Below are 72,089 nucleotides of genomic sequence, written 5' to 3'. Positions count from 1 at the left end.
CAATTTTTAATAGCTTGTTTGTTTAACCTACATCTTTTCATACAGATCTCTCCGATAATATATTGTAGATATATATATGGGTTCCCTTATATCCGCGATATCCACCTGAAGGATGACCTGCATCGACATAATCAGGACAGCTACATGGGGTATATCACCTCGAGGACATCTAATATGTGAATTGTCTACCATGCATCAAATGGATGCCCCTTTTGACGCAAATGGACTATACGTCAATGAGTGGTAATTCAAGTGCTTAGACTTAGAAGCTTATACCTTAGATCTTAGTACAATTTTAATTGATTCTTGAGTGATATTTATTTCCTCACTTTACCCTCACTTCACGTGCACACCTCACCTCACTCCCCCCTTTCCCTTCCTCCACTTAGTCACTTGCACCTACCTTCCCATTACACCTATATGCAATTAAAAAAATGATGTTTTATTATCTTTATGCCTATATATACAGAATGTATTCTAACCATGCACACTATGCAGATCATTTTGCTTTTGAGTATTTGATTACCTTTCCCTCTATATGTAATATGTATACATTACCTGATTCTGATTGCACATCAACGAAGCTGTATCTTTTATATTTCTTGTACTTTTTCAGCAATGCTATTCGTTATGCATTTCGCATTCCGCACACACCATTTGTGAAGTTGCTACACAACCCTGTCCAATTCGCGCATGCGCGCAATACACTTGGTCAAGTGGTTGCATTAGCTGGTCTGCTCCGATCATGTGACCACCCGCCATCGACCAAATAGATCCTTTTTATAAGGGGCCCCGTGACCGGGATAACGCCACCCCCAAACGAAGGCTCATTTGAGCCGAAACGCGCGTCGGGGCAGCAATCATCCCTGGACATTGGAGGCATATATACCTTGTACCCGGTAAGGACTGGCTTATGTCACTATTATTGCCTTTGCCTCTCGATGAATGCACTTGTCATCACTACATACAAACTGTTATACCTTAATGTCAGGTTCGCTGGAGAGAATGCTGGTACTTCTGGTGGTGCTAGCAGTGTTCTCCAACCTCCAGTGCGTATCCGCGCAAACTCCTCCTCTCGTCCCGGGCAGCGGCTGCTAAGATCTCGCGCTGTCTAGGAGTTGTGTTCTGAACTGCTGGGACTTGTGGTACCTCTGGATGGTGCCTGGTTGTTCTGCACCATGAGGGGTTAATTCTCAGTAGTTGTCCAGCTCCTATCAGGTTCTGGAGGTGGAGTTCTGGCTGCATAAATTACAGCTTCACTAGTCACCTGTGCCAGTGTTTGAAATCCCTTCTCCACTCGGTCAGCATTAGGTTGTATTGCTCTGTATCTGTATCGTTGTGACCTCGGCTCGTTTTTGACATTGACTCTTTGCCTACTGATTTTGCTATTGACGTACCCTCTCGTTGTTACTCCGGCTAGTTTACTATTCTTTTGTGTTTTATGTTTGTCAGTCTATGTGTGTTTCCCTTCCCACACTTATCAGTGTATTTCGAGTCTTCAAGTAGTCGCCCCACGGTTTAGCGTAGTGGGGCTATAGGAAAGGACAGAGGTTGGGGCAAGCTCAGGGCACACTATCCCCTGTCTTCTGTGTTACCCAACCCTAACACTTAATTGAAGAGGCTGTAGTGGGGTTTGTTGTTCAATTTCTCAACCAGTCCATTTTTTGTATAATATTCCCTACATACCTCCATCATATGTCCCCGGTATGGCCTTTTTTTTCTGTGTTTTATCTGTATGTACCTTATTGCATCAATTTATGTATTTTATCATGTAATGTTATCTAATGTATATTAATAAAGATTGCATCAATTTCTATTTTCAGTACTTTTGCAGTCCTGCCCTATCTTTTCTCCTTTTGCAGTACAATACGTATTACAAATGTGTTGCTGTAGATCTAGGGTCAGATAGGAGGAAGACTTCCAGGTCCTGAAACATTGTGGCCTCGGACATTTAATTGAGGGTGTGTTCATTTTTTGTATCATGTGTTTAGGAATGGATGGTAGGGGTCAGTTTCATGAAAGGTGGGGTCAGACACTCCCTAGACGACTTCTTTTTTGTGGGTCCAGCTGAATCCCTTGTGTGTTCGGAAGGTAACGTGATGACGTTTATCATCAATGGGTGGTCAGAGAACCATTTCACTGAACTAATTCATTGCTCTTACCCAAAAATGTCAGTTTCATTAATTTTTTTCTTATATCTTTCCGATAATATGTTAACAATATGGAGAGTAATTCATATACTACATATAATACTTCTCGTTTGCTAGAAACTAATCTTTTCTGAATTTCAGGTACAACAAAGTGCTTTTTCCTTGAGGGCGCTCATGTGTGAATCATCTCCAATACAAGACAATATTGGTGGTCCTTTCCGAACCAAAAATCTGGGTTTTTATCCGATTAACTCTAAAAGCAATACCTTAGATAAATTTCAGGAATTGGTTGAAAAGGAACTTACCAATTTGTCAAGGAACAAATTTAAGACACACAAAAATCTCACTATGTCTCCCTCAGAAGATAAAGACAGGGATCTAGCAGTCCGGGCAGCAGATAAGGGGGGCACAATTGTAGCCATGGAGTCATTGCTTTACAAAAAATTGTGTTAAGAATTATTAGGAGATATTACTACTTATAAGAAATTATCCTTTGACCCCACTGCATCATTTGAAGCCAAATCGGAACATATTCTGACAGAATGTCTAACATTGGACGGTATTGACAAAAAATTGTATGATTACATACTGGTCAAAACTCCGGTAACCCCTGTATTCCACTGTTTGCCTAAAATTCATAAAGTGGTTTTTCCTCCTCCCCTTAGGCCAATAGTGGTTGGCATAGGCAGCATAGGAGAACCCCGAGGGGAGTAGCTGGATTTTACTTACAGACACTCACCAGGGTTACTCCTACATTTCTGAGGGACACCAAACATCTTTTTCAGACTATAGAATCCATCAAATGGGAACACGACTGTGCCTGGGCTAGCTGTGATGTATCAGCCTTACACTCCTCAATCCCTCACAATTTAGCTATACTTTTGTGAAACAACATCTTGATATTTACAGTACTTATAGTGGGGAATTGAAGGAATACATAATATCAGTTACTGAGTTCTTACTGAAACATAATTTTTTCATTACAAGTGAGTGGAGCCCCAATGGGTGCAAAAATCTCTCCTTCATTGGCAAACATTTTCATGACCCAGTGGGAGGAAAAATTTGTATTTTCAGATAGGAACCAGTACGGTAAACACATCAAATGGATGGGTCGTTACATAGACGATCTCTTATGGATTTGGAGGGGATCGTCTATAGAATTTGATGACTTCATGCGTAATCTAAACAATAAGGACGTGAACCGAACATTTACACATTCCTTTGGGGGTGAACACATATCCTTTTTAGATATCAATCACAGCGTAAAGATCAACAACAATTTAGTGGTCACACCATTCCGTAAAAAGGTGGCAGGCAATTCTTTATTACTCTCCTCTTCGGGACATCCCAGACACGTCACTAACAACATTCCGTATGGGGAACTCATACGGATTAAAAGAAATTGCACAGACAATATTTCATTTCAAACAGAAGCAGATATAGTAAAAAAAAAGTCTCATGGACAGCGGATATAATGACAAATTGATTTCTTCCTCCATCAGAGGGTAGTCAAAATCCAGAGAAAACAACTGTTACAAGAAGGATCAAAACACCAGAAATATAACATATATGGCGGGATGTAGAACCTGCCGCAGACAATACAAGGTGAGAATAAGGAGACACTTATCTGATGCAGGTAACCAGGCAATAGGGATATAATTCCTATCTAAACAGGAGGGTGAGACAACAAATTTTTTTTTTTTTTTGGAAGGGTATAGAGAAAGTATTTGGTTCAGTCAGAGGAGGTGACATAAAAAGGAAACTTATCAATAGAGAGACATGCTGGATGTTCATCCTTAAAGTGGTATTCTGGGAATATGAAAGTATGATACAAAAACCCATAATGCAATAAATAAAAGAAAGTAACAAAACTCAATGTCATTAGTCCCAAAACTGAGCTTAATTAGTTTGATTTTATGATTAACAAAATTTTATGGCATCTCTAAAGTATGTGGCGTTATCACCGAGATGGCCGCCACTGGAAACTACAAGTCCCATGATCCTCAGTAACTCCTCCTACCAAACACCGGTCATGCACTGCGAGCAACCGAATACAGCCAAACATAGTGTGATCACATGACCTGCCCAGGCAGCTGCAGGACATGTGATGTGGACATGTGACCAGCGGCCATCTTCTGTCCTGGATCCTCTGCGCGGAGGAAATCAACGGACTTAGGGTCTCAATTTCTCTGGAACATGATAGGCCCAGTAGCAGCAAAGGGCCCTTTAACAGACCTTAAAGTATATCCGTCATTTCAAAAACTTTTTAATATGTTGTAGGGCAGGTAATTTTAAGCCCTTTTGCAATTGGATTAGTTACCTGAATCTTGCTCCTTTCCCTTGTATTTTGCAGACTTCCCCTAGGTGTCAGAGATGTCTCATATTGCTGTTACTAGGCATATTCCGTCTTCACAAAGAAGGAGCTGACTACGGAGCTAGAGACACGCCCCCATTTCTCTCCCTCAGCTGGTCACCTCATGGTTCAGTGCTCCAGCAGTCTAGGAACACTAACTAATGTAGTAACCAAACACCTAAACTCTCATCTCTCCCTCAGCTTTCCCTGCACTTGTATATAAGCAAATAATCCACACAGACAGAACCTGCTGCCCCCCCTCCCCGCATCACCTCACACGCCACAGCAGGAAGTGGCAGGAGAGACTCTCCAGGTCTTCAAGATGTGCCCTCATGTGCTTAAGTTTTACTTAGATAGATAATATTCGTCCAAACCTGTTTGCACAAGACCCTGCGTTTTGCACAAATTTATACAAATTTCAAACAAATATTCTTTTGATTTCATCATGCTAAATATAGAATTTCTATGTGAAATATGCAAGTTACAGGATAATATTAATCAAACGGACTCTATCCTTAAAAGTGATCTCCCAGATGTTGTGCACAAGACTTTCTTGGACTTGATTAACTCTAAGATATCAGCACTGAGGTCTGAACAAGAGCAGACTAAAAGAGTTAAATGGTCACGGGATCACGAGGACTATTGTATTGGAAAAATCTATTCCTGGCAAGGTACCAATGGATATACCACTAATATCTCAAATAAGGACAACAACAAGAGGAAGGACGCAATCCCAGCAAGAGGAGTCATGACACTGAAAATAGACACCATGTCTCTTCTGAAACACATGGTAATTCTTTTTTAGGATAACACCCAAAAGACAGAGAAGAACCAGGAGGGGCAGCAAGCATCACCAAAAAAGACAAGACAACGAAAGGCCGAATTTTACCTCCGAGGGCAACAGCCAACAAGAAGAAGTAACGGAAATGACTGTGGTAAAAATCTACTCCATGAATCTTACTGAATATAATGTATTGCAGAGGGGACTGTCTTTTAGCCCCTGTTCACACACTAATTGGTTTAATCTAGAGGTTGATATTTGTAAATTTGTGCGGAGTATTGAGCTGAAACATTGGTTTCCTAGTAAAACAATGGTGGGACCCAGTAAACCCACAGATTAGGTCCTAAACGGTTTGGTCTGTATAACAAATGTCACTCCACCCCTGCCAGTGAAGTTCCTGCTATAGAAGCTTTTGCTGAAGCCGTCCAACATGATATTCACAGACTACGATCACAATCTGATACACTACCATATAATAATATGACAAGTGCTGAAATTGAAGATTTGGATCGACTTGCCCATGATAAGCCTGCCGATAAAGGCGGAGCTGTCGTGGTCATGGACAAGTCGGCCTATATTTCCGAAATTCATCACCAGCTCAGCGATAAATCAACCTATAAACGTGTACATCAGGATCCTAAGTTTGAGCTGGGACGTAGATTAAAACATATTTTTGACACAGCATTTTTTTCTAGTGTCATAAGTGAGGACATGCATAAATATCTGTGGATTGATGATCCAATCACACCAGTCCGGTAATATATATCTTGCCCAAGATCCATAAAGATCATCGACATCCCCCTGGACGCCCCATTGTATCGGGAAATGATTTGATTTTTTGCCCACACTACAGTCTTTTTGGATCGTGTACTTAGGGAATATGTAGTTACGGGAAATTCATATGTACAGGATACTGCAGATTTCCTTTGTAAATTGAACAGTTCGGTGATTGAGGATCGCTCTAACCTGATTCTAGCATCCTTTGATGTGGTATCTTTGTACACCTCCATTAACCATAGCCTGGGTATGAGGATAGTTGAGAAATGTTTGCGACAATCCCAATACGGAGAACAGGAGATCATGTTTATACTGAAGTTGTTTTGTACCAGAAAAATTATTTCCTTTTTGGCAATGATTTCTTCATTCAGCTCAAAGGCGTGGCCCCATGTTATTCCAATATCGTCATGAATGCTTTAGAGGAGGACTTTGTCTATGTATCCCATCACTTCCCTCATGTGCTGAAGTGGTGGCGATACATAGATGACACCGATATCAAATTTACTCTAGTTCATTCTAGCAATATGATACATACTTCGATACGACAGCAGCCACCCCCGACCTATGTTGAAATCACTTCCACTGAGTCAGTTCCTCAGTATTAAAAGGGTATCCTCTGATGACAAATATCTTAAAAATGTAAACACAATGGTCCCTAAATTCCAGCATAGGGGCTATCGCTCTAAAATAAATAGGCAGAATGCCGCTCTGGTGGGACTGATACACCCCCTATGTCTCTGAATTAAATTCCTGCTTCACATGAAGATACTGCACAGTTGTTTTTCTTTTTATGTATTTTCATTTTATGTCCATATCCCTATATACGGATTGCTGTGGACCGATAACAGGTACGCTGGTTGGCTGCTAATTCGCGGCTGCCCGACGTCCCGTTGGTTCTTATTATACACACTGGCCCATGATTGGCTGATATAGTGTGTTTACAACACGACGTGGGGATGTTTAAAATCTATTTTACTTATCAACCCGTTGTGATTGTCGTTTTTTGAGCTTCTGTCCTCTTCTGACCTTTTCCAGTATGGCCGCCGTAACTTCTCTGTCTGCTGTGCACACTACAGATTAAAATCTCTGAAAAACATGATAGCAAGATTAGATGTTGAGTTCTTATATAGGAGAGACTGGAACCCCCCAGAGCATAGTGGAGGTGGGGTGGAGGCCATCATGACAGGGTAAGGCAGGAGGAGACTGGGCATCCAAAATGGAAAACGGGTGGGCTGCCCTATTAAAGCACTGGGAGCAGGAAAAACCGTCACTAATGGGCTGTCACAATGTAGAGAGTGGTACTCAAGGCCCGTCCGCCAACTGAGTAATGGCCTTCGTCCCTCCACTGATGGAGCAGCTGTCCCTTGCTGCAGCAGATAGATCCGTCTCAGCCCAAAATTTGCCCCGGTCCCGGCACCCCAAGTTGAGGCAAAAAGAGAAAGAAGAGTAGAGAATATCCAAAATCCAAAAAACTCCAGCACGATCATGGAAGCTTGATTTCCTTTATTTCATCATTTAAGATCCATAGCAATGTATGAGCAACATACGTACAAAGGAAAAGGAAAGAGTAGTTCCGGAACTGGTCAAGGAGGTGACACCAGTGAGACTAGCAGAAACTAGGTACCCGCGTAGGGATCACGCAAAGCTACTACTGGAAAGTTTGGGGGAGGGTTTCCTAGTCCTGGCACCACCATATCAGGTTCCCTTTAGAACCAAAAAAAATTTTTTTTTTTATATAATTGTATTTTTATTATCATTTTTCAATATATATATATATATATATATATAATATATATAACAGACAAATTATCACGTACATATTTCACATTGAAGTTTTTCAATAGTAAAACAACTGAAAGACAAGAAATCTTTTTCCCCAAAGGATATCAACAGTTTAAATCTTCCATTTGCGTATCAAAATGTGAAATCTAACAGTATAATATGTTTACAATAATAAAACAAATACCAAAGACGGCATCAACACTATGCCTAACCGGTCTAGGGGGGTTGGGGAAAAGGGTACAAACAAAAGACAGTCATACATACTCACTATGACAACAATTAACACTTGGGTAGAAGCTAAAGGGATGGCCATGTCACTCTCCTCCTCCTGCTCGTTCTTCTATCCAGTAGCGGTCCCAACGTTCCCAGGTTTTGTCAAACAGTGGGATACGATTATCCAGGGAGGCAGTCAGATATTCCATACTGCGAGTTTCCCTTACTCTAGAGAGTAAGTCCATTCGGGAGGGGGCAGCTTGCCTCTTCCAGAATTGCGCTATCAGGCACCTTGCAGCTGCGAGTATGTGCAAGCTCAGTTTTGTGGTCGCCTTGGCCATGGGGTGCGGAGAAACATTCAGCAAGTGAAATAATGGGGAGAGTGGGATATCCACCGCTACGACCTCCCGAAGGAGAGTCTTTACCTCCTGCCAAAAAGGCTGCACTAATGGGCACGTCCAGAAGATATGTTGAAGAGTACCTCCAACTGAGCCACATCGCCAGCAAGTATCTGGCGTATCCGGAAATAGTCTGTGTAGCAAGGATGGGGTATGATACCACTGCATCATCAGTTTGTACTGGTTCACCAGGAGGTCTTAGCCGCCCTATGCCAAATCAGCCGCCATGTGTCTTGAGATATTGGTCCCCCTACTATGCTTTCCCACTTGGCCATGTACGGGTGTGCAATGGGTTCGTCTGGGCTGGGATGGAGCAGTATCATGTAGATATCTGATATAAGGCCAGAAGTCTGGGTAGCAGTTTTGCAAATATGCTCAAACTTAGTGGGTGCCGAAACTGTCTCAGCACTGTCCAGGGATTGTAAAAAGTGCCTAATTCGGATGTAGTGAAAATTGGCCGCATGCGGGAGGTGGAATTTATCCTGTAGGGCAGCAAAGGGCAAAATCTTCCTATCTCGGTAATCCACAATGTCTGCAAATCAAAACAAACCCTTCTCATGCCAGGGTTTAATTTCCTGTCCAGCCCCGGCTTGTTGCATGAGGGGAGTGTGTAAGAAAGATTCCATAGGAGAGCACTGAGACACCAGTGGGAACCTGGTCAAACAGGCCCTCCATAACTTAATCGTGAATGAAATAGGGCCTAGTTGGGGGTCAGGTGGCGCAGGCGCCTCTTTAGGCCAGAGGTAAGAGTTAGGATGGAAAGGGGCCAACCACAATTTCTCTATCTCCATCCACTTAGAGAATGCCAGTAAGGTGGACCATGCTGGAATACGCCTCAAATGTGTTGCCCAGTAGTATCTGGTGATATCCGGCACCGATAGGCCGCCCCTAGATTTGTGAGAGAGCAGAACAGATCTGGAGATCCTGTGTCTCTTTTTCGCCCAGATAAAGTGTAATATTGATGCTTGCAGAGACCTCAGAGCACCCAACGGCACTGGCACTGGTAGGGTTTCAAAAAGATAAAGCAGCTTAGGTAAGATAGTCATTTTAACCGCTGCTATCCTGCCAAAGAGGGAGAGAGGGAGACTGTTCCAATTATCAAGCAGGGTCCTTATTTCCCGAAAGCTGCCAGGGAAATTCTGCCCATAAAGTGTATTATAAGAGGGGGTCAGAAGTATCCCCAGATACTTAATGGCGTCTGCTTTCCAATTATATCTGAATGTGGCCTTCAATTGGTCTACCAGCGGTTGGGTAAGATTGAGAGGCAAGGCCTCCGTCTTTGAGGTGTTTACTTTATAACCAGAAAGACGTCCATACTGCTGTAGCCTCGCTTGTAGGTTAAGAACCAAAAATTTTAAGTCAGCGTTAGAACAGGTTTGTTGGTGGTGAATGGTGAACTATTTGTCCGTCTGGTGCTTGTACTATATCTGCATTTCTCCTTCAGCTGGCCAACAAATCTTTGTCTCTTTCCACTATTATTTCAACAGAAAAACTAGTTCAGTATTCAACACTCAGCGTTACCTGCATCTTACCAGCGAGTGCAAAACCTGAGCAGAGGGTGTGCTGGGGGTATATAGCCTGCACATGATTGATGCCAGGTGATGCAGAGCTGCAGCAAGGAGATATGTGTCTTTATTTCTTATGATTTGGTTACTTGTGTAGATTGTAAGCTCCTCTTAATTTTAAAAAGGGAGACAGACTATATTGTGCTGCTTAAAACATTATTTATGTGAGAAATGCATCTTATTTGTGATGTTTGTGGTGTGAAAGGTGCAACCCAAAGGTGTATCCCTTTAAGACTTTAAGAGTCTGGGAATAGCTGGGTATTTAATGACACCTCTGTGTACATAGATTGGCTTTAGGTCAGAGTGTCTGAACTGACCACAAGGGAGCTGCTTGTTTCAAGGTAGCACAAAAAACTTGATCAAAAGAAGACTTACAAGTCATGTGATATAGAACAAGGTTACATATTATATATACAGCAATATGCTATCCAATTGTAAGTAGCAAGTGTGTAGAAAATGTACAGGAACACATTCAGTGAAGACCGATATGGTCAAAACATAGAAGAGACTAATATCACCAAAGTAGGGATCACACACCTTATACCCGACACGTGTTTCGCGACGACACTTTATCAAGGGGAAACCTTCTTTTGACCAGAAGTCTGAGTGAAGACTTTTAACGACCAGAAGATCCTACATCTCAACAAAGTTTTTGCAAAAAAGGAGGTCCTATTAAGAGCCTCATAGCGTATATATCCCTTTGCCACCCCTCTCTTTACGCTGGGTGGGAGAGGGGCCAGAGCTACTAAATATCAAGGACATGTGGAGGGGGGGTGTCACCGCGAACCCTTTGCCCGGCGAGGTGAGAAGAGCTCCGACCCACCCTTGGTTCTCTACTGGTTTCTCGGCTCTGTTTCTTTCACAGAACAAGCAGTTTTATTCTGGAGATGCCAACAGATAACTGGTCATTCGGGAAAAGGGGACGGAGAATAAAGGGGCAAAGAATGCTATTGTTTTTTGCACTTTCTTTTGTTATATGTTCAAAGTTGCGTAAAAGTTACTTTGTTGGCCTACCCACATTACCCAATATTTGGGATTGTATAAGGCATGTTTTAATATCTGGGCTGCCGGTACTTGAGAGAAGGGGTTTTTCAGTTCACAAATCCCTGGAGTCCTGGGAAGTATGGCAGGGCCGTATGTGGCACCTCCAGTGGCAGACCTCATTGTATCTCCCTTGGGTGTAGTACCCAAAAAAAGAGTCAAATAAATTACAGTTGATACACCAATTGTCTTACCACAAAGGGCAGTCAGTTACGTCAGGGACACTGGGGCACGTGTGAGATTTAAAGGGCCAGCGTGCCACTAATTGGTCCTGCCGGCTGTCTGACCTGACTAGCAGCCCCTTCCTTTGACCCCTGCGGGATCTTTGTGCCCTTATGCCATTGAGGTGTTTCCTGACTGCCAATCTATTTGCCGTTTTCACCACCTGCTAAGTTCCTGACTTCAATTCTCTGCCATCTGTCCTGGCCGTCCGCTACCCCCCCCCCCCCCCCCAGCAGCTCTGGGTCCCGGCACTTGTCCAGGTCAAAAAACGAGGGGATGGAGGCAAACGAAGATATACCACGAGAAAAACGCCAACACAGATGAGAGAACACCCATTGAATATTTTGATATTGTTAATTGTATAAATAACGTTGTCAATTTATCTGTCACTACTTTGCCTACATCACACGTACAAGTCCTAATTAAGGGTTTGGGTTTTGTGCCCACGAGTTCATGGTTTTAAACTCATGCTGGGAGTGGGTGCATGGAGAGGGCTCACGGGCTGAGCCCTCTCCATAGCCGGTAAGTCTTTGCGGGTGTAAGATGGCGCATGGGGTCGTTGGGGAGCGGCGATCCGTCGTCATGGTAGCCTCGGGTCTTCTTAAGACCAGAAGCTACTTCGGCTTAACCCGTGCATTACAATGTGCTATCAGCACATTGTAATGCATGAGGAGTAAAATCCCCATATACTGCCATACTGTAGTATGGCAGTATATGACAGGATCTTACAGACAACCTAGGGTTAAAGTACCCTAGGGAGTCTGAAAAATAGTAAAAATAAAAATAAAAAAAAGTTTAAAAAAATATAATTAAAAAACCTAAAACCTCAAATCACCCCCCCTAGAACTGATATAAATAAGCAGTAAAATCATAAACACATTAGGTATCACCGTGTCTGAAAATGCCTGATCTATCAAAATATGATAACGGTTTTTCACTGCGTTTAACCCCGTAATGGAAAATCGCACCCAAAGTCAAAAATGGCAATGTGTTCTTCACACATATATATTGTTCTTCACATGCTATTTTGGGCGCACCGCTCCGCGCGTATCTCCCGACAAGTAAGCAGATGTGCCGAACATCTGTAATCTATTCTGCACTGTGTTCTGCACTGTGTTTTTCTCTTAAATGATCCTGTGTTCACTGTTTTCACTGTGTTCACTGGTTTTATTCTATTCTTCACTGTTCTTCACATCTGCTAACTTGTCGGGAGATAATATACGCGCGGAACAGTGAAGAATAGATTGCAGATGTTTGCATACATCTGATCACTTATCAGAAGACATTCTTTTTCAATTAAATAACACATTTTAATCCCAAACCATGGTCCCTTTGAAAAATGCTCGAGTCTCCCATTGACTCGCGCGTGAAAAACGCGCCGAAAACGCAAAAAACCGCTAACAACACACGCGTGAAAAACGCAAAAACGCTAATTACTCCAAGGAAAAATGGAACAAAAACGCAGCCAAAAACGTCAGTTTTTCGTGCAATGAACGCTTGACGTGAAATGCAACGCTAGTGTGGAAGGGGCCTAAATCCACAAGGATGTTCTCCCCTCATCCAGGTACAGCTGGGAAAACAGTTTGGGAGCTGATAAGCCCATTTCTACAAAGCGGTTCTAACTGTACGTGGACAATTACTATACATATGTACCACTTTTTAAAAGTTTGATTGAAGAGAACACGGGTTCTTGTGGGACCATTCGAAAAACAATGCCAAGGGTTTCCACAATCATTAGTGAACGAGAAGTTCAGGAAGGGACAGCCGGGCAGTGTTCACAGTGGAAAGCTGCTTCAGCTAAAGTAGAAAGATAAAAAGGATATTTTTATCCACAGCTCCATCCACACTGGTGCTACAACCGCTAGGTGCTACTGTCCCAAACTGATTAGAACATGGGAGGTGTGGACCTTGCAGACCAGGTATCAAGGAACTTATATACCCAATATAAAAAATTGGTAATTCCCTTGTTTCGGATCACCAGATATAATACATTTGCTTTGTACGAAAAATTACGACAATCAGATTCTTTCCTAGATTTTCAAAAAATTTTTGCACATGTTGGCCCATCACATCCACTGCAATCAGAAAATGCCAGAAGACTTGCAGAGCGACATATTATTCCTTTAACAGAGTAAACACACCACCCCCAGAGAGGATGTCATGTATGAGGCAAGAAAGGAACGAGATGTGAGACTCGGTATTATTGTCCAGGTTGCGTCATTGACTGTCTTCTAACTTTCCACACCTTTCAACAAAACAAAACTTGGCTGTGGCTGTCCACCAATGACTGTCCACCAACGTTCACCATCCAACCTGAGGCAACTGGAGAGAATCAAGACTGAGAAACTCCTAAATTTCTACTGTACAACAGAATCATTTCCACAGCCAACAAATCCAACGCACCGTGTGTGCCTGCAGGAAGGACCATTATCAGCCTGCTAATAGCTACTGTGTGGACTGTGTCGGCCACTAAAGAAACTGTGAGTTTTGCAAAGATTCCTGTTGTCCCAATGTGTTCCCTGGCCCACCGCTAACATCACGGCCTCCTATTCATCATCTACCAGAGGAACCGTTACCACATACACAATGGAAGTGCCCCAGTGGGAATCCCATGTCGACATCACAGATTCCCCCCCTTCTTGTAATTCCCTGGAAGAGGCCTGTTCCTGTGGTCCAAACCACCATGACACATTCTGGCACTTGGCCGAAACTACAGCCAGCCCCTCTGGTCCCTGTGGATCTAACTGCCCCCACTACGGAGGTCAGGCCCGGGTGAGGTAAGGTTGCAAGTGGTGTCACAAACAGGATACTGTACTTTTGTGCCTTACTGGCATCAGTGAACTGTCTGCATAACCGTGGTGCCATACAGGTATGAGCTAATGAATTAAGATACAGCTATGCAGCAGAAACTTCAGCCCGCCAAAAGTCACTGATGAGAAGAGCCACAGCCCTGAGACTGGTGGGTGGATCTTGCAAGCTAATGAGGAAAGCACATGTTTTAACCCCTTCACGCTCCGTGGCGGATATATCCAAAACCATTTTATTGCCATGTTTGTTTAGGCACTTAACACTGAGAAGGAACTGTCAATAGGCGAGTCCCTGGTGTATTTTAAAGGAGACTTCAAGTCTGAGAGTTCCTGACAAATAAGAGGACCAGATACAGCTTAACGATCTATAATCTGTGCAGGGCCTGGATATATGAAGGTAAAGAGTGATGATACAGCCCCCAGAATGATCCGACCTTCCTGGGAATTTTTGGAGAATAGTATGGGATTTGGTGCACCCACTACTGGACAAGGCATATCACGTCTCGTTTCCAAGGCTGCACCTTAAAGCTCAAGGGAAAAAAGAAGTGGATACTTTATTAACCCTAATGTGATGTTTCAGACCCTATTCTATATCCTTTCTCAAGCAATGTGATAAACAAAGCTTTCCATTCACATAGAAAACATCATACAATCCTGTGTCCAACTCAGGTGAATAATTAAAGGACACCTACCAGCAAATTCCCTGGTGGTAGACTGTCCTCGCTGACTTGCACACTACATTTATGGAAACTACTCCTAAAGAAACACTTAACTGCGACTGAATCAAAAGAGTTTTTTGATTAATGATCGACTTTTTCATTTTAAAACTGAACAAGAACAAACTAAAAGATCCAAATGGACCCGGGATGAGGAGGACTACCGAACAGGCAAAATCTACAGATTGTAGGACCACATCCACATTCTTCCAATTCTTTGACGAAAGAAGTTGCAAGAAAAAAAAATAATCTCCCAAAGAAATCTGAACAAGTAGGAAACACATTCAACTGCACCTTATTTAGGCCAAGATGCCAACAAAGAAAAAGAACCAGAGGGGGTGGACATCACTGGCACATCATCTTCAATAAGACATGGCAATATGACTACCGACGAGACTTCCGCTTTGAAACGCTTGGTCCATGATGGCGATATTACCATCAATCCCGCTGACAAAGGCGGGGCTATCGTCATCATGGACACTACAGCCTAAATAGCGGAAGTCCGTCGTCAACTTAATGATTCTTCCGTATACCAACGTGTATACATGGATCCCAAATTTGAGATTGGGCGACGCATCAAATTTATTCTTGATATGGCAGTGCAAGAACATGTTATTACAGAAGACATGCACAAATATCTTACCATTCAATTTCCCGTTACACCTGTCATATACATTCTTCCTAAAATACATAAGGATTTAAAATCACCACCTGGAGGACATATAGTGTCTGGTATTGATGCTATTGTTTCCCATAGCACTACTTTCCTAGATGCGATACTAAGGGATCATGTCACACGTAGCAGATCCTACATTACAGACACATCAGACGTCCTATGTAAGCTCAGGGATGCACGGGTACCCTATTACAGTCAAGTTTGGTTGGTATCATTTGAGGCTACCTCATTGTACACCTCTATAGATCACACCAGGGGGTAAGAGCTGTGAAAAAATGTCTAGATAACTCTGGAATTTCAGAACGTAAAGTTATGTTAACATGGATATGCTACACTTGGTATTACATTCTAATTACTTTTTATTTGGCAATGAGTTTTTTTCATTCAGTTGAAGGGAGTGGCCAAGGGGGCAAACATGGCCCCCAAGAACACCAACATTATGATGGCAGCATTGGAGGAGGACTTCGTCTATGTGTCCCACCACTTTAAACATGTTGTTGACTGGTGCCGATACATAGATGACGTCTTCCTCCTCTGGACAGGAAATACCGAAGAATTGGAGGCATTCTACACATTTTTAAATTCCATCGATGAGGACATAAAATTTAGTCTTTTTCGGCTGGTATGTGTTCACTTAAGTTTATGCTTGAAAAAGGTGGGTGTCACCACCAAAACGTTGCAATGGAATAAACATCACCCTTGATTTTTCACCGTATAATCGAGCGCTGCCTATTTTTGGATATATCTAATTGGATATTCTGCCACGGATCTGATCTTTTCGGCTCTGCACTACCATCTTTATTTTGTTTACGGTGCTGCTCTCGACTTTACTTATATATATATATATATATATATATATTTTTTTTTTTTTTTTTTTTATGTAATCGAGGCAATTTCCATGCATGTGCACTATTTGTGCTATTTATGACCATAACTAAGACCACTCTGTTCAGGTTACACAATCTCTCCTTCTTTAATCTTATTTGTTATCATTATTGCCCCTCACTACCCAATATATTCATTATTTCCCATTATCCGTTTATTCCTAATAGCAGCTATACAGATATTTAGCCTCAGCGCGTCTATGCTAGCCAGCTTTAGGATTGCACTGCCGGCTTTCTTCTCCCCTCAGCTGAATGCGGCGGCGCCCCTACTTCATCCCACAAGCGCCAGCTCTACCTCCCACCGCACAGGCGCCGGTGTCTGTATTGACTTATTCAATCAAAAAGCGAAAAAATTTCAAAGAGATACCCAGGATACAGCTCTGGGGAAGGTCTATAAATGGAAGAGTAGAAAAACCTCTTTTCGCAGCCGTACCCCATCTCTATCATCTTAGACGTCCACAGGTGGATTGTCCCAGGCCTCTCTGGATGGATCGGAGACCAGACCAATTCGCGGCAATAAGAGACGATACGAACCGTATCAACGATCACAGCCAAAGCGATGGGCTCGCAAAGAAAATAGACGATACAAGAACATCTACACTTAAGGTAATTAACCTCACAGACAAAGCATTGTCTAAAACGCAAGTAGAAGTATTAAGTTTGGGTCTATCATTTTCTCCCTCTGATAACTTTGATTGCTTCCTAGCAGTGAAGGACTTACATCTCTTCGCCCGCAAATTGGCTTTTAAAAAAATTTTCATGATAAGGACATGTCGAGAAACCCTCAAGACCAAGAACATCTGGCCCTAATAGCCTTGGAAGAACTACTGGAAGAAGGTATCATTCCTCCCTCTTTACTTCCCAAATCAAAAAAATTTCCCATTTTATCCAATTTCCCCAACATAGACCTGTTTGTGAGGCTTGTGACCCAGGATTTAAAAAAAAAATACCTCGAGTTGGTCAGGTGAGGAATTGCACCTAAGCTCAACAAAAGGCCATTGGGGAGCTGAGACAAATGAAGGATATAATTATCAAACCTTCAGACAAGGGGGGGAATGTGGTGATATGGTCAGTTAACTATATCGTCCTCGCGCGGCAAGGGCTGTATGGAGAGCGCTCACGAGCTGAGCTCTCTGCATACACAGCGGGTATCGGCTGTATAATACAGCCAACACCCGCCTGTCATTGCCGCGGTCGGTGCTGGCACCTAACTTACCTTTACATGGGCGCCGCCATCTTGGATGCCCGAACGCCGCCCCCTGGAACATCATCGGAGAACGACGATCGGTTGCTATAGCAGCCTAGAGTCTCATTGAGACTCGTAGGCTTGCCAGGTGTAATGATTTCTAATAGCCACCAGAGGGCAGGCTATTAAAAATCATTGTAAAATGGCTATATACTGCAATACAGTAGTATTGCAGTATATAGTATTAGCAATCGGACCCTGCAGGGTTAAATTACCCTGGAGGATCTAAAATAATGGTAAAAAGAAATGTAAATTTTTTTTAAAAAAATATGATAAAATAGTAAAAAAAGTAAAACTTTAAATCACCCCCCTTTCCCTAGAACTGATATAAATATAAACAGTAAAAATCATAAACACATGAGGTATCATCACGTCCCAAAATGTCCGATCTATCAAAATATATAAGCGATTTTTCCCAGAGTTTAACCCCGTAATGGAAATTGGCGCCCAAAGTTGAAAATGCCACCTTTTTGCCATTTTGAAAAATATAAAAAATTCTATAAAAAGTGATCAAAAGCCCATACAGTCCTAAAAATGAAAGCATTAAAAACGTCATCAAAAGTCGCAAAAAATGACACCAGCCACAGCTCCGTACACCGAAGTATGAAAAAGTTATTAGTGCAAGAACATGGCAAAATGAAGAATTTTTTTTTTGTACAGAAGGTTTTAATTTTTTTAAATGTATGAAAATATTATAAAACCTGTACAAATTTGGTATCCTCGTGATCGTACCGAACCAAAGAATAAAATAGACATGTGATTTGGGGCGCTCAGTGAAAGCTGTAAAATCCAAGCCCACAAGAAAACGGCGCAAATGTGCTTTTTTTCATCATTTTCACTGCATTCTGATTTTTGTTCCCGCTTCCCAGTATACGGCATGGAATAATAAATACCATCACTATGAAGTTCAATTTGTTACGCAGAAAACAAGCCCAAACAGAGCTCTTTTCATGGAAAAATAAAAAAGTTACAGATTTTTGAAGGTCGGGAGTGAAAAATGAAAATGCAAAAAACGAAAAAGGGCCACGTCCCTAAGGGGTTAAAGAATATGAAAAAGAGGCTTTCAGCCATAGAAAAAGAAAATTAACATTTAACCCTATGCAAAAGTTTAAAGACGAACTTAACTCTATTCTTTCTACAGCGGTGGAAAATGATGTCCTGACAAAAAAATCAGATGGCCTGCCTTGTACCGGAATACCCTAAAGTTGCATCTCTTTACCTTTTACCGAAAGTACATAAACGCCTAGATAACCCTCCAGGTCGCCCGATTGTGTCGGACATAAATGGGCTATGCCAACCAATCTGTAAACTTATTGACCACCACTTGCGCCCGCTTGTGGAGATATTACCTTCATATCTAAAAGACACGACGGACATACTGAGGAAATTCGAAGGCCTTCATCTGGAACCAGATATGCATATCGTCACCTGTGATGTGGAACCCCTCTATACCTCTATCCGACACAAAGATGGTCTTGCATCGGTAAGATTCTTTTTGAGATCCTCTGATATGGAACCCGAGTTCTCAAATCTACTGGTACAATTACTGGAATTTGCCCTTTCTCACAATTTCTTCCTGTTTAAGGGAGGCTTCTTCCTACAGCTCCAGGGAACGGCAATGGGGGCAGCATGTGCGCCCTCATATGCAAACCTTTTCCTGGGGCTGTGGGAGAGAGAGATCTTTATCTCCAACCCTGACAAATATGTGGAAAAGGTGCACCTCAATGCCAGATACATAGACGACATCATTATGATCTGGCAGGGGCAGGAAAGCGAACTGCAGGAGTTTATCGCAAATCTTAAAAACAACGATTTAAACATCAAATTGACCTATAAGATGGGACGTCGGAACATGGAGTTCCTGGACGTCAATTTTAATGTAGAGAATGACGGTACTATTTATTCCAATGTATTTAGGAAGGAGACCTCCAGCAACACTCTTCTGCATGCACGATCTTCACATCCTAAAAAACTGATTGAGAGCATACCTACAGGACAATTCCTACGGATAAGGCGCATCTGCTCCAATGATTCTCTCTTCGAGCAACAGGCCAAAGACATGAGAAATCGATTCCAGGAACATGGATATCCAAGACATGCTATACATAAAGGCTACTTGAGAGCCAAGAAAACGAAGAGACAGGACCTCCTTACTACAAAACCCAAAAGACGAGACAACACGGACATGGTAAGATTTATCACCACATTTAACTCGCAATGGGGTAAGATGAACGAAATCCTCACTAAATATTGGCAACTGTTGAGGATCGATAGCACCCCACAACCATATATACCTACACGTCCATCCGTCACTTATAGACGATTCAAGAATCTACGTGATCACCTAGTGAAAAGTATCCATCAAGATCAAGCTAAAAATATCTTTGGATCTAAAGGTCCTAGATTGGGGAGTCGCCCATGTGGGAAATGTGTAGCATGTGTAAAACATGGAAACTACTTCTGTTTTCTTTGATTCTAGCAAACAGAAACAGTACCAGATCACTCAATCAATCACATGTACCACTCCTGGGGTCATCTACTTCGCTGTCTGTCCCTGCGAACTGATTTATGTAGGATTAACTACACGAGAATTGAGACGCAGAGTCCGAGAACATGCACTCGGAATAACGGCAGCAAAAGAGGAGAGGGACCTAGGGGCATTGAAAACCATCCCCCGTCACTTCAAAGAATACCACCAGAGTGATGCGACACAATTGAAGGTAAGAGAGATAGACAAGGTTACTATTGGGGCACGGGGAGGGGGGGGGATCGGCGATTGGAGACGGGTCTTGGCACAGAAGGAAACTAGATGGATCTACCTGCTTGACACTGTATCCCCACATGGGCTAAACGAAAACTTTAGTTTCACCCCATTTCTCTGATATCTTGTTCCTTTAAAGTTGCTGTTCTCTTTTATAATCATATGTGTCTAGTTCGAGTGTTAGGGATTTTATGTAGACTTGTGGTTTTGAATGCATAATTATTAACCTCTGTTGTAAATAATTTTTATCTTTTTATCTTTTTTTCCATGTCTTCATAGTAACTATTTTTTATCTAAACTATTAGGGGCCTTTCCTAGGCTGGCATATTCTGGCATATATTATCACTATGCTGTACCTCACTTTTCTTCACTTCACTGCATGCTTTCACGTGTGGCACTATTCACATTTTTGTTCACTTTTGTGTATTGTTATTATTTGCATTATTTGTGCCACCCACCAGTGGCTCCTTTGCATTTGTCACTCTATTACCCCTCTAGTATGATTTTTTATAGGGAGAGATAGTTGCGTAGGCTGTTATTTCCTACATTTTATGATTGTTTTTTACTACTATGTACACCACAACACTATGTATAAAAACTCCTTTATTGCCATGTCACTTATTTTATTCAGTGTTTTCACACTAATTTTATACATACCCTGCAGATAGTCATTGGGACCAATTATACTCACAAGTATTTATGTTATGAGGGACACTTTATTAGATATTGGCTCTTTTGATTATGGGCTTATAACCGAGATCTTTATAGAGTCTGCTTCTTCCCCAGGTACGCTATCTATTGGCACAGCCGCACCTGCCCCTTAATCTCGGCATCACGACAGAATTCTCGCAATAGCCGCAACTCTCTCTGGGCGACAGTGCGCATGCGCTATGTCTCCTCCGGCTTCGATCCGCGCATGCGCAGTGAAGCCTTATCTTGAGCTCACACGATTGCTAAGAATTTCCATCTGTCGCCGTTCGCATGCGCGCGCCTTTCGGACGCCAGTGCGCCTGATACACATAGCTGGGGCCCAATCAGCTGCTAGCCATCTTACTTCCCCCTATCTATCGTCATTTCCGCTAGACACCCTCAGTCTAATTGCTACTTAGTCTCCTATTGGCTCATAGTGACATATAATCCATGACTCCCTTGTATCTGACACTCCCCTTGAGAAAGTCAGTGGGCGAAACACGTGTCGGGGGCTACACAGTGCACACCCTGTTTCCTGGTAGTACTTATTGAAGCTGTTCAGTTTTAAAGCTTAGGCTTATATTCAGCTGGTTCTTGTCTCTAGTTACTATGTCCTGAGTTTCATACTGATTTTCTCTATTTTCTATGGCACTTTGCTTGTTTAATATGTATCTATATATCTATTTGTCTATGTACTAATAATCAAGTGTCAGATCTTATCAGTATGTATTGCTCATCTGCCAGTATCCCCCATATAAATTTGATCAGTTTTCCCATATCTTTATATCTATATATATATATATTTATATATATATATATATATATATATATATGTTGTTTGTATTTCGTGGTACTCTCGGTCATTACTATGCACCTGTGTATATTTCTATATTTTTATACTCTACACCTTCATTTTATTTTATTTCTATTATAGTTACGGGAATGTACTTTCTATTATTATCATCTTTCTTTAGCCATGGTCTGATGAAGGGTTAATACCGAAAAGCGTTACCACTGGACTTTGGATCTTTTGATTTTTGGATTTATCTTACAAATAAAAATTGGCTTAAATTCTGCATCATGGTTTGATGAAGACATCCCTCAGCCTCAGGTTACTAGCGCCCCAGTTAAAGCCCCACTTTTAACGTTCTTTGTACTTATCTGAAACCAGACATAATCATTAAACCCGCTGATAAAGGGGGAGCCCTGGTTGTCATGAAAAAGGCCGAATATTTGACAGAAATTAATAGTCAATTTGACAACGAAACTGTTTACTAAAAGATCAATTCAGAACCAACAAGTAGGATACGAGAAAACATTTGAAAAGTTATCAAACACATATCAAGAGACACGATTGACACCCAAATCAGGCCATTTTTGACTAACCCACACCCCATTACCCCCCAAGGTCCATAAAACCTTGATTAAACCACCAGGTAGACCAATCGTAGCATCTACCATTTTTGTTCTATCCTCTGGATATATTATTGGAAAAAGTTCTAACCCCTTTGATTAAAAAAACCTTTTTTCTACTGGACACATCTGATTTTTTTACATGTATCTACTCATTAGGATCTTTACCCCCCGGAACCATACTGGTAACATTGGATGTCATGAGCCTATACACCTCTCTCCAGAAAAGCATTGATGCAATAATCAAACTTCTGACCTCTATTTCCTCTTTCAGAATCTGTTCTACATACAGTTACGGGGCACAGCAATGGGCTCCAATGTGCCCCCCCCCCAAATGCAAATTGTCACATGGCGGTATTTGAAGAGACTTTTCTCTACAATCATCCGTCATTCCAGTCCAATGTTCAGCTTTGGTTTATGTTACCGTATAATCATGCAACCATTTGTTTTTTTAACACATTAGTTACTCCAGATACCTTTGGTCACTTATCAACTGACTTGTATCGTAAACCCACTGATAGAAACACCCTTTTGCATTACATGAGCTGTCATCCGACCGCCATCAAGAAGGCTATATTATGGTCTCAGTTTCTTCAGATTGTAACGTGGACAATCCTGGAGCCAAACTATACAGATATAAGAAAATGACCCACCACTTCCTACACTGAGGGAACCCAGTCAAAACTGTAACCACAAAAAGGCGCCCTCATGGCTGAATAACTCAAAGTCTGCCTGCGAACACATACCATCCCTCATCCAACATAATGCTAAATATCATATGCAAACATTGGCCCATAGTAACCAACTCTTATCCAACCATTAACGTGTTCCAAAATCCAATACTTCCTTGTACCAGAAACTTGAAAGACAAACTCATCAGAGCCGACCTCTGCTCTGCAAAACGGGTCCCTAAACAAACTTTACTCAAAGACAGGGTACCTTTCCTGTCTACAATGCTCTCAATGTTCTAATAGGTGAAAGGATCCATCACCCGCAGACTGGTCAGGTATTTACCATCAAAGACTATTTTACATGTTCTTCAAATTTCTTTTCGTTTATTTTACTCTTTCATCCCAAATAATCTGTCTATTTCTGATTTTATTTCCTTACTCTTCCCACCTCCTTTTTTATTTCATTCTATACGATACATGAATCATTAGCTTTTCATTCATATACAGTATCTCTAGTTCATTACATTCCATATTACACGACTCCCTCTTGCTAGTACACATGCACCTTTTAACATACTAATATGCCCAGACCCTCAGACTATTCTTTCTGACAGCTGGGATGTCACTTCCGGTTCGCCATGACACACCTAATACGTATCGACAGTACACCCAGACTGGCGGCCAGGACTTCACTTCCGGTCCGCCATGACACATCTACACCCGAACTGTTGATGCGTCATCCCAGATGGCCAGAAATTCCAGTTTTCATTACGAAAGCTGCTTACGACAGCGGGTCCTCCTCCTTTTATTCCCAAGCTGCTGTATTACGAATTTCATCAGTCGCAATGTATATTTGAAATATGTCCACTATCACTGATTTTTTCATTTTCTTTTGGGCTTTAGTGCTTGATAAAGGCACTATATGATGTATGGCCATAAACTCGCGCTGCCCTTTATGCCACAAAAAAAAACTAACATTTTCACGTTGCAAACAAACCTTTGGTGTGGCGAAATCTGTTTACTGTATTTCAAAGGTAGGCAAAGAACTGCAAATTCTTTGGGCCCTCAAGAAGTGCTCAATAGGGATGATATCTATAAGTTTCTTTTCTAAATCGCAAAAGATGGAACCGTTATCATCCACATTTCCTTTTTTGCAAAACCCAAAGGAGACATATTCTCATATTTCTAATAGTGACACTTTTATTCCTTCACTGTAGCTCACACCTGATTGCCAGATACAGACGAATCTGGCAGTGCCCTGCAGTGCAGTCTCCTCTCACCTCTCGTCAAACATCAATTTAATGTTTCTCCATCTTTGAATACTATCTATCCCATAACCCCTCAGCACAGCATCACATGGGAACATACAAGCTGCCCAAACTGCCCTGTCACCTCCTACATGACTCCTGTATGGCAGTCTCTGGCGGCAGTTGCCATTATAAATAGCGGGGATAATGATAATATCAAACCTACTAAATCTGCTACTCCTAATACACTGTTTTATCTTAGACAATATTCATGGGCTGGTTGAAAAAGATTTAAGAGCAAAACATGATTCTAACCTTGTTGCTAATTTAAAAAAGGTCATCTTAAACAACAAAGGAAAGCTATCTATGATATTAACAGTAATACTAATGCAGTAATACGGAAAGCAGATAAGGGGGTGCGTTGGTGGTTATGGTTTCCAAACTATATGAAAATTCTGTCTATACCATGTTACATCAATACATACCGTATTTAAAACTTTAAGAAAATCCAGATGAGGGCGTTAGTATGGGCATTATTACATCTATTTTGATTGCCCCGTTACTCCAGTGTTTCACGGTTTGCCCAAAATGCATAAACCCTCCTTTCCCCCGCCTTTGAGACCCATCATCTCGGACATGTGCTCATTAAATGAGAAACATAGCAACTGAATATACATTCATTTACAACCCTTAGTCCAGAGAATTCCTGGTCAGTTTTACAAGTTATAAGTAATATTAAATGGCAGAGTATTTTCGCATGGGTCACCTGTGGCTCTTTTGCATTCCCAACCATTTAGCAATTAAAGCCCTTCGTTATCATCTTGAGAAATACAGTGGTTACAGTGACACCTTAAAGAGTTTATCATTATGGCACTTAAATTTTTGTTCTGCACAAATTATTACACCAACTTTTTACAAAAAAAACGATTTTTTTCCCTTGCAGACACTGCAAAATGTGTAAGAGCACTGCAACACGTACAGCGGTGTACAGCACAAAGAAAGCAGAGGGCACCGATATCAGAATACGAGACCACATCAATTGTAACACCAAAAGGTGTGATTTACTGTATACAGAGCCCAAGTGAAAAGAGGTACATAGGGCGTACAAAAAGAAAAATTAATAAAAGAACATCTGGCAAACATAGAAAGGAACTATGATGGACATCCCTTATCAAAACACTATAGGCAGATACATAAGGGACACATAAAAGGGACAAAAAATTTTTGGGATAGAAAAAGTAAAATGCAAATGTCCAGGGCGGAAAGCTGCTGGATTTTCAATTTAGATACACTGGTCCTAGGGGACTGAATAATGAAATCGAAATATTCGCTTTTAATTGACACAAACTATGAAAACATTGTTTATTTAATTTATTTATTGAGACATATGTTTGCTCTAATAGTCAGTGCGGGTATACAAATATTTATTTGTTCAGTGGCTTTTCACATCTATACGAGTGGCTACTCATGGAATACCTGCCGCAACAGTATTTGCAGTGCCACAAACAGGGGGTTCTTCTTTCCTATAAAAAATCTTCTTCTACAAATTATATTTTCTTTAATGGTGATTACTTTCTTCAAATTGAGAGAGCCCCTATGGGGGTCCAAGCTTTCTCTCTCTATAGCACACATATTTATGGCATGGTGGGAGGAGGACGTCATCTATGATTCTGCCAATCCATTTTTATCAGACATTGTCTGGTATGGCAGATTTATAGATGACATCCTCATAATTTGGCAAGGTTCTCACAGCAGAGTGATGGGGTTTCGTCAGTACCTTAACCCCATAGCGCAATAAGACGTACCCTTACGTCTTACTGCGCATGGGGGAGTATGAAGAGGGCTCACAGGCTGAGCCCTCTTCATACTCACCGGGCATTTGCTTTATAATGAAGCAAACGCCCGTCGCTAACACCCGCGATCGGTGCTTGCACCAATCGCGGGTGTTAACCCTTTGATTGCCGCCGGCAAAGCTGCCGGCGGCATTAAAGAGCCGGCGGCGCGTGGGCGCCGCCATCTTGGCTCCGATCGTCACTCCCCGTGACGTCACCGGGGAGCGGCGATCCGTTGCCATGACAGCCTGGGATCACACAAAGATCCCAGGCTATCATGATCGAGGCTATCTATTATAATGTGCGATCTGCACATTATAATAGATGGTATGCAAAATCCCCATATACTGCCATACTGTAGTATGGCAGTATATGGTAGGATCAATCAGACAACCTAGGGTTAAAGTACCCTAGGGAGTCTGTAAAATAGTAAAAAAAATAAATAAAGTAAAAAAAAAAAAATTATATTAAAAAAACATAAAAATTCAAATCACCCCCCTTTCCCTAGAACTGATATAAATATAAATAAACAGTAAAAATCATAAACACAATAGGTATCGCCATGTCCGAAAATGCCCGATCTATCAAAATATAATAACCGTTTTTCACTGCGTTAAACCCCGTAGCGGAAAATAGCGCCCGAAGTCGCAAATGGCATTTTTTTGCCATTTTGAAAAATAGAAAAAATTCTATAAAAAGTGATCAAAATGTCGAACACTCCTAAAAATAGAAGCATTGAAAACGTCATCAGAAGTCGCAAAAAATGACACCACCCACAGCTCCATACACCAAAGTATGAAAAAGTTATTAGCGCAAGAACACGGCAAAATGAAGAATTTTTTTTCTGTACAGGAGGTTTTAATTTTTGTAAATGTATGAAAACATTATAAAACCTATACAAATTTGGTATCCCCGTGATCGTATTGACCCAATGAATGAAATAGACATGTCATTTGGGGTGCACAGTGAAAGCTGTAAAAACCAAGCCCACAAGAAATGGCGCAAATGTGTTTTTTCATCATTTTCACTGCATTTAGAATTTTTTTCCCGCTTCCCAGTACACGGCATGGAATATTTAATACCATCACTACGAAGTGCAATTTGTTACGCAGAAAATAAGCCATCACACAGCTCTGTACATGGAAAAATAAAAAAGTTATAGATTTTTGAAGGTGGGGAGTGAAAAATAAAAACGCAAAAACGAAAAAGGGCCTGGTCCTTAAGGGGTTAACAACAACCAGATTAATTTAAAATGTACAAATGATCCGTCTGAAAAAGACATCCCTTTCTTGTATTTAATGTTAGAAGGTGATGCACATTTAGGAGTTGTTCACACCTCCACATATAGAAAACCACAGTCAGCGAATGCAATACTGGAAGCGACGAGTTGCTACCCAATACATAGTGTTAAATCTATCCCTGTTGGGGAAATACACAGGCTACAATGTAATTGTTCTAGAGACGATACATTCAATGCACAGAAAAATTTGATGAAATGAAATTTACAGAGTTGTGGATATAAAAATTGGATGGTGAATAGAGCAGATTCTATCACTTGTCATTTAACTCAAAAAGATATTTTATTTCCTAAAAAGGGCACAACTAATAATGAACATCGTTTTCTACACAATCGTGAGAAAATACTGTAGTATTCGACTAAATTTAGCAATGACTACAATAGTGTCTGTTCCATCATCAGTAAATACCTTCCCATGTCAAACTCTGATCCCATGCTTAACCCTTTCAGGACCAGGCCCTTTTTTGTTTTTTCATTTTCATTTTTTACTCCCCATGATCAAAAATCCATAACTTTTTTATTTTTCCATGTACATCGCTGTGTGACGGCTTATTTTCTGCGTAACAAATTGCACTTCATAGAGATGGTATTGAATATTCCATGCCGTGTACTGGGAAGCGGGAAAAAAATTCCAAATGCAGTGAAATTGGTAAAAAAACGCATTTGTGCCGCCTTCTTGTGGGCTTGGATGTTACGGATTTCACTGTGCGCCCCAAATGACATGTCTACTTTATTCTTTGGGTCGGTACGATTACGGGGATACCAAATTTGTATAGGTTTTATAATGTTTTCATACATTTAAAAAAATTAAAACCTCCTGTACAAAAAATTTTTGGGGGATTTTTTGGGGATGATCTGGCGCTAATAACTTTTTTATACTTTGGTGTACTGAGCTGTGAGTGGTGTCGTTTTTTGCGGATTTTGATGACGTTTACAATGTTATCAATTTTAGGACTGTACGACCTTGTGATCACTTTTTATAGAATTTTTAAATTTTTTTAAATGACAAAAAAAGTGCCATTTTCGAATTTGGGCGCGATTTTCCGTTACGGGATTAAACACAGTGAAAAACCGTTATCATATTTTGATAGATCGGGCATTTTCGGACGCGGCGATACCTAATGTGTTTATGATTTTTACTGTTTATTTATATTTATATCAGTTCTAGGGAAAGGGGGGTGATTTGAGTTTTTAGGGTTTTTTATTATAATTTTTTTTCTTTTAACTTTTTTTTATTTTTATTTTTAGTACTTTTCAGACTCCCTAGGGTACTTTAACCCTAGGGGGTCTGCACGATCCTATCATATACTGCCATACTACAGTATGGCAGTATATGGGGATTTTACTCCTCATACATTACAATGTGCTGATAGCACATTGTAATGCATGGGTTAACCAGAAGTAGCCTCGGGTCTTCGCGAGACCCGAGGTTACCATGGCGACGGATCGCCGCTCCCCGATGACGTCACGGGGAGCGGCGATCCTCGAAAAGATGGCGGCGCCCACGCGCCGCCATGCTTTTGAAGCCGCCGGCAGCATTGCCGGCGGCGATCGAGGTGAAAACACCCGCGATCGGTGCTAGCACTGCAATATGCAGCAAAGACTTACCGGCTATGGAGAGGGCTCAGCGCGTGAGCCCTCTCCATGCACCCGCGGCCGACCCGTGACGTGCTATTACGTCACGGGTCGTGAAAGGGTTAATAACATTTTAAAACACGGTATTAATTGTCTCTCCCGTAGAGCTAGAACATCTTATACCCCAGTGAATACCATGGTAATAAATCTAACAAAAATTGGCTTACATTAACCCCTTAGTGCTCCGCGCCGTAGCTGTACTGCGCTGCTTCCCACTATTAGCGCTCAGAGAGACTTGGTGATATCGGGATGGGACTTGGGTGACGGAGGCAGGAGGAGTTCCTGCCTCCGTCACCCGACCAATCAAATCGGTCCCGCCCGCCGATCGCTGCAATTGGCCCGTCAAACCTGACTGTCCAATTACAGTGATTTTAGGCTAAAAAACGTGTTTTTAGCCCCTTCCTCTTTTTCCAGCGGCACCATTTTGGTTTGGTATCGCTGGAGAGAGGAAAGAGCGTTACTGTGTGCACCAAAATACACTTTTACACTATAATTACTGTTCTGATCCCTATTGTTCCCTACAAATCCCTATCCCTATCTGTTTTTTCCTGTGTCCTGTGTGTTCCCTGTGTAATCGCCTTGTGTGATCCCACGTGTCTTCCGTTTTTCCCTGTCTGTCCCTTCTGAACCCAAACGCACTTTTCAGTGCGCTGTGTTAGCGTTGTTCTGCACTGGACGCACTTTTCAGTGCGCCGTGTGAATAGCGCTGCACAGTATCTTAGCGGTAGTTAGTTTGTTTTAGGGCAAGTTGGTGCATTTGTAGCGCCTTTTTGCGCGGTGCACATAGGGTTTTTTTCGGTGCCTGGTAATATTTTTTTCCAGAGCGCCGTAGGTGTACCCGTAGTTGAGTGCACTTATCTATTTTTTGTGTGTGCCATCTGTGCGGCTTGTCCGTGTAGTTGGGTGCACATTATCTAATTTTTCTAGTGTACGTTCTTTATTTTTTTTCTTGTGCACATTCTTATTTTTTTGTGTGCAATGTCTCAGAAGACATACACCGTGTTGGAGGCATATAACATGCTTGCCTCTGACACCGAGTCAGCTAGTGGGGATGATGTCCCCTTTTACCTATCATCATCCTCCTGCTCATCTTCGAGTGACCCCCAAGAAGGCGCCTTAGGTTTCCAGGGACTTCTGCGATTGAAGTCTGCAGGAGAAGCGTCTGGGGCTTCCACTGACCCCACATGGGTAGCCCCAGATAATTATACCCCTCTGGTCCCTGACTTTTTGGGCCATCCTGGAATTAATTTTGACACGGCAGGGCTCAGAGCTGTGGACTTTTTTAAGTTTTTTTTTTGATGAGGAGCTGCTGAATGTTATTATATTTCAGACAAATCTCTACGCTGCACAACATATTGCCCAAAACCCCACTTCCTTTTATGCACAACCCTACAGGTGGACCCGTGTCAATGCAGCAGAGATGCACAAGTATTGGGGCATAATACTCCTTATGGGGATAGTAAAGAAGCCTTCAATCAGGGGCTACTGGAGCACAGATATACTGTACCACACCCCCATGTTCCGCATGGCAATGAGCAGGATGCGCTTTGAAGCCATCCATAAGTTTTTGCACTACACTGACAACACACAGTGCCCACCCAGAGGTGACCCCAGTTATGATCGGTTATTTAAGGTCAGGCCCATATTAGATCATTTTAGTGCCAAGTTTGCCCAGGCATATACCCCCGCCAAACATGTGAGCATAGACGAGTCCCTGGTACAATTCAAAGGGAGACTTCACTTCCGCCAGTACCTGCCCAATAAGAGGGCAAGGTATGGTGTGAAGATGTATAAGCTGTGCGAAAGTTCATCAGGGTACACATACAAGTTCAGGGTATATGAAGGGAAGGACTCCATTATAGTGCCCCCAGAATGCCCCCCCTTCCTGGGTGTTACAGGGAAGATAGTGTGGGATTTAGTGCACCCACTGCTGGACCAGGGCTACCACCTCTACCTGGACAATTTCTACACCAGCACCACCCTGTTCAAGTGCCTCACTTCCAGAAATACTGCGGCATGCGGCACTGTACGCAGAAATCAGAGAGGTCTCCCTAAGTCGCTGCTTGGGCAAAAACTTAAAAGGCACGAAAGCAGGGCACTATGCAGCGACTCTGTATTGTGTGTTAAGCACAAGGACAAGAGAGAGGTCCTTGTATTAACCACAATACATGAGCACACCACCACCCCTGTTCCAGTACGAGGTACCAGTACAGAAACAGCCGTACAATGCCATGCGGAAGTCGAGGGTGTGGTACAAGAAGCTGGCCGTGCACATCATGCAGATGGCATTGTATAATGCTTATGTGCTGCATCGATATGCCGGCCAGAGGGGAACTTTCCTGGAATTTCAAGAGGTGGTAATAAAGTACTTTCTTTTTGGAGACCAGGAAGGGGGGAGCGCCAGTACATCTGGAAGTGAGGCCACATCACGTATTGTACCAGGGTAGCACTATCCAGGAGTAGTTCCCCAAACAGCCAGCAAGGGAAGGTCACAAAAGAGGTGCAGGGTGTGCTCCAAAATGGCATTCGGAAGGACACCATTCCATTATCCATTATGCACTTTTTCAGGGGTTCACCTGTGGGGTTAAAATGCTAACTATACCCCTAGATTAATTCATGGAGGGGTGTAGTTTCCAAAATAGGGTCAGTTCTTAGGGGTTTCTACTGTACTGGCCCCTATTGGCATCTACAAATCTTTCATGATGCCAAAAAGGAAAAAAAAAAAGTACAATGTCTGTGCTCCAACAAGTTAATCCCTTTTGAGCCCTGCCGTGTCACCATCCTACAGATTATTGCCTCCTATGGGGTATTGCCCTAACCGGGGTAACCCGCAGAATGATTTTTGATGTGTTTTTCCCCAGTGGCATGAGTTGGGCAAAATACTTTTGTCACTTCAATGGCATATTTGATAAATTGCAATACAATTGTTTCTCTGCACCACTCACTTTGTATTACATTTGAGCCAGCACCTTAGGGGTTAAAATGCTCATACAAGCCTACATACATTCTTTAAAGGGGTTCCCTTTCCAAAATAGGGTCACTACTTGGGGGTTTCTATTGTACTGGTACCTCGAGGGTACCCCCCCCATTACCAATCTATTGAAAACGGAGCTTAAAAACCTAAATTGTGCTTCTTTCTTCCTGACCCCTACAGTGTGTCCAGCCTGTAAATTATTGGCACATGTGTGGTATTGCCGTACTCGGGACAACCCGCAGAATGATTTTTGGGCTGTTTGTCTAAAGTGGCATGGGTTGGGCACAGTATATGAGGCACTAAAATGACATTTTTGACCATTTACTTTGCATTCAATTTTGACCAGCGTGTTGGGGGTTAAAACGCTCACCACAACCACCGATAAATTTCTTTTCCGACATCCACATGTCTGGTATTACCGTACTCGGAAGAAGCAGGGCAAGAAATTAGGAATATATATTTACCTCAAATTCCTTCTGAATGTATCCATTTTAGGGCTAAATCAGAAAGATTGTAATCAAAAATTGAAATTTCAAAATTTCCAATCCATTATCGTATGCTTCTGGAAAAATAATTAAAGGGTTAACAGACTTCTTAAATGCTGATTTGAATAGGTTGAGATGTTAGGTTCATAAAATGGTTATGGGTATATAGTACATAAGCCTTTATAGGGCACTTCCAACTGAATTGATCACCAAAAAGTTCGCATTTTTCAAATTTCAAGAAAATCTGAGAAGTTGCTACTAAAACTTCAAACCTTCTCACATCCATAAAAAAAATGGAAACTTAAAACAAATAATGGATATAAAAAGACCAATGGCAAAAGGTTTCTAACCGGAGGAAACCCACGCAAACACGGAAAGAACATACAAACTCTTTGCAGATATTGACCTGGGTGGGATTCAAACCCAGGACACCAGTGCTGCAAGGCAGAAGTGCTACTCACTCAGCCACCGTGCCGCCCTAACAATAGCCCTAATAGGGGAGGAGACTGGACCAATAAGCTTTCGCAAGCGGGAAGCCTGTTGGATAGTAACTTTGAATACTCGGGCTCCCAAAGGTATGAATTTTTGTGAATACCTTATTACCATATATCAATATTGTATATGTATATTTTTTTCAGATTACCAATGATTTATATTCGTATGCGACAAGGAAATGAGGTCTGTACTAAAGATTCTGTGATTGTCTTGTAAATGTCTGTGTTTTAGTTTATTTTGTTAGCCATGATTAAGAGGGTGTTCCCTCGAAACCTGCCGACTGTCTGCTCAGCCATGACATTTACATGTATAAATAAAGCTCTTTGTTTTATGAAGAATGCTGCTGGATGAGCTTCCTTGCAAAGTTTTTATTATAAATCTTGTGCTCCCCTCTGTGAAGAGCCTGTGTGGTATACTTCATCAGACCCCTGGTCATATAGTAATCACTTAAGAAATTAGATACAATAATTTCAGACAGGAAACAATCACTAAATAATGTAATGTTGACTGGCTTGTCCATACTGAAGAATAAAGATATATTGAAAGGGAGGGTGTCTCATTCAGTAGTCACATTCACTAACTGCATGCAACTTTAACTTTATTCAATCCGGTGTAGTCCCCCTGTCTGTGTCACCCCCTCATCCTCATAGACTGTAAGCTCTTGTGTCACCCCCTCAACCTCATAGACTGTAAGCTCTTGTGTCACCCCCTCATCCTCATAGACTGTAAGCTCTTGTGTCACCCCTTCATCCTCATAGACTGTAAGCTCTTGTGTCACCCCCTCATCCTCATAGACTGTAAGCTCTTGTGTCACTCCCCTCATCCTCATACACTGTAAGCTCTTGTGTCACCCCTCATCCTCATAGACTGTAAGCTTTTGTGTCACCTCCTCATCCTCATAGACTGTAAGCTCTTGTGTCTCCCCCTCATCCAGACTGTAAGCTCTTGTGTCACCCCTCATCCTCATAGACTGTAATCTCTTGTGTCACCCCCTCATCCTCATAGACTGTAATCTCTTGTGTCACCCCCTCATCCTCATAGACTGTAAGCTCTTGTGTCACCCCTCATCCTCATAGACTGTAAGCTCTTGTGTCCCCCCTCAACCTCATAGACTGTAAGCTCTTGTGTCACCCCTTCATCCTCATAGACTGTAAGCTCTTGTGTCACCTCCTCATCCTCATAGACTGTAAGCTCTTGTGTCCCCCCTCATCCTCATAGACTGTAAGCTCTTGTGTCACCCCCTCAACCTCATAGACTGTAAGCTCTTGTGTCACCCCTTCATCCTCATAGACTGTAAGCTCTTGTGTCACCCCCTCAACCTCATAGACTGTAAGCTCTTGTGTCACCTCCTCATCCTCATAGACTGTAAGCTCTTGTGTCTCCCCCTCATCCTCATAGACTGTAAGCTCTTGTGTCACCCCCTCAACCTCATAGACTGTAAGCTCTTGTGTCTCCCCCTCATCCTCATAGACTGTAAGCTCTTGTGTCTCCCCTTCATCCAGACTGTAAGCTCTTGTGTCACCCCTCTTCCTCATAGACTGTAAGTTCTTGTGTCACCCCCTCTTCCTCATAGACTGTAAGTTCTTGTGTCACCCCCTCATCCTCATAGACTGTAAGTTCTTGTGTCACCTCCTCATCCTCATAGACTGTAAGCTCTTGTGTCACCCCCTTATCCTCATAGACTGTAAGCTCTTGTGTCCCCCCTCATCCTCATAGACTGTAAGCTCTTGCGTCACCCCCTCATCCTCATAGACTGTAAGCTCTTGCGTCACCCCCTCATCCTCATAAACTGTAAGCTCTTGTGTCACCCCTCTTCCTCATAGACTGTGAGCTCTTGTGTCACCCCTCTTCCTCATAGACTGTAAGTTCTTGTGTCACCCCCCTATCCTCATAGACTGTAAGCTCTTGTGTCACCCCCTCATCCTCATAGACTGTAAGCTCTTGTGTCCCCCCTCATCCTCATAGACTGTAAGCTCTTGTGTCACCCCCTCATCCTCATAGACTGTAAGCTCTTGTGTCACCCCCTCATCCTCATAGACTGTAAGCTCTTGTGTCACCCCCTCATCATCATAGACTGTAAGCTCTTGTGTCACCCCCTCGTCCTCATAGACTGTAAGCTCTTGTGTCACCCCCTCATCCTCATAGACTGTAAGCTCTTGTGTCACCCCCTCATCCTCATAGACTGTAAGCTCTTGTGTCACCCCCTCATCCTCATAGACTGTAAGCTCTTGTGTCCCCCCTCATCCTCATAGACTGTAAGCTCTTGTGTCCCCCCTCATCCTCATAGACTGTAAGCTCTTGTGTCACCCCCTCATCGTCATAGACTGTAAGCTCGTGTCTCCCCCTCATCCTCATAGACTGTAAGCTTGTGTCTCCCCCTCATCCTCATAGACTGTAAGCTCGTGTCACCCCCTCATCCTCAGACTGTAAGCTCTTGTGTCACCCCTCATCCTCATAGACTGTAAGCTCTTGTGTCACCCCTCATCCTCATAGACTGTAAGCTCTTGTGTCACCCCTCATCCTCATAGACTGTAAGCTCTTGTGTCACCCCTCATCCTCATAGACTGGAAGCTCTTGCGAGCAGGGCCCTCACTCCTATTGTTCTATATGACTGTTATTAGTGTGTTGCGTCTTATTATATTTGTTTATGTTCCCCAGAATCTGTAAATCCCTACGGAATATGATGGCGCTATGTAAAGAATTATTATTATTACAAAGACGAAACTTTGCAATAGGCACCACTCCCCCACCCCAGCCCCTCATGCTATTATCTGGAAACCTATTTATTTTTCCGAAGTTCATTTACCACACATTATGATCTTAAAACGACAAGCTTCTTCAATGACCATTTCAGGGGGACTCGCCTCCAGATAGACACATCGTATCTGGGACACATGGACAACCTTCTACACCAAAGTACTTGGACATTACCTGCATATCTATGTGATACAAAAACATTCTCCAAATACTTGAAGGCACAAAATGGGAATCAAATGATATAATCAGTAGATTAGAAGTTATGTCATTATACACTGTGACTGGACATCAAAAGGGTCAAGAATTCAGAACAAGTTGATTGTATTTCATTTGTACTTTCTCAGTTCCTTTTTATGAGAAGGAGCATTCATTCTACAGATGTGGAGAGCCGCCTCAGGGACCAGGTTCACTCAAGTGTTATTTTATGTATTGGAAGGTTGGAGGAGTCCAACAATTTTCCATCTGGGTGATTACAGATGAATGAAACGAGGAAAACCAGCTCAACTCTCACGCTATGCATCCTGGTCATTGTCACAGGTGGCCCCACGACGCACATCGCGTGATCACCCGTGACCCGATGCCCCCGCAAGTGCTTTGCCCGGCTCCTGCCTCCTCGCCATCCGCTATGTGCGCCATTACAAACTCCTAGGGCAGGCACGGTGGCTTCTCTGGACTTACAGGGCCAGCAAACCGTTAATTGGCGCTGACCATTTTCTGAAAACCCATATAAGCCTGCCTCTTGCTGTACACCCTGCCGGATCTTTGACACTACGCCATTGAGAAAGCTTCCCTGGGACATTCCTGAGTGTTCCTGCTTCTGAGTTCCCGTTCCCATCTGCCTGGACCTCCCTTTGCTGACCCCGGATTGGACTTGACGTTGACGTTGCATCTCTGCAGCCTGCCCTGAACCAAAGCAGAGCAGGTGCCGCACACTGGAGGCTCCCGGCTGCGCCGTGCTCACAGGTTGCTGTGGATACAAGAACCGTGAAGATGGCAGATGGCAATTTTGATCACTGTGAGTGCATTTGCTCCCATGACTATGCAATGCGAAGGCTGATTAATTTGCTCAGGCAGTCTCAGTCTTACTGTACCGACAACGAATGCTTACAAGAACTACCAGGACCCAATCCGTCCAGTGATGGTGGATTTAGCATTGCAATGATCGCCATGGCCTGGCTTGTCATTGGTTTTACCTTGTCCCTGTTGAGACCTAGGAGACTCCTCGGACCAAGGGCTACTGGAAAACCAACTACTCCACACAATGACCGCAACCATGAACCTCCAGCACCACCTGTAGACTAGCGCCTTCGAGAGCCTCCATAGGATTTAGCATTGCAATGATCGCCATGGCCTGGCTTGTCATTGGTTTTACCTTATTCCTGTTGAGACCTAGGAGACTCCTCGGACCAAGGGCTACTGGAAAACCAACTACTCCACACAATGACCGCAACCATGAACCTCCAGCACCACCTGTAGACTAGCGCCTTCGAGAGCCTCCATACAAAATTTGCACGACCAAATGAATCCAGAATGGCCAGACTACTCTGAAGCGGATGATTCTTCTCTCTCTATTTCCTACCACTGCCCTGACCCTGTGCCTGAACCTGACCACAAGACTGTCTTCTGCTAAGGTACCCTAACCTCGGCTGCTACCGCGGAATAGTCGCACCTGTGGAACCACCTGGTGGCACTCTGCCGCAGCAAGTCCAACCCGCTCTGTGGCGGGCCCTGGTGAAGACCGGGTGCCACTTAGATTCCGGTCCCAATTGTCGGCTAGTACCATCTCCTGCAGTGGTCCAGAAAATCCACTGATCCCGAACTCTGACAATCTTCAAGCAGCACGAAAACAAATCAGTTGAGGGCAATCAGTAGATCAACAAAATAAATGGTCCCACAGTGATAAGATCAGGTGTATTACCAGTTTTATTCCAGGTTCTTGTGAAAGGTCCACAGCCGGACCATTTACTTCTACGATTACAGAAGAACCCGATCATCTGGCAGAGATTTTTTGATGACATTTCATTTATTTGGGAAGGATGGAAGGAATTTTTTTTTGCACACTTTATTTTTCTCACACTTTTAGATTTCACTCTTTCTATAAAAGACAAACCACATCTAAACCAAATTCTACAATAACCCTAACGACAGAAACAGTCGTATCCCCGCCACATCGAGATGTCGTCCTTTTTGGTTATCCAAATGGACAATTGACTGGGGTCATAAGCAACTGTATTGGAAAATGTAATAACTGCAAATCAAGATGTTACCACATTACTGAGAGATAATCTCCTACAAAACAAAAAATTAAATCCAGGACAGTAACGAGTCACATGTCCCTTTAATCTTTACAATTTTTAAGGGGCGTTACAATTTTTAGACGCCCTTAAAACATCCCCATTGACTTTAATGGGAAATACGGCAACCTATGCGATCGCTGTATTCCTCCCCATACTGTGAACTTGCCATAAGGCCCGCAAAGTAAAGCCTAGAACATGTCCTATGGGACCACAAAGGACAAAGTATAGGAGGAGATTACAGCACAGATGATACCGGATGAGTGGAGTAGGGTTGTGCGAAGCCAGTGAGATCATTTACCAGCCTACAGTTATTTGCTAACAAATACGGCGCACTTGTGGTGACATACAGGTGAAATTTGGGAAAAACACAACCGTTTTTACAGCCATTTTACATCCTTAAAAAACGGGACCACAAAATGCATATGGTCGTGTGCATGAAACACGGGCCAAGCAAGAGCAGGAAATAAGGAAACTGATATCATGCCAAGTGACAATGGGGAGAGTTTTAATACTAAGGGTCATAGAACTTAAAGTGTCTAACACTAAGAGAACCATTTATGGTATAAAATGCACTTGAAGCAAAACATATGTGGGCAGAACAAGACGCCAAATGTCTCAGAGAATCAAAGAACATATAGGTAACATAGAAAATAAGGTCACTAGTCACTGCATCTCCTGTCAAATATTTTTAGAAAATAAAACATTCTCCATGGAAGAAAACTAGCAAAAAACATGTTCTAATAGACTCCAGTAGTCGTAGAAAACAGGACGTGAATCCGTGCTTCTCAGAATAAATAATACTTTATTTCGAAGTTGGACTACGCGTTTTGGGGGCGTAACGCTCCCTTCTTCAGGTCCATACAAATACACAGGGTTCCGAGAGTGATCTTAGGCTCTCCTGTGAAGATATTAGGGGTATGTGGTCCTCCTTAGTGGTTGATACTGTTATCCCGGGTAGGAAGGGGTTAAGGATAGCGCGAGGTCGAGGTTAGTTGAAAGTTGGCCGAGGTTATTTGGAAGTTAGCCCGGAGGAGGAGTATGCTTCAGGAAGCCAAGACAGTCGGGAGCGCTGTGTGGATACTGGACGACGCAGCTTCATCTCAGCACTACCTACTACTTGGAATCCCTGGACATACAATATTGTATTATTCTACCCTATTATTGATGCGCTGTGTTTTTTTGTTTCTTCTTTTATCTAATAGACTCCGGCCATACAAGGTGGTGCTCGTGTACTTACCTTCCATAACACTCTGTCATTACCTCTTGGATGCTACAAATTTTCCCTTTTTTTTGATTTATTATACTATCATATTTTAATTTATGCTTGAAATTTAAATTTTTTAAAAATCTTTTCTGTTTTTGACAAAGGCCCTGTGCGGTCAAAACATCACAAAACATATGAAATGAATGTGCGATACAATGATTTACCTAAATAACCGTATTGTCAAAATATACACAAATGGTGGGATCCCTGTCCTCATACATAATCGTTCTGAGAGGTAGACGCTTGTATAGGTGCTGGAACAATTTAGATTTTTTTTTCTTGAATTATAAAAATGCATAATTTTTTTTTATTAAATACAACTATTAACCATTTCTTTTCTTTCCATATTTGTTTTTCTATTGTTGACTCCTCTCTTTCCACAAGGCATATCTTTCTTATTTTTCAGAAGGCTTGATATTTGCAGAACACATTGTAATTCCAGGTGACACCATTTTAATTTCTGCTAATTGTACAGGGAAATAATAAAAAAATAAATAAATAAAAATGTGGTTGAATTGCCAAAAAAAAAGGAACGATGCACCATATTCCTATGGGCTTTATTTTACATCTTTTCCTGTGCGGTCTAAATAATCCCTTCCCTTTAGTCATTGGTTTGGTACAATCACTGAGATACCAAATTTATATAGGTTTTCATACGAAACAAATAATTAAAATCTTTTGTACAAAGAAAATTCTGAGCTTTGCCGTATTCAAGGCCGATAGCTTTTTCATACTTCAGTGTAAGGAGCTGTGTAAGGGTCAAATAATCAAAAAATTCAGGTCCCGACCCTATAGACCAGTGATGGCGAACCTTTTGGAGACAGAGTGCCCAAACAACAACCAAAATCCACTTATTTACCGTGAAGTGCCAATATGGCATTTTAAGCAGTAACTTATTGCTACCTGTTCTTCAATAACTTTCAATTGTATTGGCCGCCTGAGGCCACCAATACAGTTGAAAGAAGGAGGGCAAATTCAGGCTCTCATTGTAGCTTCGCTCCAGGGTTCTCTGTACAGGAAGAATGGTGGGTTCAGCAGGAGAACCTCCAAAGATAATGCACTTTTGTCAACACCTCACTTTTCCCGCAGTTCCAAAGAGCCAATGAAGTGTCGCTGTAAAATAGTGCTGAGAGCAGCATCTTTTAAGTTGCCTGGGACTGCAGTAAGATTCAGTGTTTGGTGAACTGGGGCAATGGGTTGAGTGCCCACAGAAAGGGCTCTGAGTGCCACCTCTGGCACCCGTGCAATAGGTTCGCCACCACTGCTATAGACTATCACTGTGTTGCTGTAGATGTAAATTGTGCATGCGCAGTTCATAACAGATGCTCATGACTATGGGTAAAGTCGGCGTTATATCTTTAAAAAACAGGATCAGCTCTAAAGGGCTGATCTCAGATATATACTCCCTGCTTATAAAACAGACGTATCCGACACCGATTAACCCCTTAGCGCTCCGCGCCGTAGCTGTACTGCGCAGCTTCCCACTATTGGCGCTCAGCGCAGTACAGCTACTGCGCGAGCGCATACTATTTTAGAATTGTCACCACGTCGCGAGACGTGGTGACATCGGGCTGAAATTTGGGTGACAGAGGCAGGAGGAGTTCCTGTCTCCGTCACCCGACCAATCAAATTGGTCCCGCCCGCCGATCGCCGTGATTGGCCAGTCAAACCTGACTGGCCAATTACAGCGATTTTAGGCTAAAAAACGTGCTTTTAGCACTTTCCTCTTCCTCCAGCGGCACCATTTTGGTTTGGTATCGCTGGAGAGAGGAAAGAGCGTTACTGTGTGCACCAAAATACACTTTTACACTATAAATAGTGTTCTGATCCTTATCTGATCCCTATTGTTCCCTACAAATTCCCATCCTATCTGTTTTTTCCTGTGTCCTGTGTGTTCCCTGTGTGATCGCCTTGTGTGATCCCACGTGTCTTCCGTTTTTCCCTGTCTGTCCCTTCTGAACCCAAACGCACTTTTCAGTGCGCTGTGTTAGCGTTGTTCTGCACTGGACGCACTTTTCAGTGCGCCGTGTGAATAGCGCTGCACAGAATCTTTAGCAATCTTAGCGGTAGTTAGTTTGTCTTAGGGCAAGCTAGGTGCATTTGTAGCGCCTTTTTGCGCGGTGCACATAGGTTTTTTTTCGGTGCCTGGTAATATTTTTTTCCAGAACGCCGTAGGTGTACCCGTACATAGCTACTTTTTGTGTGTGCCATCTGTGCGGCTGGTCCGTGTGGCTTGGTGTGCATTATCTTTTTTTTTTGTGTGCTATCTGTGCGGCTTGTCCGTGTAGTTTAGTGCGCATTATTTTTTGTGTGTGCCATCTGTGCGGCTTGTCCGTGTAGTTTAGTGCGCATTATTTTTTTTGTGTGCTATCTGTGCGGCTTGTCCGTGTAGTTTAGTGCGCATTATTTTTTGTGTGTGCCATCTGTGCGGCTTGTCCGTGTAGTTTGGTGTGCATTACCTTTTTTTTTGTGTGCTATCTGTGCGGCTTGTCCGTGTAGTTTAGTGCGCATTATTTTTTTTGTGTGCTATCTGTGCGGCTTGTCCGTGTAGTTTAGTGCGCATTATTTTTTTTGTGTGCTATCTGTGCGGCTTGTCCGTGTAGTTTAGTGCGCATTATTTTTTTTGTGTGCTATCTGTGCGGCTTGTCCGTGTAGTTTAGTGCGCATTATTTTTTGTGTGCCATCTGTGCGGCTGGTCCGTGTGGCTTGGTGTGCATTATCTTTTTTTTTTGTGTGCTATCTGTGCGGCTTGTCCGTGTAGTTTAGTGCACATTATTTTTTGTGTGTGCCATCTGTGCGGCTTGTCCGTGTAGTTTGGTGCGCATTATCTTTTTTTTTTTGTGTGCTATCTGTGCGGCTTGTCCGTGTAGTTTAGTGCACATTATTTTTTGTGTGTGCCATCTGTGCGGCTTGTCCGTGTAGTTTGGTGTGCATTATATTTTTTTTTTGTGTGCCTGCTAGACGGTTTATCCGTGTAGTTTGGTGCACATTATCTAATTTTTCTTGTTCTCTATTTTTTTTTGTGTGCAATGTCTCAGAAGACGTACACCGTGTTGGAGGCATATAACATGCTTGCCTCTGACACCGAGTCAGCTAGTGGGGATGATGGTCCCTTTTACCTATCATCATCCTCCTGCTCATCTTCCAGTGACCTGGAAGGACCCCCAAGAAGGCGCCGTAGGGTTCCAGGGACTTCTGCAATTGAAGTGCCTGGGACTTCTGCAGGAGAAGTGCCTGGGACTTCTGCAGGAGAAGTGCCTGGGACTTCTGCAGGAGAAGTTTCTGGGACTTCTGCAGGAGAAGCGTCTGGGGCTTCCACTGACCCCACATGGGTAGCCCCAGATAATTATACCCCTCAGGTCCCTGACTTTTTGGGCCATCCTGGCATTAACTTTGACACGACAGGGCTCAGAGCTGTGGACTTTTTAAAGTTTTTTTTTGATGAGGAGCTGCTAAATATTATTATATTTCAGACAAATCTCTACGCTGCACAACATATTGCCCAAAACCCCACGTCCTTTTATGCACAGCCCTACAGGTGGACCCCTGTCACTGCAGCAGAGATGCACAAGTATTGGGGCATAATACTCCTTATGGGGATAGTAAAGAAGCCTTCAATCAGGGACTACTGGAGCACAGATATACTGTACCACACCCCCATGTTCCGCATGGCAATGAGCAGGATGCGCTTTGAAGCCATCCATAAGTTTTTGCACTACACTGACAACACACAGTGCCCACCCAGAGGTGACCCCAGTTATGATCGGTTATTTAAGGTCAGGCCCATATTAGATCATTTTAGTGCCAAGTTTGCCCAGGCATATACCCCCGCCAAACATGTGAGCATAGACGAGTCCCTGGTACAATTCAAAGGGAGACTTCAATTCCGCCAGTACCTGCCCAATAAGAGGGCAAGGTATGGTGTGAAAATGTATAAGCTGTGCGAAAGTTCATCAGGGTACACATACAAGTTCAGGGTATATGAAGGGAAGGACTCCTCTATAGTGCCCCCAGAATGCCCCCCCTTCCTGGGTGTTACAGGGAAGATAGTGTGGGATTTAGTGCACCCACTGCTGGACCAGGGCTACCACCTCTACCTGGACAATTTCTACACCAGCACCACCCTGTTCAAGTGCCTCACTTCCAGAAATACTGCGGCATGCGGCACTGTACGCAGAAATCAGAGAGGTCTCCCTAAGTCGCTGCTTGGGCAAAAACTTAAAAGGCACGAAAGCAGGGCACTATGCAGCGACTCTGTATTGTGTGTTAAGTACAAGGACAAGAGAGAGGTCCTTGTATTAACCACAATACATGAGCACACCACCACCCCTGTCCCAGTACGAGGTGCCAGTACAGAAACCCCCAAGCCAGACTGTATTTTAGATTATAACAAATACATGGGAGGGGTGGACTTGTCTGACCAGGTGCTTCAGCCGTACAATGCCATGCGGAAGTCGAGGGTGTGGTACAAGAAGCTGGCCGTGCACATCATGCAGATGGCATTGTATAATGCTTATGTGCTGCATCGATATGCCGGCCAGAGGGGAACTTTCCTGGAATTTCAAGAGATGGTAATAAAGTACTTTCTTTTTGGAGACCAGGAAGGGGGGAGTGCTAGCACATCTGGAAGTGAGGCCACATCACGTATTGTACCAGGGCAGCACTTTCCAGGAGTAGTTCCCCAATCAGCCAGCAAGGGAAGGTCACAAAAGAGGTGCAGGGTGTGCTCCAAAAATGGCATTCGGAAGGACACCATTCATCACTGTGAGACATGCCCAGAAAAACCAGGGTTATGTATGAAAGATTGCTTCCGAATTTATCATACATCCCTGGATTTTTAGAGTACCCTGGTTACCCTGACGCACAGCTTATACATCATGCCGCACCTTCCCTTCTAAGCCCTGCCATGTGCCCAGCCTCTAGATTACTGTCCCGTATGCTTTACCCGGGAAAACATGCATCATGATTTTTAGGGTGTTTGTCTCCCATGGCAGCAGCTGGGCACAAAATGACATAATAGATATTTTTTACTATGCACTATCCATTTTGCACTTTTTCAGGGGTCCACCTGTGGGGTTAAAATGCTAACTATACCCCTAGATTAATTCATGGAGGGGTGTAGTTTCCAAAATAGGGTCAGTTCTTAGGGGTTTCTACTGTACTGGCCCCTATTGGCATCTACAAATCTTTCATGATGCCAAAAAGAAAAAAAAAAGTACAATGTCTGTGCTCCAACAAGTTATTCCCTTTTGAGCCCTGCCGTGTCACCATCCTACAGATTATTGCCTCCTATGGGGTATTGCCCTAACCGGGGTAACCCGCAGAATGATTTTTGATGTGTTTTTCCCCAGTGGCATGAGTTGGGCAAAATACTTTTGTCACTTCAATGGCATATTTGATAAATTGCAATACAACTGTTTCTCTGCACTACTCACTTTGTATTACATTTGAGCCAGCACCTTAGGGGTTAAAATACTCATACAAGCCTACATACATTCTTTGAGGGGTGCCCTTTCCAAAATGGGTTCACTACTTGGGCTTTCTATTGTACTGGTACCTCGGGGGTACCCCCCATTACCAATCTAGTGAAAACGAAGCTTGAAAACCTAAATTGTGCTTCTTTCTTCCTGACCCCTGCCGTGTGCCCAGCCTGTAAATTATTGGCACATGTGTGGTATTGCCGTACTCAGGACAACCCCCAGAATGATTTTTGGGGTGTTTGTCTAAAGTGGCATGGGTTGGGCACAGTATATGAGGCACAAAAATGACTTTTTTGAGATAAAAACACAATTTTTACTCTGCACCATTTACTTTGCATTCAATTTTGACCAGCGTGTTGGGGGTTAAAATGATCATACAAGCCTACATACATTCTTTGAGGGGTGCCCTTTCCAAAATGGGTTCACTACTTGGGAGTTTCTATTGTACTGGTACCTCGGGGGTACCCCCCATTACCAATCTAGTGAAAACGAAGCTTGAAAACCTAAATTGTGCTTCTTTCTTCCTGACCCCTGCCGTGTGCCCAGCCTGTAAATTATTGGCACATGTGTGGTATTGCCGTACTCAGGACAACCCCCAGAATGATTTTTGGGGTGTTTGTCTAAAGTGGCATGGGTTGGGCACAGTATATGAGGCACAAAAATGACTTTTTTGAGATAAAAACACAATTTTTACTCTGCACCATTTACTTTGCATTCAATTTTGACCAGCGTGTCGGGGGTTAAAATGCTCACCACAACCACCGATAAATTCTTTGAGGGGTCTAGTTTCCGTAATGGTATCATTTATTGGGGGTTTCTATTGCACTGGCACCTCACGGGCCCTGCCAACATGACATGGCACTCCAAATCCAAACGTGTGAAAACGGAGCTGGAAAATCAAAATTTCACTCCTTCCGTTCTCATCCCTTCTGTGTGCCCAGCCTGTAAATTATTGGCACATGTGTGGTATTGCCGTACTCGGGACAACCCGCAGAATGATTTTTGGGGTGTTTGTCTGAAGTGGCATGGGTTGGGCACAGTATATGAGGCACTAAAATGACATTTTTGAGATAAAAACGCAATTTTTACTCTGCACCATTTACTTTGCATTCAATTTTGACCAGCGTGTCGGGGGTTAAAATGCTCACCACAACCACCGATAAATTCTTTGAGGGGTCTAGTTTCCGTAATGGTATCATTTATTGGGGGTTTCTATTGCACTGGCACCTCACGGGCCCTGCCAACATGACATGGCACTCCAAATCCAAACATGTGAAAACGGAGCTGGAAAATCAAAATTTCACTCCTTCCGTTCTCATCCCTTCTGTGTGCCCAGTCTGTGAATTATTGGCACATGTGTGGTATTGCTGTACTCAGGACAACCTGCAGAATGATTTTTGGGGTGTTTGTCTAAAGTGGCACGGGTTGGGCACAGTATATGAGGCACTAAAATGACATTTTTGAGATAAAAACGCAATTTTTACTCTGCACCATTTGCTTTGCATTTAATTTTGACCAGCGTGTCGGGGGTTAAAATGCTCACCACAACCACCGATAAATTCTTTGAGGGGTCTAGTTTCCGTAATGGTATCATTTATTGGGGGTTTCTATTGCACTGGCACCTCACGGGCCCTGCCAACATGACATGGCACTCCAAATCCAAACATGTGAAAACGGAGCTGGAAAATCAAAATTTCATTCCTTCCGTTCTCATCCCTTCTGTGCGCCCAGTCTGTAAATTATTGGCACATGTGTGGTATTGCTGTACTCGGGACAACCCGCAGAATGATTTTTGGGGTGTTTGTCTAAAGTGGCATGAGTTGGGCACAGTATATGAGGCACTAAAATGACATTTTTGAGATAAAAACACAATTTTTACTCTGCACCATTTACTTTGCATTCAATTTTGACCAGCGTGTCGGGGGTTAAAATGCTCACCACAACCACCGATAAATTCTTTGAGGGGTCTAGTTTCCGAAATGGTGACATTTTGGGGGGTTTTCTATTGTACTTTTACTTCAGGGGCTCTTCAATTACACTGTGGCACCACAAAATATTTGCAGCCAAATTGGCCTTCCAAATTCCCGGTATCGCTAACTCTGTTCTGGACATCGATGTGCGGGGAAACAGCAGCTGACATCCACATGTCTGGTATTGCCGTACTCGGAAGAAGCAGGGCAAGAAATTAGGAATATATATTTACCTCAAATTCCTTCTGAATGTATCCGTTTTAGGGCTAAATTGTAAAGATTGAAATCAAAAATTGAAATTTCAAAATTTCCACTCCATTTTCATATGCTTCCGGAAAAATAATTAAAGGGTTAACAGACTTCTTAAATGCTGATTTGAATAGGTTGAGATGTTAGGTTCATAAAATGGTGTTACTTGTGGGGGTATATAGTACATAAGCCTTTATACGGCACTTCCAAACTGAATTGATCACCAAAAAGTTCGCATTTTTCAAATTTCAAGAAAATCTGAGAAGTTGCTACTAAAACTTCAAACCTTCTCACATCCATAAAAATAATGGAAACGTAAAACAAATTATGGATATAAAAAGAAGACCAATGGCAAAAGGTTTCTATCAAAAAAAATTTGTGGTATCACTTTTTGTCTAAAAATTATAACATTTGAAACTTTGAAAATAGTCATTTTTTTCAAATTTTTCCTAAATTTTTGAATTTTTACCCCCCAAAAAAGGAACGGATCACCGAAATGACACTACTAACATAAACTACAATGTCTCACGAGAAAACAATCTCAAAATCACAGAGATATCTTAAAGCGTTGAAAAGTTATTACCACAGGAAGAGACACTGGTCAAATTTCCAAAAAAAGTTGCGAGCCTTAACCTGCGAACAGGCTGCGTCCTTAAGGGGTTAAACATGCCTATATGACAAAGTGGGAAGTATGGCTGGGAAATGCGATACCGGAGAAACTCTGGAGAGTTGTTTGGGATAATGCCCCAAAAGGCTCCCTGTCCGCCCTATATAAAGAAAATCAATACAAAATCCTCATGCAGTGGTAACATTGCTCAATAAATTCAACTCTACTATCCCTGATTTGTTTTGGAGATGCCTCGACATACCATATTTTCTGGGATTGTCGAGACATTCAGCCCTTTTGGTACGGAGTACATGCCACAGGGTTCTAGAAATAGAGCAAAGACCAGGCTTCATTTCTTTTTGGCATTCCACCACCTAAACTGGGGAAACCTACTTCTAGACTGTTCCTACATATACTGAGCGCAGCAAAAACTTTAATTGCTATGTTCTGGAGAAGGGTAGCTCCACCATCGCCCTTAGATCTACATTCTCGTATAAGACAGATGCGGTCCCTAGAGTATATGACGGCTTCTTTACATGAGATAGTAGATCAATTTACCAAGATATGGTCCCCTTGGGACGCTGTAGGAGACAATCTCCCTTAACACTGTAAACTTATCCTTAACTTTTTAAGATTTGAGAGACCCATTGGTATGTTCTTTGAAATTTTCGTTTGACACTATTGTTTGATATAATTTAACTATTTACTCACGGATGGGAATTATTGAATTGATTGCGGAAACACATGTCAACAGTACGCAACATCTTCGTATAGGACTGATCCTTACCCTGGCACTCCATGAAGAATGCTTGAAACTCTCTATAATTGCTTGAAATTTTTGAGTTTTATGACAAATGTGCTTCTACCATTAATCATTGATATGTTACTGTATTAATGTCTATTCCTGTGAACTTTAAAAACTCTTAATAAAAATGGAAGTTGAAAAAAACAACAACACAGGATCAGCTGCCAAACAAGTTATGATGACTTTCAGCAGGGATTTTAACCAGCAACCCGGACCTGGATGGCAGCGTGTACCCTATATTAGTGTCAGGACAGCGAGTGCTCTTCTACAGGTCACATGTGGTTGTTTGGTAGAATCTCCTTAACCCCTTCACGCTCCGCGGCGGATATATCCGCCACGGAGCGCAGTGACTTAGCGCTCAGTGGCGGATATATCCGCCACGGCGCTTATGCCGGCTCGGCTCTGGATCAGAGCCGAACCGGCATCGGGAAACACGGGGTGCCGGCTGTAACTAATAGCCGGCACCCCAGTGTAACACCCGCGATCGGAGTTGTCTCCGATCGCGGGTGCTTAACCCTTTAGATGCCGCGGTCAGCGCGACCGCGGCATCTAACAAGTATCTGGGGTGTCTTTCCCCCACGATCGGCCCCCCCGAACCGTTTTCGGGGGGCGCCGATCGTTGCTATAGTAACTCTGGGGTCCGATCTGGATCCCAGAGTTACCTGCAAGAATTGCCAGTAAGATGGCGTCTGTGACGTCATCTTACTGGCACAGTGCCAGCCTATGCAAGTGTATAGGCTGACACTGATAATACTCTGCAATACATGAGTATTGCAGAATATTATCATGAACAAGCAATCAGATGATTACTTGTTCATATCCCATGGTATAAAAGTAAAAAAGTAAAAAAAAAAGTTATTCAATAAAAAAATAAAGTCATAAATCACTAAAAATGCCCCAAACCCCCAAAACATATAAAGAGACATATAACTCAAAAAAAAAGTCTAAATCATAACACAAACCCCACATATATAGTATCACCGCGTCCGTAACAACCCGCAGAATAAAAGTAAATCATTATTGAACCCCCACGATAAACGCCGTAAAAAAAAACTGTTATAAACCCTCCAAAAATTATGATTTTTACCTTTTCAATCCCACAAAAAATGCTATAAAATGCGACCAAAAAACCATATGTACTCAGACATGATACTGGTGCAAAGTACAACATGTCCCGCAAAAAACAAGCCATCAACCAGCTCCGTAGCCAAAAACGTAACAAAGTTATGCCACTTGGAAGATGGCAATACAAAAATTATAGATTTTTCCCCACATTAGGGTTTTGTTTGACAAATTTAGTAAAACGTAAGAAAATATATTCATGTCTGGTATCCCCGTAATCGTATCAACCCATAGAATAAAGATAACATGATTATTAGGCTATACGGTGAACACCAAAAAAAAAAAAGTCAAAAATCCAGTACAGAATTGATGCTTTTCTACTCCTGCCCTCAAAAAAAGTTCCTAAATTTTCAACAATAGGTGATACCAACCCCAAAATGGTAACAATGGAAAAAGCATCTCATCCCGCAAAAAAAATGCCGTCACATGGCCCCAATAACGAAAAAGCGAAAATTTTATAGCCTTCAAAAGGGGCCAATGAGGAAACTAAAATCCTGGCAGCTGCAGGGCGCTCCTTCCCTTCTGCGTCTCGCTGTGTGCCCATAAAACAAGTCACAGCCACATGTGGGGGGTCTTTGTACTCAGGAGAAATTGCAGAACAAATTGTATGGTGGGTTTTCTCTTTTTATATTTTGGAAATGTGTAAATTTTAGTGCTAAATGAACGTATAAGGGAACAGTATGACCATTCTAAATTTCACCTCCATTTTGATTCAATTACTATGAAGATCTCAAGGGGTTAACAATCTTCGTAAAAGCTGTTTCTGATAGCTTGAGGGGTGCAGATTTGAAAATGGGTAGATTATATAGGGGGTTTTGATGCTAAATATGTAAAATTTCATTCAAAACTGTATTTATCCCCAAAATAGTCAATTCTGAAAATCCGGAAAAGCGATATTCGATTTGTAAGCCGCGTGACATCAAAATAAATTATCCAGACATTTCAGAAATTATGAAAATGTAAAGTAGACAAATGGGAAATGTTATTCAGCAACTTATTTAGGTGGTAAATCGATCTGGCTGAAAACGCAATGATTTAGAATTTCGAAAATGGCAAATTTTTCAAAAAATTTATCATATTTTCTTTTTTTTGTAAATAAACGCAAAACTTATCTGCCAGAATTTACCACTAAAATGAAGTACAACATGTGGGGAAAAAACAATCTCAGAATCGTTTTGATAAGTAACAGTGTTCAAAAGTTATAACCATATAAAGCGAAGCAAGTCAGAATCCAAAAAATCGGGCTGAGCCTTAAGCTGTAAAATGGCTGCGTCCTTAAGGGGTTAAAGGAAACCTACCACCACAAATCTACCTATAAAGGTAGATCGGGTGGTAGGTGAATCAATGGGACGTGAGGATAGCCCTTTTAAGGGCTAATCCTCGCGTCCCCGCACTTTTTTGGAAACTTTTATTACCCTAATATGTAAATTTTGTTATGCAGCTACTGGGGCGTGGAGTAGCCGCATCTGAGGTTACACGAGGCGGCTACTCCACGCCCCTGTAGCCACTTTACCCCTCCTACTCACCATCTTCGGCGCGCAGCTGCTCGTAGCTGCGCGCCCTCGTCCGACGATCCTGCCGTCTGCCCTTAAAAGGGCTATCCTCACGTCCCATTGATCCACCTACCACCCGATCTACCTTTATAGGTAGATTTGTGGTGGTAGGTTCCCTTTAATAAGTGATTCTCTCATCACTTATGTTTGGTATTACTCTTAGTAATAAAGTTTAGTCTGTAATGTTCATTGTTCAAGATTTGTCTGTTTGAGTCAGAGCTTTCTGCTTTTCTATGGGTATCCTTCTACGAAATCTTTTTTTAGGACAACGGCCTGATTTTTAACAATTCTTCTTTATTTTTTTGTACTGACTATAAGGAACATTGTAAATCCGTTTTATACAGTGCATTGGAATACTTTAGATAAATGGGTGTAATATTTAAAATGGGTCTAATATTTTTTTCAGGGTTACTTTTTAAGTTGAACAATATCCCCCCCAGTTGCTATTTGTGAATATGGTTGGAGCAGAGGTATTTATTTCTTGTTATCAGACCACACAAAAAAAGAGGTCGTCTATGCATCTTCTATATAGAGAAGTAAATATGCACTACAGGGGTTTTTTCTTTATGGATGTACTCAAAGAACCTCAACAAATAATGGGGTCACTCTCGTCCCCATCGCGGTCCCTAACTGTTGACGGTAGATAAAGGAATCATAAGCAAAATTATAATTCTGTGGTGCAGTCTAATACAACAAATATTTTGCCATCAAAATAACAAGCAATGTGATTGATCTAGGAATTATTGGTAGGAATTGATGACATTGTGGGGTTATTATGGATCCCCCTGGTGGATTAGAGAGATTTTTGTGTATTTTAGGTAAGAGACAGAAGTAGGACATGGAAGGCAGCAAGATAAGCATGAACATTTAATTCTTTAGTAATAAGTTTATGTTTAAAAGCCCCGTCCACAACTTTAGCGCTATCTTTCTGAATCTTTTGTGTAGTCACTGATAGAACTTTTATGTAATATTTAGTTACAGAGTGAATGCTTAGAGGTTCCTTATTCTACTCATTATATAACTATGTAGGACCCCTTTATCCGCAGCACAGAACTCTCGAGTTCTTATTCCTATTTAGATCAAGGCTTTCCTCTTCTATATTAATTAGTTTAGTAATTTATTCTAATAAGAATGCTGTTTTTTATATTATTCAAGAAAAGGATAAAAATTATTCCAGAACCTATACAAGCGTCTGTCTCTCTGAACGATTATCTAAAAATATGACGAGCCCTGGAGTCCAGGTAGGTGCTAACACAAGCGAAAAACATTAATCAAATTGTCCCTACACATGTAGCCTAGCAAGTCATTGGGGGTTTGTTCAAATTAGTTTGTTAAAAAGAAGATTCTGTACAATCAGGGGAATTTGCAATTCAATCACTTATATCATAAAGGAAACCCCTGATATTTGTGATTGTCTATCAAGCCTGATGTTGGGTCCAAGAAATTAAAAAGAGACAGAAAGGTAACTTCCTACTGTTTGAGCTGCTGACATTGTAGCAATACAGGCAGTATTGCGTACAAGATAGGGTCCGGAGGTTTGTTCTTAAGTTGAATTTGTATGCAAGTCGAAACTGTATATTTTATAATTGTAGATCCAGACAAAAAAAATTTGGGCCCCAGTGACAATTGGAGTTTAAACATTTTTTGCTGTAATGGGACCAAGGATTATCAATAAAGCTTCATTACAGACACTTTACAGCTGATTATTGCAGTCTGGGAATATAGTAAAGCATTCAGAGAGCTTCACCAGAGGTCAGAGGGCTCTGTCTGTAACTATGGGTTGTCTGTAAGTCGGGTGTTCTTAAGTAGGGGACCGCCTGTATTACAAAAGGTAGTAGTATCCCTACACAGGTCAACAGCTCAGAACATGACACCGACATACACGTCTAGGTATGTAGTATATAGAATTGTGTGCTCCTTGTGTCAGTTATGTGATGGATTTCTCGCCTGTATGCAATATGGTAGTAGTATCCTGTATATGAAATATAGACTGTAGTGAAAAATCTAACAAAATATAGCTCATATTAACCCATTAAACCCAATACAGGTAATTGCTGGTCTATCATGGCCATAAATAACCTATTCACAGTTGTTTGACACTTTCTCTGTACTCTGACTTCCGAGCTCTAGCACTTCTACAACTTGCACCTTTTTTCACTATTACCTTGTTTTCCTCTTTTTTTTTTTTCTCCCACATTTAGCTATTCCGGTACCATAACTATTCCACTTGTCCCTGATCAGTATTACTACTAGTTTCTGGTTCATCAGTTCTGTTGGACCTGTTCTCCTTGGAGCCCTCTAGCCGTCCCCTAGATTAGTAGTCTGATTAGGGATCACTTTAAAATTAGAAGATGCAATATTTTAAGACTGGAATCCTTTATAAGATTTTAACCCCTTAACGCTCTGCGCCGTAGCTCTACGACGCAGAGGTATAAGGAGTGTATGAAGAGGGCTCACGGGCTGAGTCCTCTTCATACAAAAGAAGGGGTTTTTTGCATTTTGCAGAAAACCCCCACCGCTAATAACTGGCTATTAACCCTGTCATTGCCGCCGGCAAAGTCGCCGGCGGTGTTTAAAAGACGGTCGGCGCGCGGGCGCCGTCATCTTTTTTACGATCGCCGCGCCCCCGAACATCATCGGGGGGCGGCGATCGGTTGCCATGGTAGCCTCATGTCTTCTTTTGACCCGAGACTATCTGGCATCTGCAGATTCGTTACAATGAGCCAGTGGCTCATTGTAATGAATGACCTGCAAAAATGCCATATATTGCAATACAGAAGTATTGCAGTATATGGTAGGAGCGATCTGACTATCTAGGGTTAATGTACCCTAGATGGTCTAAGAAATAGTGGGGAAAAAAAAGAAAAAAAAAAGTTTATAAAATAAAAAAAAAAATAATAAAAAATATTAAAAATTCTAATCACCCCCCTTTCCCTAGAACTGATATAAAACATAAACAGTAAAAATCACAGACATATTAGGTATCGCCGCGTTCCAAAATGCCCAATCTATCAAAATATAAAAACGGTTACGGCCGGCGGTGACCTCCGAGGCGGAAAATGGCGCCCAAATGTCCGAAATGCGACTTTTACCCCTTTTTACATCAGATAAAAAATGAAATAAAAAATTATCAAAATGTCGCAAAGACCTCAAAATGGTAGCAATGAAAACGTCGCCTCATTTCGCAAAAAATGACACCTCATACAGCTCCGTGCACCAAAGTATGAAAAAGTTATTAGCATCAGAAAATGACAAAAAAATTTTTGTCTTTTTTGTACACATTCGTTTCATTTTTGAAAATGTATTAAAACACAATAAAACCTGTATAAATTTGGTATCACCGCGATCGCACCGAACCAAAGAATAAAGTTGGTGTTATTTTGAGTGCACAGTCAAAGTCGAAAAAACTGAGCCCACAAGAACGTTTTTTTTTCAATTTTTCCACATTTGGAAATTTTTTTCAGCTTCGCAGTACACGGCATGTTAAAATAAATAACATTACGCGAAAGTAAAATTTGTTACGCACAAAATAAGCCCTCACACACGTCTGTACACGTAAAAATGAAAAAGTTATGGATTTTTGAAGTTGGAGAGCGAGAAATGAGCGGAAAAACCCTGCGCCCTTAAGGGGTTAAATAATATCGTCATGGAGAACGCATTGTGAGCAGTGCACTGTGCGCCTGTACCCAAACTGCTGGGCCACAAAAAGATCAAGAATGATGGTTCTTCAGATACCTTCTCAGATGAAAGGTATCATAGTATCATAGTTAATACGGTTGAAAAAAAAAGACACTTGTCCATCAAGTTCAACCAAGGTGTCCATTCATTTTATCCTTAGAACCACAACCCCATTTATTTCCATGAGGACCCTGTCTCATTTCATCTGCCTGTAAAGTTCCATAATAATTCAATGGTATTAACAATTGTTATTATTTAAGGGGGCGGCCAAACATTCAGTTTTTGAAGCCAAAAGCAGGTGTCGATGATAATGGGTGATAATTATCATTGAGAGGACCTGCTCCTCCTCTATTTTCACTCCACTCCTGGTTTGGGCATCAAAAACTGTACCTGAAAAAATGAACGAAAAAACTGAACTGAACTGCACAGAGAGAGAAAGAGAAGATGCACAATAACACTGCACTTCATCCTAGGTTACAGCCTAATATTCCTGTCCTGTATCATTACTGAGAGCCTTACCCAGGTATTTACAGGCGGTCCCCTACTTAAGAACACCCGACTTACAGACGACTCCTAGTTACAAACGGACCTCTGGCTTTTGGCAGTTTCTTGTACTTTAGTCCTAGGCTACCCTAAACAGCTCTAACAATTATCATAGGTGTCTGTAATGAAGCTTTATTGTTAATCCTGATTCTTATAACTCAGCATTTTTAAAATCCAATTGTCACAGAGACCAAAAAAATTTTGACTGGGGTTACAATTATAAACTATACAGTTCCGACTTACATACAAATTCAACTTAAGAACAAACCTACAGAACCTATCCTGTACGTAACCCGGGGACTACCTGTATTTGTAAATCATATGGAGTATGGATTGCTGGAATGCAGGATTTGCATTAAAGTTTGGACATTTCTCGTGTACTAGTGAGACAAAAGGCCACAGGCAACATTTTCAAAAAATTATTTTACAATATCTGCACCTGGTGTAACCGAGTTATATGTGCTAATAACCATGTGACAAAGTATTTTACATGCTGCACCTTTTTCGCTATTGCTCAATACGACTATTCACAGCGTAGATTTAAAGGGGTTGTCCACTTTCTGTATCAATTCCTTTCGGTTTTCTAGATCTCTGCTTGTTGTCCTTGTATAGAAAGCTTCTATGTTTACTTCCAGTGGATAGAAATCTGTCCACGTGTTGTGATGGACAAGCAGGTGCACAATTAGTTATCATCACACAGCTCCTTTTAGGGTGATGCCACAGCCGAACTGAGTCCAGCACTGCTCCCGCGACCATGTTTGTTTACATGGCGCGGGGACCGGAGCGACAGCAGAATGGGACACCTGGAGGGCGCTGGAAGTACATCTTTATTTTTTTAAGCAGCCCCCTCCCGGCCACCTTTTGTTTTTTTAATTAGTCTCGGACAACCCCTTTAAGCCCCTTCCACACCAGCTTTGGGAGCTTGTTGTAGACGTGTGCAGCAGAAACAAAGTACAGAAGGGCTTTCATTCCTCTTAGAGTTCCCTAAACATCTGTCATGCTTAAAAAGTAGAAGGCTGTATATACTTTACATTAAAAAAAAACTGAAGCTCTGGCCCATATTTACCAAAAGTTATATCAAACTAGCTTTAGACCTAGAGTCATCCCTTTATATAGGCTGTCAGTAGGTCATCACTGTTTGACTTCCCTTCCACCTCTGTCACTAGTTTTGCTCGAGCATAGTAATTCTTTTGCTCCCAATCGCTCCTTTTTATAAGAATTTCTAAATATCAGCCATGTAGTCTGTTCACTTTAACAATCTGAGCAGGTCCTATTCCTGCCCATGTCTACGGCTCAAGCTTTCCCATAGAGGTCTACAAGAACGAGGGGAGGAAACGGATGATTTTTGTGAACATTACAGACACAAATTTCATTTGTTTTCGTCCACCACAACTTTTAGGGTGCATCCACACGTAATAATAATTCCTTTATTTATATAGCACACACAGATTACGCAGCGCTGCACAGAGTTTGCCAAATCGGTTCCTGTCCCCAATGGGGCTGACAAGTATGTTTTGGAGTGTGGGAGGAAACCGGAGGAAACCCACGCAAACACGGAGTGAACATACAAACTCTTTGCAGATGTTGACCTTGGGACTTGAACCCAGGTCCCCAGCACCGCAAGGTTCTAGTGCTAACCACTGAGCCATCGTGCTGCCCTATAATTCATATATTTTTCGAACACATAAGCGGAGAAGAGATTTATCCAAGTACATTGCATTTACAAAAAGAATGCACTTATGCCACATGTGAACGCACCCTCAATGTATTAGTCTCTAAATTTGGGGGCAGCTTTTTCTTCCTGACGCTTTTCCTGCACTTCTAATTTACCGACGCCTTTTTTAATCGTAATTTGCGTTGCACACGTCTATATAAATCTAAACTTGTCCTAAAAAACACACATACAATTAAGGTGCCAAAAATACAGACCCTGCGACACAAAAGTGTGCCCCAATATCATTGACGTAACACGTTCAGCCTTTTTCTTCATGTTACCTCTACGTGACATACTTTACAGGTTATTTTTCCACAAAAGTTATTTTTTTAACCAAATCTCCATGTAAAATATGTATAGTTTTCAAAAAATTGCTAGGAACTAAGTGATAAAATTGGTCAGAAACTCTAAACACCAACTTTCTGCACAATTTTGGCAGCAGCCTGATAAGTGACCCTTCCTAAGGTAATTATAGGAGTTTGGAGCAATATATAAGATCTGTGTGAGAGTTTTCTCTTCAGTCTACACTAAACTTCTAGATATTGCAGACAATTTTCTCTTCAGATAAAGGAGTCTGACATAACTACATGGACCAGACACAGATCCTGCAGGAACTATTGTAGCTGTGACTGAATGTGGAGTAGCACACGACCAGGAGTAAAACTTAGTAGTAAATTTGGGTAAAAACTTCTATCTATCCTCCCTACACCCTCATGTAGCTGCCTCACTGCTCAGCCACAAAATGGAGTCTGCTGCTGCCTGAGGTAGTGTGAAAGTGAGGAGGCGGGATTCAGGGGGGAGCAATCACGTGCCGAGCCAGCAGGGGAGGCAGAACTAATCGAGTGCAGAGGCAATGATGCACTCGTATAGACCAGTACATAATACTGTGTATAAAATAATCCGAAAAGTTATTAAAATTTCAGACTGTGACAGAAACTCTATGAATACAGCCTTCCAGCACAGTTTTGGACAGAGCTGTCTGACTAATTAGTGACAATGGCTGTTTTGTATGGTAAACTTTATTTGCACCAGTTTGCCTATAAATATTACAGGGGTTTTCCCATAATCTACATTTATCTATTTATTAAAAATGTACAGCTGTACCTCTGTGAGATTGCAATGCGCTTCTTATCTGACCCCCTAGAATTTAGGCGGCCTAAAAAGATCACGAAAAACAAATACAAGATCAAATCACACACACACACAAATACACATCCTTGTTTTTTAACTGTGAATTTTTATTAAATTTTTCCAATTTTCACAAAAAAAAGAAGACAAGTCATAGACTAGAAAATGTATCGTGCTTACACTAAAGCAGATAACGGGGCACATATCCTGCATGTGTCGCTTCCCCGCTCAGGTCCCTGGAGTTCACCTTCTTCTTCATGGTGTATGTAAGTGCAATGTCTTGCAGCAGAATTTGAAAGTTAAATCCCGCGCTCAGTCCAAATCAATCGGCTTGTACGACAGCACGCCCCCCGATTTGTGTCACATAGAAGCCAGCGCAGCTGCGCCAAAAAACGATAGTGTGCGATACAATCCCAGTGCAGACACCTGTTAAATACCTGTCCCAGCCGTGTATTCCGCGAAAAAGGGGCAAAGTCCGACGAAAGTGCAGCATGCGACCCTTAAATGAGGGGGTATATGAGCCCCAATATATCAGACAAGGCAGTATAATTCTCAGCTTACCATATTACATGCACGGAGTTAATACTGCACCTCTTTACCCTCAAAATCTGCATCAAACAAAACTACGGGTTGTACGCCACTTATTAAGTAGTAGAACATAGTCTTATATGTTAAACCATCAAGTCTCACATATAGTTTAGTGATAGAGAAGCAGTGATTAGCGGGCATATTTAAATAAACACTATCACAAAGTCATGGAGGGGAAAAAAATCATCCATGTGTGAAAATTTAAAAAGTTATTCCTTTAAGTGGAATTAAAGGAAATTCAGGTTATTGCTAATTTTATTTAATTTGTGGAAATTCATCTGTGATCATGTATAAATATTACAAAAGTGCACAAGTCTAGAACAAACAATGAAAGGACTGAATTACAGCAACGGAATCATAAAAAGGATCCATGTGCCTCCTAGTGGTTATAAAGTGCAATGTAGGAAAGAAAAGGCATTCTCCTAAGCCAGTGATGGCGAACCTTTTAACGACCGAGTGCCCAAACTGCAACCCAAACCCTCCTTATTTATCGCGAGGTGCCAACTAAAAATTAAAGCAGTAACTTATTGCTCCCTGTTCTTCAACTCTCAATCAGATTGGCCTCCTGAGGACAGCAACACAGTAGAAAGATGGAAAATTTGCATCATTTTAGCTTCTTTCCAGTGTCCCTCTTTATACTCATTATGAGTGTACAGAGGGACACGGGGCCAACAGGAGGTCCTCCAAAGATAATTTGGCCCTGTCTACTCATTCTCCCTCTTCCTACAGTTTAAGTAGAGAAGCAAGTATCAAAATATGTCTGAAAGCAGCATCTTTTAAGTGGCTTGCAACTGCAATAAGATTCTTTGAATCCTGTCTGTTGTGCTGAGGCGATGGCCCAAGTGCCCACAGAAAGGGCTCTGAGTGCCGCCTCTGGCACCCGTGCCATAGGTTCGCCACCACTGTCCTAAGCTGTGTTCACACCACGTTTTTTGTATACCCTAAGGCTACATTCACACCACCGGATGGGGGACGTATATACGGCCGACGTATATACGGCCGATATATGTCCCCCATAGATGGCAATGGGCGCACGGCGCCCTACGGGAGCGGTACGGTACAGCACACGTGCGGCACCGTACCGCTCCCTACCCTGGAAAAAGATAGGACATGTCCTATCTTTCTCCGTAGTACGGCACTGTGCGCCATATGTTCCTATGGAGAGGGGCGGGGGTGAGCTGCGCTCACCTCCTCTCCCCGTGCGCTGCCGTTGCACGCTACGGTACGGTACGGCGGCCAACGGCAGTGTGAATGTAGCCTAAGCGTATACGCTGGGAAAGCACCTGACGTATACACTTAGGACATTAATCATAGTGGGTCTCTAGTTCACCTATTTTTGCGCCTGGTTTGTTCTTCTTTTTGGCTCCTGATCTATGATGGATCTAGTTTTGCCTTAGTAAATGCGTTTTGGAATTGTCTCATGTCCGATTCATTTGCGCCTAAATTTGCGCCAAATTTGTCTCTAATTACTAGATCTCATTTGTGAGCAATAATGAAAAGAGAATGAGAAAATGTGACAGAACGTTCAGGGCGTCATCTTTGCACAAAAAAACTATCATTGTGATGTAACTGCAGGGACTAAGGCTACATTCACACGGACGTATGAAAACGGCCGTATCCGTACCGTACCGTTTTTTTACGGATTACATACGGCCACATTTATTTCAATGGACAATACGTCTGACCATTTATATTGCCGTTGTTAACTCCGTACCGTATACTAGCCGTATAAAAATATAGAGGATGTCCTATTTTCTCCCGTATTTCAGTTCTGTATGCCCTAGAAGTCTATGGGGACGTATAAAATACGGGTTACATACGTGCTGCATACGGATGAAAAACGTCACGTATATACAGCCCGTAAATACGGGACTGGAGAAATCATACGTCCGTGTGAATGTAGCCTAAAAGTCACAGATATGTAAAAAAAAAAAAAAAAAAATCTTCCTCAAATGAGTCTTATATTTTCAGATCTGTACAATAAGACAATAATCACTCCCAGAGATGATCCGATGAAATGATGAAATCGTTACTGGGGAAATTTTACATTTTAAAACTGCTCCGAAGTATTTTCCATGTTGCATAGAGGGAATTCTTCATTTTGGAAGAGAAAATCTATGTTTTTAGTAATGAAAAGTGAAGTTTTTTGGAAATGCAGCTGCTCAGAGTAGGTGCATTTTTTGCGCCTTTTTTGCAACTTTCAACGCAAATTAGTGATAGATCCCGTGCAAACATCTGTATAGGAGGCACTCACTATGTCAGATAAGGTGCAGGGACTCAAAACCACTAAGTGCCGAACTTTACCATGCTCCAGATTTTTGCGCAAAAAAACGCTCAAAACAGTCTAACAGACTATGATTAATTTCCCTCTTAGGCCGGCGCCACACGTAGCGCTTTGTCTGCGCTTGCAAAAGCGTTAATTTAACGAGAAACACCGGCGGCTCGTTCCCGATCGCAGGCGTTTCCATAGAGGAGGTATAGTTGTTACCTCCGCCTGACAACTATACGCCCTGTTCATCAAAAAATGCAGGATGGAAAGACGTCCGAAGCTACGTGTGTATGCACTTAGTGGAGGCAATGGACGGCTATGAGGTGCAGATGCAGCGTATTGCATGCCTCCTCACAGCCTCGTCCATACCTCGCTTGGGAGGCCCGGTGATGTACACTGTCCAAATTAGGAAAGTGACATCACTAGGGGAACGCCGTATTCAATGGCAGCAGCCAATTACCGGCTACAGCCATGGTGCACATTCAGAGGGGTGGCGAAGTTCCTGGGCGACGTATCTGACTTTATAGGCATACAGTGGGATATTTTTGTGCCATATGTTGTGAGGATACGGCGCAATCCTCCTGATGGTGTGAACTCAGCCTGATCACTATCTATATCATTCCTTTCAATAACCCTGCTCTATACAGATGATATACAAGAACACTAGAGCAGACGGGCATCTATGGTTTAGCTGGTTCGGGTTATTTGCATCCATTTCCCGTGAATCGCTGGGTAAGGCTGCATGACACACAGGTGATTGGACCGTCATTTTTGGGTGTGAAAATAATGTGTATGTAGGCTTATTATGGATGTCTGTTTGGCTTCTTGCACAAGGCCATGTGTAGGGCGTAGCACACACCTGGGTAGAGAAAAGAGGGGGGGTAATGTTCCTCAGCTCTCCATTTCCAATAGGAAGCTGGTGGCCTTGCCACAATTCGATCCACAGATAGGACATGCTCTATCTTTTGTGGTTCTCGGACACGCTGGAGTACACAATACGGCTATTCAAGAGGTATTTCCCATTAAAGGGAATCACCCATTTAGAAAAACAAAAAAAACCTACAAATACTCGCATCTGCTCCTCTTAAAATTGATCCCGGCACTTGTCTCCCCTAAGCTTGACACACCGGGATCACTTAGAAAATAAACTTATAATCAGCAGCACAGAGCGTGGGGACAAGATGTCCGGTGCTCCGGGCTGCTAATTATGCACGCCCCTGCACTACCCTCTCCTATGCTGGGAGCATGGGAGAAGGAGGTGACGTCACGCGAGAGGCATGAATTCACACCCTCATGTGATGTCAGGCGTGAAAAAGCCCGGATCACCAGACACCTTTTCCCCGTGGAAAAGGTGTAGGTTATTTTTTCAAAATGGTTGATTTCCTTTAAAGTCAATAAGGCCCCAGCCGCCACCCGGTGGAGGAAACGAGGGGCATAGTGCAGCGTACAGGACTGGCAGTGTGCTTGATACCTACGGTATATATTGGTGGGCAGTGTGCTGGATACAGAAATACTGGGGGGCAGTGTATAGGGGGGCAGCTGTATAAGAGGGATAGTGTGCTAGATACTGGCAGGCAGGGTGCTGTATACAGGGGGATAGTGTGCTGTAAGCTGTGGGGAGGGGCAGCTGTATACTGTGAGGACAGTGTACTGTTTACTACGGGGTTCAGTGTACTGTATACTGGAGGGAGTCAATGTGCTGTATACTTGGGGAGGCAGTCTGCTTTATACTGGGGGGGCAGTCTGCTGGATACCTATATACTGGGGGGAGTGTGCTGGATACCTATATACTGGGGGGAGTGTGCTGGATACCTATATACTGGGGGCAGCGTGTGGGATGCAGCTAGCACTGTACTTATGTATTGAACGCCATACTTGTGCTGTATTTATGTGCTAAGCTTTGTTCTGGTGAAGTAAATTGCTATACAGGCGGTCCCCTACTTAAGAACACTTGACTTACATAGGACCCCTAGTTACAACCGGACATCTGGATGTTGGTAATTTACTGTACTTTAGCCTTAGGCTACAATAATCAGCTATAACAGTTTCACAGGCGTCTGTAATGAAGCTTTATTGTTAATCCTGGTTCTTATGACAACCGAACATTTTTAAAATCCAATTGTCACAGAGACCAAAAAAAATTCTGGCTGGGATTACAATGATAAAATATACAGTTCCGACTTACATACAAATTCTACTTAAGAACAAACTTACAGACCCTATTTTGTTTGTAACCCGGGGACTGCCTGTATTGCTAAATTGCTATTATAATAATAATTTATGGCCGGCGGAATATTATGATTTAAAAGATACAGTACATTTTTATTAAAGTGGCGACACTGGAGATGTTAGAATTAATTTGGGGAGAACAATGTCTAAGGTAACTCAGTGGGATAGTGCTACATACACTATAATCCATACATAAATGCATGTCTCTAATATTTTTAATTCGGTGGGGGTCTGTTTATGCTAAAATTGTGGTGCATTGTACATTACAGGCGGTCCCCTACTTAAGAACACTCGACTTACATACGACACCTAGTTACAAACGGACCTCTGGATATTGGTAATTTATTGTGCTTTAGTCCTAGGCTACAATGATCAGCTGTAACAGTTATCACAGGTGTCTGTTATGAATCTTTGGTGTTAATCTTGATTCTTATGACAACCCAACATTTTTAAAATCCAATTGTCACAGAGACCAAAAAAGTTCTGGCTGGGATTACAATGATAAAATATACAGTTCCGACTTACATACAAATTCAACTTAAGAACAAACCTACAGACCCTAACTTGTATGTAACCCGGGGACTGCCTGTATATTAATGAATTCAGGGGGGGGGGACACACAGCCCAAAAATATATGTTCCTGATTTAAGGGGCCTTACTTGTATTGTGGTTCTGTGGCTTCTGCAGTGTAAGGATTTCCAATAAAACTCTTTTATTCAAGGACTGATTTTACACAATAAATAAGTTTGATCGGCTTGCATGTGCAACCTCACTGCTCACTGGTACCTGAATGGCTGGCCTGAGTGCGGCCTAGTGCTAAACTCAGTCACGGTTTCTTGGTCCAGATGTAACAGGCCTCGTCCACGCCGGGCAGGAGTCCGACAGGTAGATTGCAAGAAAGAGGAAGATGCTGCGGATGGATGGTAGTTCTCCCTGGAGCGCTCCCGATGTGTGTATGTATGTGTGAGGATCTCCAGATTGATGATAGAGGGATGACTCTTGATCTTAGCAGCTTTCAGGGTTCACACTGATGCAAGGGATGTAGAACATCAACTCAAGGTTCCTTTTACTCCACAACACAAACACAGGTAAGGCATCAGGCCAAGGTAACAGTTCAACTGGACCAGGCCCAAGGTCGCTGGTTGGATTTCGTATGGCTCACGTTCTGGCTTCTCAGCTTCATTCTGGAGAGATCAGGAGCTGAATGTAGCAGTACTCCAAGGGAGGCTCTGGTAGGGCCTTATCTGCAGGCCATGTGTCTGGACAGCAGATCTCAGACATACTGGGGCTCATTTACTAAGGGTCGCACGGTGCACTTTTGTCGGACTGCGCATCATTTTGGGGGCTAAAACAGCTTGCACAAGTATTCAAGAAGTGTCTGCTCTGGGATTGTGGCGCACACAACCCTTTTATTTGGCGCAGCTGCGCTGCTTCCATGCGACACAAATTAGGGGGTGGGCTGTCGGACGATCCGGCTGATTCGGACTGAGCGCGGGATTTAACTTTCAAATTGTGTCGCAGGACAATGCATTTACATGCACCAGGAAGAAGAAGGTGAACTCCGGGGACCTGAGCGGGGAAGCGACACACGCAGGATATCGGGCGCACGATCTTAGTGAATCGCTGCACAGTGCATTAAGGTCGGACAATGCACTTTCTGTGAACTCCAGCGGCACTGTAAGTAAATGTGCCCCACTCTCTCTTCACTGATCTCCCCATAGTCTCTGGAACTTTCTAGCCACAGAGAGTTTGCTATAAACTCCACTGTGGATAGAAGCGTATGCGTTTTGGAATGAGCACCACGTGTATTGCATGTAAGTAATGCTAAATGCATGTGTTTCAGTGAAAAATATATGCGTTTTGGCCAAGCTCCCTCCGACTATACATTTTGGATGCGCGTAAAATCGCATCCAAGCCTTAGGGTGAAGATACACATGGCGTATTTAGGCCGTTTTTGGGCCGTTTTTAGTTAGTGCGTTTTCAGATCGTTAAAACCGCATGCGTTTTTGACAGGTTTGAGCAATTATCTTAACTCAAACTGGTCAAAAACGCATGCGTTTTCAAAAAACGCATGCGTTTTTTAACGCATGCATTTTTAACGATCTGAAAACGCACTAACTAAAAACGGCCCAAAAACGGCCTAAAAACGCCATGTGTGTCTTCACCCTTAACGTGTGAATGCATCCTCAAACTTAGTAAAGCATAATTATATTAATTCACTGGGAGTCTAGCATTTGGGACCCTCTGCAACAATCAATCAGACCAGACCTAGAATCACAGCTCCCTTCTTATGTAGTGGTCATGGTGTGTTACTGCAGTTCAGTTTCTATTAAAATAGGAGCAGGAGTTGCAGTTCCCTGGTTCAGCCATTATACAGAAAATGCAGCTGTGCCGTTTCTGTGCTGATTCTATCACACTGGCCCAGATTTACTAAAGACCCTGCACCAGTTTTCTGTCTGTTCTTTCAGGTGCAAACTGCTTTCATATATATTTAAGACGTGTCCGTGACACATTTGTGTCGCGGCTGCACTGTACCCAAGGTGCACCGAAAAAAAAAATGGTGCACTCTGTGGGGCAGTGCCGGGAGCACCGATTTCATAAATCTGAATCCTGAATCTGGCGCCCCCTGCACACTACAGAGGTAACTGCACATAGTGCAGACTACACTGTTCTTAGTAAGTGTGGGCCTATATGTGAGAGTGATCTAAGTCTTTCCATGTGTATGGGTTTTCTGTCCAGCTTTAAACGCTTGTCATTAGTCGCCTCCGGCTCAGGCATAAAACAACTGAGATAAGTTACCCAGCCTCAATACTGCGAGCTGATATTCATGAGATTATATTCAGTTTTAGTTACATTTAACCATCTCAGTGCCATGACTTCAGGAGAGCAGGCTATAAAGTATACGCAAAACTTAATATAGATCCCTCCATGGCAAACTTCCTGTACATAAAATATCTGGCAATTACCCTATAAAATAACATACGAGTCGCTGCGGAGCGCTGCGGAGCGCCGGGGAGCGGGGTTACTAGTGGGGGGGATCTGCTTTCCCAGCCAGGTGCCATTACATGTCCTCTGAGATAACATTCAGGAGCAGCGCAGGGTAAACAGACCCCGACCACATATTATAATAAAGTTTAATGGCTCTTTCCAGCTCTGTTAACCTTTCTCATACTCAATTTTTACTACTGTTCAGTTCGTTGACATTGTAGGATCAGTTTTTAAGAGCAATTTCTTGGCGAGATTAAATTCTGTGTTAATCGGGAGTAGAACAAATTTTTCATTCATTTCACCGCGGAGATCTCCTTCCGTAGTCTTGTAGCGTGAAGCTTCGCATTACAGCATAGGGGTTCTCCAGTTTCATCACTGCATGATGGAAATAATACATATTTAACTATAATAATATTCAATGAGAATCCTAATTTATCAAAACTATACAACAGGTAGTCTTGTTACCCACAGAAACTTATTACAGGCAAACCCCTACTTAAGGACACCCAACTTACAGACGACCCCTAGTTCAAGTCGGACCCCTCTGCCCACTGTGACCTCTGGTGAAGCTCTCTGGATGTTACTATAGTCCCAGGCTGCAATGATCAGCTGTAAAGTGTCTGTAATGAAGTTTTATTCATAATCCTTGGTCCAATTACAGCAAAAAATTTTGAAACTCCAATTGTCACTGGGGCAAAAAAAAAAAGATTTGTCTAGTACTACAATTACAAAATATGTAGTTTCGACTTACATACAAATTCAACTTAAGAACAAAACTATGGAACCGATCTTGTAAGTAACCCGGGGACTGCCTGTACACTGTTTAGGAAATGGAGAGTTCACAGTGATTGGCTACTGTGGGCAGCAAAGTAAATTATCTGCCTTCCAAAAACAGAACAGAAATAACCAAAATTTTGTATGTTTCTACTAAATTATATGAGTAGCCCCATTACCTCTGCATAGTAATGTTTCAGCTCAGTTCGGTTTGTAACCTTTTCACTCCCTCTGATGCCATAACTAGTGTGTTGACCAATGAGATCTGAGTAAATTGGAGATGTAACACAAACATTTTAACAATTAAACCTATGCCCTGCTAAATATAATCTCACAAAAAGCTCTGACGTGTAAAAGTGTTATAGGTTTAGGAATGGAACTACAAATGTGTTGTTTTTTTTTAAACATTTTTAATGTGAGAAAGTAGTAAAACAAAACAAAAACTTTTGACCTACACATAAAAATAATATAGGGGAAATTTATGAGGGGAAAATTTAGGGCCTAATCATGCAAAAGGAAACGAAGGAGAAAGTCACAGGTCCAGCACAATGTTCTCGGTGGTATAAAATGAGGTCTTTATTATCCAAAGGCTAAAATCCACATCAGGAACGTACAGATTAAGCGTCACAGGCCGACGCGTTTTAACACTTGCGTGTCTTTACCTTGATAAATACACGCAAGTGTTGAAACGCTTAATCTGTATGTTCCTGATGTTGGTTTTAGCCTTTGATAATAAAGACCTCATTTTATATCACCGAGAACGTTGTGCTGGACCTGTGACTTTCTCCTTCGCTTCCTGTATGTGTGGTCAGGCTCCAGACCAGTCCGTGCACTCCATTGAAGGTGGTCCGTCCGAAGTTGTGGTGAGAGCTGGGTATCGAGATACTTGCTATCTGCTACTGTGTTTCATTTCTAATCATGCAAAACAGCCATGTACGGTAAGATTTCTCAAAGGGGTTTTCCCACTAAACAAGTTAGGGCCTACCCACAGGATAGTGCCTAACTTGCTGATCGGTGGGGGTCTCAATGATGGGACATGGATCACGAGAATGGGGGTCTGAGTGGGTTAGATGTATAGCAGTCTGGAACTCTCGTCACTCCCGGAGATGACAGGAGCAGCCGATTACGCATCGTCGGACTGCTCTATGGAGCTGATGGAGCTGTCGAGTGTCGGCTGCTCTGGTCATCTCAGGGAGCGACGTGGGGCCCAACTGGGATACATCGGACCCCATTCTTGTGATCTGTGGGGTCCCATCACTGAGACCCTCACCAACCAGCAAGTTAGGCCCTATCCTGTGTTTATAAACGGCCTTGTGCCATCCGTTTTATTTTACTGCATAATACAAAATTGCATATCAGATAGGAAAAATAAAAGAAAACATCAGTTTCTCATAGCTGAGAATCGGCAAGGTTGCGAGGACAGCACAAGGCTCAACTAAATCCAATACCTTTTAATTATACCAAGTCACATGACAAATAAGTAGTAGAGCAGGTTCTAGTCTGAACCTTTTTCCACAGATCACTCATAGACTAGTTCATGGCTGAAAATTAGCTCAGTTGTGGGAGTACCGCAATAAAGGAGATGACCGGGAATAATTATTAATGGACTTTCCTCAAGTTCAGGCATCAATTGTCGACAACAGGGTAAGAGGGGAAGGCATCCAGTTTTTCCTTTGAGCATCTTGTTGAACTTCCTTTATTCCATAATTGTCTAGAAGAGTGAAAATGCTCTGGATTCAATTGAGAATCCATAGAGGGCGAATGCAACCCATTCGATGGGGTTTTGTAGGCAGGGAAGACGCATTACGGACTTGAAGAGTCATTGGTGTGGGAGAGATTGAGGCTTAGGAGAAGCTAATAAATAAATGTTTTTTCCGTGCTCCAATATTCCAATATACGGCAGGATAATAAGGATAAGACAGTACCTTTGTAAAACTCTACGACCATTTTTTGGCATGTTATTAGGTGTAGTTTTAGGACACTACTCTTTGGAGTGACCTAGGAAATATTTTGGTGGAAAATATATTTTTCGGATGTACCGGTAGTACCTTTGTAGCTCCGGTCTAGAACACAAGAGTAGAGGTAATCTCCTATTACGATCTCACTTCTCTTGGGCGGCGTCCATCCTGCTGGGGTGGATGGTCTCGCAGGTGATTCCAGTACGGATGCCAGATCATCCTGACCTAGGTAATACACCTCTCCACTTGTAGTTCCGGGACACCTTTGCTCTCACTCCCAAAGAAAAAGAGAAGACCGCAGCAATAGTGCAACAGGGTTTGCGATCGTTTATAATATTTTTTATTGTAAATACTCACAAAACTTGTATGTAAAAAAGCCTTTAGTATTAAAAACTTCTTTGCACGCTCGGTATCTCGCCGGAGGAGAAGCTAAGATGGAAGGATATAAAAAAGGAGGGGCAAACACAGAGGGGGAGATTTATTATGCATATAAGTTTTTTGACAGAGAAGACTTGAAAATCTCTCCATCCCCATCAGTTCTCCTGCTTTTCCACCCTGACACGGCCTATAGCCGAAATCTCTGCCAGGTCAGACCTGGCAGAAATCTACTAAATGGGCGGAGTCACTTAGTAGATACAGGCATCGGAGTGCCAGAGGGGAAAATGTTAAGACTTTCTTCCCCCCAGAAAGGCTTTGTGTGAAGACTGAATACACAAGTTGTACCAGTGCTGCACCTGCCTATACACATGTCTTACAGGACGGATGGTGGAAAAACTGTATTTTCAGGTTGTCACACCAAAAAAAGTGATGGGTCACACGCTGTGAAGTTAGTTATTACCAAATCCCAATCACATACTGGCCTGGATACTGCTGCACTTTGCACTTAGCACACATTTTCCAAATTTATACTTCCTTTTTTTTTAAGCCAGGGAGCAGAGAACTAAAAATAGCACAATAATGGCTTCTAAAAATAGCAGCAATCATTAGGAAGGTAAATATTCCAGGTTCCATTAACACCAGAGGATATTTCCTGTGACCCGTAATGTTAATGAATCTCTAAGTGTCTATTCAGTGTAATGATTGACCTCGGATCGTGGCCTCTGCTATGACTTTCTCTGCATTGAAAGCAATGAGAAGAAAATTGTGTATAGTGTATAACGTAAAAATAAAATGACCACAGCCAGGGCCCATACCTATGACGCCGTCTTCTTAGTTCATATATTTTTACAATTTTAAAATGTGCAAACTGCTGTGGTAAAAATGTTTTATTGGCTGTTGTTAAGACAAAATACACTTTTAAAAATCTTTAGAGTGATTGGGTCTGCCGAATAGTTCTTAAGACATAGCAATACTGGGGGGATTCCAATACAGGTGGTCCCCAACTTAAGGACACTCGACTTACAGATGACCCCTAGTTAAAGACGGACCCCTCTGTCCACTGTGACCTCTGGTAAAGTCTCTGGATGTTACTATAGTCCCAGACTGCAATGATCAGCTGTAAGGTGTCTGTAATGAAGCTTTATTCATAATCCTTGGTCCCATTACAGCAAAAAATTTGAAAACTCCAATTGTCACTGGGGGAAAAAATGTTTTTGTCTGGATCTACAATTATAAAATATACAGTTCCGACTTACATACAAATTCAACTTAAGAACAAACCTATGGACCCTATCTTGTATGTAACCCTGGGACTGCCTGTAATCACAAGTTATCTTCTATCCACAGGATCAGTAGTAACTAAATGGGTCCAAGAAGTAGAGGCCTGTACACATCAGCTGTTGTACATTCAGTCGACAGGTAACTCTTTCAAGTAGCTCAAACAGATACAAGATCGGCTTGTAAGTGCATGTGATCCTCAATCTATTGAAGCCTGACTGTAGCGTTATATAGATGTGGTGTTACTTAATTACATTAGAATAAAAATTATTGTCACAAACAGTGAACCCTATAATGGGGAAAAAAATTTATGAAAATCTATTTTTGCTTTATTTAAAACTTTGGATGAAAAGTGATCAAAATGCTGTATATTTCACAAAATGGTATTAATAAAGACTATAGCTGGAACAAAAAAAAAATTACCCAGCTCTGTACACCGAGGTATTAAAAAGTATTAAAGGAAACCTACCATGAGGAATCTAGTATCAGAAGTAAAATAGATGGTAGATTCCTCCTCCTGCCTCTGCCCTAATCTGTAATTTAATCATCCTGGAACCTAATTTGTAAAAAACTTTATTTCAGTAATATGTAAATTACCAGCAGAGGCTACTGGGCGGGGAGTAGCCTTAGCTCCCAGTGCCCGGCCAGGCTAGGACACGCCCCAGTAGCCTCCGCAGTAAAATAGGTTCCAGGATTATTAAATTACAGATTAGGGCAGAGGCAGGAGGCATCTACCATCACATCTATTTCTAATAGTAGATTCCTCATGGTAGGTTTCCTTTAAGAAGGTACGAATATGGTGAAACCTAAAAAAATCATTTTAAAGGGTTCCTCCCAAGCTTATAATTTATCTTTTATCTACGGGCTAGGAGAATAACAAGGTGACCGGCGAGGTCAGACTGCAAGGACCTCCACCGATCATGAGACCCCTGACAATCTGGAGAATTGTCCAGATTGTAAAACGAGCATGTGCCCTGCCGATCCATTCAATGACTATGTTAGTGCCAGCTGAGCACATTGCCTGCATCTATCTAGTACTACCACAGAATAGAATGAAGCATCAGGACACATACACGTTTTTCCACTTCACCCATTAATAAGACCCTTTTCTTCGGAATGCTGAGGGTCCTGTTCTCATGATCAGTAGAAATTTCTGGAATCAGAACCTCACCGATCACCTTGTTGTCCTGTGCCCTGTGGATAGGAGATAAGTTATAAACTTGGGACAAACCCAAGTTAATATTTTTCAGTATAAAATCTAAATGTATTATCTCGGTGATCGAACTGACCCCAAGAAGAAAGGAAAACAAGGGAATGCGCCATTATTACCACATAGTGAAAGCCATTGC

The 72,089-nt window shown here is 42.3% G+C and overlaps 1 pseudogene; it reads left to right on the top strand.

The window, feature by feature from the left end:
• Window positions 1-36,779: 36,779 nt before the first annotated feature.
• LOC140116796 (small integral membrane protein 14 pseudogene) lies at window positions 36,780-37,184 on the top strand (annotated as a pseudogene).
• Window positions 37,185-72,089: the final 34,905 nt, after the last annotated feature.

Source organism: Engystomops pustulosus, chromosome 2 (genome assembly GCF_040894005.1).
Source record: "Engystomops pustulosus chromosome 2, aEngPut4.maternal, whole genome shotgun sequence".
Lineage (NCBI taxonomy): Eukaryota > Metazoa > Chordata > Amphibia > Anura > Leptodactylidae > Engystomops > Engystomops pustulosus.
Note: the sequence above shows the minus strand (reverse complement) of the source record. Positions and strands in the feature narration are given on the sequence as shown.